The sequence below is a fragment of the Ailuropoda melanoleuca genome, chromosome X, assembly GCF_002007445.2.
Source record: "Ailuropoda melanoleuca isolate Jingjing chromosome X, ASM200744v2, whole genome shotgun sequence".
NCBI classification, from domain to species: domain Eukaryota; kingdom Metazoa; phylum Chordata; class Mammalia; order Carnivora; family Ursidae; genus Ailuropoda; species Ailuropoda melanoleuca.
In genome coordinates, this window is record NC_048238.1 from 39,945,027 (window position 1) to 40,009,371 (window position 64,345).

Sequence of the window (64,345 nt, forward strand, 5' to 3'; positions counted from 1 at the left end):
AAGTCTCATATCAGGGTGTTGGCAGGGTTGGTTCCCCCTGAGGCCGTGAGGGAAGGACCTGTTGACCCCTGTCTTGGGCTGGTAGGTGGCTGTCTGCTCCCTGTGTTTCTCCCCAGTGTTTTCCCTCTATGAGTATCTTTGTCTGAATTTCCCCTTCTTATGAGAACAGCAGACATATTGGATGAAGGCCCACCCTAACGACCTCACTTTAGCTCGATTACCTCTGCAAAGTCTCTACCTCCAAATAAGGTCACATCCTGAGGTACTGGAGGTTAGGATTTCGACGTATGACTTTGGAGGGAACACAATTCAACCCATACATAGCACAGCCCAAGATTTTTCCGGCCTAAGGTCTTCCCACTCGTTCCATCACCAGTTGCTCACTTTGGCTAATTTGGCAGTCTACTACTCTTGGGCCAAGAAGTTAGAAACACGACTCACGAAGAAACATTCTTTTGCAAGCCTAAAACCCAGAGAAGACAACCAACAAGTCCTCGAATTCCAGACCAAAATTCTTGAGGGACATACTAATGCCAAACTGCAAATCTTGTGATTTCGCTGTCGATTACTGGAAACTAGCAGCGATCACACTGCCCTGGAGTAACGTTAAGAAAAATGAGATAAAATCTGGAAAGAAGCAAGACGATTCTGTGGCCTTTAAATGTTGTTAAGGAAGCACTGTCTATAAGCTTGACTAAGGTTCAGCTGACTCTCTAAGAGAATGTAGCGTGTTTGGCATGCAGTGTACTGCTGATTAGTACTCAGATATTTGATAAGTCTGTAAAGTTAGAGGGCAACTTATAGAAAACTGGTAAAGTGTGATGATTTTCTTTTCCGCCTGGTTGAAAAGATCCCAAAGCTCCTGTGTCTTTTTCTTTTTTTCTTTTTTCTTTTTATTTTTTTTGCTATATTATCTATAACCATTTTATTTATTTATTTTTTAATTTTTTTCTTTTTTATTTTATTTTTTAAATTTTTTAAATTTTTAAATTTTTATTTATTAATTTATTTATTTTTTTGATATAAAGTTCAATGATTCATTAGTTGCGTATAACACCCAGTGCACCATGCAATATGTGCCTGTGTCTTTTTCCATTTAGGACATTAAACAGGTTTGTATCCATGGTAGCAATGTTATTTCAATAGCCCTTTTTCTTCACTAAACTCTATAAAGCCCTACTTCTCATATCCTCTTTGAACCAACTTGTTGACCTTTGGCCTTCCTCATTAATGAATTAAATAAATATTGGACACTGGGTCACTGTCAATTGGTATAGGAATTATGTTTCTAATATTGTGAAAATGGCACTTTGGTAGTTCCCTTTTCTTTGTTTTTTAAAGGATTTATTTATTTATTTGAGAGAGAGAGAGAGCACGAGTGGGGGGAGGGTCAGAGGGAGAAGAAGACTCCCTGCTGAGCAGGGAGCCCGGCCAGCTCAGTCCCAGGAACCTGAGATCATGATCTGAGCCCAAGGCAGAGGCTCAACAGACTGAGCCACGCAGGTGCCCCTGGTAGGACACTTTTCAAGGAAGGGTTTCTTATCAACAAGGAGGCGCTGGGGTAAATGACTATAAAATTGAATGTTACAGTTGTTAAAATAAAAAGCTGGGCAAGAGATGTAGGAACTGAATGTATTTCGGCTCCCAAGAGAGAACAATGTGACAGGTTTGATAAGAGCTTACACTGTCTCAACAGGAAGTGTAAGTATCAGTCTTATGAGCAGTTTGAAAAAAAAGGAAAAATTGTAGGCAAACCCAATTTAGAATTGAAACGCTGGGCCCACATATAAATGTCAAGATTCTAATTTTTCTTGCTCATTGAAAAGTTTTTAAGACTGACCAAATTGGGACCTCTGGTTGTCTGAATGTCTCTGAGAATTGTTAACAGGTCGGTATAGTTTGCATTAGGAACTTTGCTCTTTGCCTATCTGACTCTAGTGCCTTGATTTGTGATTGGCTTTCATCAGCCTGAGCCGGTTGACTTCTCTGTTCCTATTAAAGGTTTTCATAAGTTGTAGCAGATCTACAACTGCCAGGAAAGTATGGTCTTCTTAGTCCTTTGTAAAATGTGCTGCCATATATATATGGCATATATATCTTTCATGTAAAGAAAGATATGTTGTGTGTGCAAACTTAGATCCTGACTCACCAAGAAGTAATATCCCTGATGCCCTTGGACAGGCAGCTTATAGTATAACTAATGAAACATAAATGGTAGAGCCTTTCATGTGTGTAAGTCCTGTACATACCCCAGAAGGGGACCTAGCAATTTGCTATTCATAATTTTGTATTATTTTTCTTAAAAAGGACTCAACCCAATGTAAATTGGTGTCGCCAGTACGGAAAACAGTATGGAGGTTCCTCAAAAAATTAAAAATAGAACTACCATGTGATCTAGCGATCACACATTTGGGTATTTTATCTGAACACAAGGAAAACACTAACTTGAAAAGATATATGCACCCTCTCATTCACTGCAACATTATTTACAATAGCCAAGATATGGAAGCAACCTAAGTGTTCATCAATGGATGAATGGATAAAGGAGATGTGTATACACACACACACACACACACACACACACACACACACAGAGGAATATTATTCAGCCATAAAAAGGAATGAAATCTTGACATCTGTGACAACATGGATGGAACTTGAGGGCATTATGCTAAGTGAAATAAGTCAGAAAAAAGACAAATACCACATGATCTCATATGTAGAATCCAAACAAACAAACAAAAACCAAAAATCAAGTTCATAGATACAAAGAACAGATTGATGGTTGCCAGAAGTGAGGGGCTAAGGGGTGGGCAAAATGGGTGAAGGTGGTTGAAAGGTACAAACTTCCAGTTATAAAATAAAAAAGTTCTGGGCATGTAATGTACAGTATGGTGACTATAGTTAATAATAGTGTATTGCATATTTGAAAGTTGCTAAGAGAGTATGTCTTAAAGGTTCCCATCATCAGAATAAAAAAATTCTCAAAGTAAATATGGCAAGATGTTTACTAGATTTATGGTGGTGATCATTTTGTAATGTATACAAATACGAATCACTACATGGCACAATTGAAACTAATATAATGTTGTATGCCAATTACATCTCAATTTACAAGAGCACCAAAAGCCATAAGATACCTTGGAATAAACCTAACCAAAGAGGTAAAGGATCTATACTCTAGAAACTACAGAACACTTATGAAAGAAAGTGAAGAAGACACAAAAAGATGGAAAAACATTCCATGCTCATGGATTGGAAGAATAAACATTGTGAAAATGTCTATGCTACCCAGAGCAATCTATACTTTCAATGCCATCCCGATCAAAATACCAATGACATTTTTCAAAGAGCTGGAACAAACAATCCAAAAATTTGTATGGAACCAGAAAAGACCCCAAATCGCCAAGGAAATATTGAAAAAGAAAAAGAAAGCTGGGGCACCACGTTGCCAGATCTTGAGCTCTAATACAAAGCTGTGATCACCAAGACAGCAAGGTACTGGCACGAAAATACACACATAGATCAATGGAACAGAATAAAGAGCCCAGATATGGACCCTCAACTCTATGGTCAACTAATCTTCGACAAAGCAGGAAAAAATATCCAATGGAAAAAAAGACAGTCTCTTCAATAAATGGTGCTGAGAAAATTGGGCAGCTATACACAGAAGAATGAAACCGACCACTCTCTTACACCATAGACAAAGATAAACTCTAAATGGATGAAAGACCTCAATGTGAGACAGGAATCCATCAAAATCCTAGAGGAGAGCACAGGCAGTAAACTTTTCGACATCGGCCACAGCAACTTCTTTCAAAACACATCTCCAAAGGCAAGGGAAAAAAAAGTGAAAATGAACATTTGGGACTTCATCAAGATAAAAAGCTTCTGCACAGCAAAGGAAACAGTCAACAAAGCAAAGAGGCGACCCACANTTATGGGACTTTATCAGGATAAAGAGCTTCTGCACAGCCAAGGAAACAGTCAAAAAAACTAAGAGACAGCCCACGGAATGGGAGAAGATATTTGCAAATGATGCTACAGATAAAGGACTGGTATCCAAGATCTACAAAGAACTTCTCAAACTCAATGCATCAAAACCAAATAATCCAGTCAAGAAATGGGCAGAAGACATGGGCAGACACTTCTCTGAAGAAGACATACGAATGACTAACAGACACATGAAACNATACACGAGAAACAAATAAACAAATCATAAAATGGGCAGAAGATATGAACAGACACTTTTCCAATGAAGACATACAAATGGCTAACAGACACATGAAAAAATGTTCAAAATCATTAGCCATCAGGGAAATTCAAATCAAAACCACACTGAGATACCACCTTACGCCAGTTAGAATGGCAAAAATTAACAAGCAGGAAACAACAAATGTTGGAGAGGGTGTGGAGAAAGGGGATTCCTCTTACACTGTTGGTGGAAATGCAAGTTGGTACAGCCACTTTGGAAAACAGTATGGAGGTTCCTCAGAAAGTTAGAAATAGAGCTACCCTATGACCCAGCAATTGCATTACTGAGTATTTAACCCAAAGATATGGATATAGTGAAAAGAAGGGGCACATGCACCCCAATGTTCATAGCAGCAATGTCCACAATAGCCAAACTGTGGAAGGAGCCAAGATGCCCTTCAACAGATGAATGGACAAAGAAGATGTGGTCCATATATACAATGGAATATTACTCAGCCATCAGAAAGGATGAATACCTACCATTTACAGCAACATGGATGGAACTGGAGGGGATTATGCTAAGTGAAATAAGTCAAGCAGAGAAAGACAATTATCATGTGGAACATGAGGAATAGCATGGAAGACATTAGGAGAAGGAAGGGAAAAATGAAGAGGGGGAAATCAGAGGGGGAGACGAACCATGAGAGACTCTGGACTCTGGGAAACAAGCTGAGGGTTTCAGAGGGGGAGGCGGTGGAGGGATGGGGTAGTTGGGTGACGGGTATTAAGGAGGGCATGTATTGCGGGAGGCACTGGGTGTTATACGCAAACAATGAATCATGGAACACTACATCAAAAACTAATGAAGTACTGTATGGTTGACTGACATAACATAATCAAAAGAAAAAAGAAAGAAGAAAGAAAGAAAGAAAGAAAGAAAGAAAGAAAGAAAGAAAGAAAGAAAGAAAGATTAAAAACAAACAGAAATAAATAAAAAATTAAAAAGAACCCAACCCAAATTGTATAAACTTCAAACCCTACTAATCCTGGGTTTCTCCCCGCCTTAGAGTGAATTGTTGTTTATTCGATGCCATCCTTGACACCACGAGAATTAGTGAGCACGTGAACGAAGTGACAAAGAGATATCTTCCTCCATGGTTCACTTTCTTATCCTGGTCTTAGAACGTACTACACAGCTGGGGGTTTGCGGTAGGGAGGCGAGGAGGTAGGCGTCATGCTACAGCAGAGCAGCTCCTAGGGAAGATTTTTGTCTAGAGTGAATGCTGACTTTTCTCTACTTTTGTCAGAAACTGAGAGGAGGAGTAGGAAGAAATCCATACTTAAAAGTCCCAGGAAGTGTCAGGCCTGCCTAGCTATTGGCCATCTGCTTGATAATAACCATTTTCTGGTGTAAGATTTAGGAAGTGTTATCAGATATCCTTTTACTAAAACTTTTGCCTCGTGGCATCAATTATCTCACCCAAATCTTTCTTTTTCACTACTTTGGAATTATTTTTACACTATACAAATGTTGATGAGTAGCAATTACGTGGGCTGGGATCTTCTAGATGTCAGGTTAAGATTTATTGTTGTCGGGGCGCCTGGGTGGCACAGCGGTTGGGCATCTGCCTTTGACTCGTGGCGTGATCCCGGCGTTGTGGGATCGAGCCCCCACGTCGGGCTCCTCTGCTGTGAGCCTGCTTCTTCCTCTCCCACTCCCCCTGCTTGGGTTCCCTCTCTCGCTGGCTGTCTCTACGTCTGTCAAATAAATGAATGGAATCTTTGAAAAAAAAAAGATTTATTGTTGTCTCCATGTGTAGAGGAAAGTAGAAAATATCTCTCATTTAGCTTGGGTGAAATAGCAAGCAGCTCTCTTTTGTTAATAAAATCCCAAAAATAAAAACAAATTTCATGAACTAACGTACTCTGATTAGCTTTTAGTTTTATCACAGTTTTTCCCTTTCCTGAAAAGTATTGAAATGAATATTTAGAAGATGGAAATTCCACTAGAAAAAAATTTTTTTAGTCCAGTAGCTGTTTTTTTAAAAATAGTTTCCATTGGAACTGCTTTGCTGTAAGAAGTTACCGGAATTATTTTTATTTTATGCTGCTAAATCCATTGACTTCTGAGAAGTCTTTCTAGACTCTTCCACCCTGCCCACCCCAATCTGAACTGGAAGTCTGTTTCCCCTGTTATTCCTCTTCTGTACTAACGTTTGACTATTTTTTACTTGGCTTACATTAAGAATTTTACCAATAACAGTGAATAAGATACCCCATGCTAAGAGCAGTTGGAAAAACACAGTCTTTATAACCTGATTACATACAACTATTTGTGATGCTTTTAGAAATAGAATTGGTCAATAAGGTGGTAAAAGAAAATTGGTAAGAAGTGCGTAAAAGCTAAAGTATGAGAAGAATGTTGGCTCAAAAATCTATGAAAAGAAAGAAACAGTTATTTGCCTGTGCAATTTCTTTAAACCTTCCAGTCATCTTCCTCAGTACATATGTGGTACTATTGACAGAGTTGACTCTGGCTCTGGTGGCCAGCCTCTGAGATGACACCCCAAAGATCTGTGCCTTCCAGTATTCATTCCCTTGTTCAGTCCCCTCCCTTCATGATTTAGGGCCAGCCCTGGTGTCCAATAGAATCCAGGGGAAGCCATACTGCGTGACATCTGAGACTACATCTTAAGAGGCCTTGCGACGTCTGTCTTGGTCTCTTGGAATGCTCACTCTTGGAGCCCTCAGCATGATAGAGGAAGCCCGACCATCCGAAGGCCACCTTGCTGGAGAGACCACATGGAGAGGCCCTGACATTTCATATAGAGTGATTTCTGGCCAGTCCCCCAGCCATTCGAGTCCTCTCCACCGAGGCTCGGCATGCGGCATAGAACGGAGTTCAGTTGTTTCCGTGGAGTCCTGCCTTAATTTCAGATTCGTGAGCAAAGCAGGTAATTGTTGTTTAAGCCATTAATTTTCCGGCAATGTTATGCAGCAATGAATAATGGGGACACTCCTCCCCCTCCCTTCTCCTTGTCAAGTGTTTCCTTCGTTGAGTTCAGAGTGAGCAAGCATGCGTCAGGTCAACTCCAGAACAGGGACTTTTCCAGCTGTTGTTGCTGGGGTAATTGACTTGTTCATGCTGTGGAGATAGACCTCTTCAGGTCTGTCTTCTGAGAAGTCAACTATGCCACTTCTGTGGTCAAGACACATGGGGAAGCCTGACTCTCTCGGGAACCTGTGGCCAGGTACAAATCCATAACCCAACCTTTTAACATAGCTGAATATATCTATTAAGCTGAATATGAAGGGCAGCCTTCTACAGAAAAGAAGTCACCAGGGTGTAAGTAGCAGGAGGGAGATAGGCCGAAGGAACAACCAATTTCTGTCTGGACTCTTCCAAGTTAAGAGCTGCTGGCACATGTTCCCCTCATAGGATCTGCTCCCCACCCATGTTTGTGACATGAAGTTCATCCGTGCGGCTGCAGCAGTTAGACCAAGGGCGAACATTGACCTATGGAGAACCATTCTAGTACTGATTGGCCAGCAATTTATGTGGTTATCTTCTTTGAGACTCTAAACTAAGCTATAAAGAGATTGTACCATACATTTGGACAGAAAGGCCATGAGGAATCAGGGTGGGATCGCTGTTCTCAGCCACATATATGGTGTATGCCGATGAGTACGTAAAGGGAGTGGGTTTGCACCAAAAAAAAAAGTGGTGATGAGAATCCATGGTGGGGAGGGAGGAGAAAAAGAGAGAGGAGCAGAAAAGAAAGAGTAAGAAACAGAGAAAGAAAGAACATGACAGAGCCCTATTTACTGGCTCTGTTCCTTGGCTTTCTAGTCCCCAATTTTTAAATTTTAATTTAATTTGATTTTTTATTTTCTTTTTGGTTGGGAGTGATGGTGGGATGGGATTTAACGGAATGGGGACTTTATCTTTCCTTTGGCTTAGGGTCCCTGAAAAGATGACGGTCAGAGATTTTTGTTTTAGGTTTGAGTTTCTCATCAACAAATATTTCAAAACTTGGAGAGTTTTCGGGATTGTTTCTCTAAAAGTAGTTTTGTTGTTTGTTCATGAAGAGGAAGAGCATCACTGGGGGACAGAGCTCCCATAGGCACCAGAAGGCCTAAACAGGTACTTCTTTACTTCTTTATTGCAGATGAAGCAGAAAGGAAAGCATTCAGAGTAGGAGGGAGCACTGGACAACACAGGCTCTGGGTTTTTCTAGTCCCTGGTCAACCCCTCTCATTGTGACCACGGATTAGTCCCTTCACTCTGTAGACCTGTTTCCCCTACTGCACTAAAATAGTGGTCACAATTTTAACATTCTATGACTATAAAATATCTAGGGGTCTTATCCAAAACACCCTCACATAGACCTTTCACCTCAATCAGAAGAAGAAAAAGTATGTACAGGGTAAAGGCCCTATTGCCTAAGATCTGGAACTTAAATTTGCAGTAATTTCTAATACATGAGCACATGCACTTTTCTTCCTGATTGTGCAATAAAAGGCAGGAAGTGAAAAAGGGAACATTCTTAATGCTCAAGTTAAGTCAGAGGCTCATTTAGGTTATATGCTAGATGTGAATAAGTGTGGGAAAGTAAAAAGATAACCAAATTTGAACCTGACCTGATCCGCATTTGGTGTCCTACCAAGATGTCAAAATACTGTACTCAGAGAATTAAAGCAACAACTTGCCTTTTTTTAGGGGAAGGGGGGTTGGGGCAGAGGGAGACAGAGAATCTTAAGCAGGCTTCAACCCAGCAGAGCCTCACTCATGGTGGGGGGGCGCTCCTTCTCACCACCCTGAGATCATGCCCTGAACCAAAATCAAGAGTCCCACGCTTAACTGACTGAATCACCCAGGCACCCTTTTCTATCACATAAGCAGTACATGTGTATTGTAGTAAATTTGGCCCAAGTGTAACAAATGTTAATATTTAGTGTATGCATATTTAATACCTTCACACAAACCCTACACCATTTGCTTAGAGCTGACTGTTTATATGGCAATGCTTATGTCCTCCACCAGGCTATAAATTTCACAAGAACCCCTTTACTGTAACTCCCTCTCTCACCACACACACACTTAAGTCACTTTCTTTTACAAGGAATATAGAAAAGAAGTTATAAATACTTCCTTCACTAGCATGCATCCATTCATGCATTCATTTGATAAATGTTTTATTGAGCACCTAGCGTGGAGCTGAGCCAGGCCTAGGGAATTCAAAGATACATGCTCTTTAAGATAGGCCTTTTGGCCTCAAGAAATTCACATTTCCAATAGAGAGAGAGTACACAAATAATTATTTTACCAAGTACTTGTGCAATTCTAGAGTGATACGTAGAAAGATTAAGAAAGCACAGAAAAGAAGGCAAAAGGCGGTGTGGTTGGGGGAAGTATCCGGAGGGGGCAACATTTTTCGGATAATGTAGGGGAGGAGAGGAAGGGAAAATTACGAATTTCAGGGCCTCTTCCTGTGTCAGCCGCAATTCCTGTTCCCTCACCCCTTGCATCATAAAACTGAAGCTTAATGTTCAACTAAGGATCCTTCCCGCGCCTAGAACTTGGCAACTGAGAACCAAGGGCAAAAAGACAAGGCTCCCGAAGCAGGACTCTGAGCAGCTGGAGAGCCCCACGGAGTCCTCGGAGGGGCGGGGCGGGGCCGGGCCGGGCCGGGGGCGGGGTCGGCCGTGAGTGCGCCAGACCCCGCAGGGCCTGCCACTGGGGGCTGGCGCGAGAGAGGGGCGTGGATTGGCTGTGTGCGTACGTCGACCTCTCCTCATAGGCCGCGCAGGGCTGCTCGCGGGGCTTTGATTGGCTCACTGGGCGCGGAGTGGTCATTGGCTGCGATGGGTCGTCTGGGCGACGGAGAGGAAAAAGAGAAGGGGTGTTGGGCCTGGCGGGCTAACCCGGGCTGGGGCCGGCTGGGCGGTTTCGCGGGGCGGTGTCCGGAGAGCTGCGGGGGCCCCGGGCGCCCAGGGTTCACGCCACACTCCTAGGGGGGTGCCTGAACGAGCGGGCCGGCGGGGAGGAGCGGCCAGCGAGCTCCGCAAGCCGGGACCATGGGGTGCTTCTTCTCCAACAGGCGGAAGGCTGAGAAGGAGTCGCAGCCCGAGGCCGGGGAGGAGCGGCCGAAGCAGTACAGCTGGGACCAGCGCGAGAAGGTAGCCCAAGTCCCGTGGCCGCTGGTCTCAGCCCTCCCGAGCCGCCCCGCCAGGGTCCCTTGCGGCCCGGGAGCTCTGAGGGGGCCGACCCAGCAGCTGCAGTTCTCTTGAGCGCGCTCTCCTCTCTACGCGAGTAGTTGAAGTCGGGGGGAGTGACTTTTGGGGGTGCGGTGAAATACGGCGCTGGAGAGAGCGCCACGGGGAACTGTGAAGCCCTGGAAGGGGCCTTAGAGCTCATGGTCAGAGCCCTGGGGGCTTTCCCTGCGGTCCAAGGGTGGACACCAGGGAAGGAAGGAGAGCCCTGAATGCCCCTGATCTCAAATCTGCTCATCTCACCCGCAGCGCCGAGCGGGGTTTTGACCAGTCCTCGAGTTACACGTGGGACCGATTCTCATCTTTTTCGCGGCTCATGTTCGTCTGTGGCTGTTTTCTCTTTTGTCTGCCCTAGCCGGTAAATCGCTTTGGTGCCTAATGGTATATTCCACTGCTGAATCAGTTACAAAGTGGACTGTTGAACGTACGGCTTTGCTTTTTCCTCCTCTTCCAGTTACCCGAAAGGAGTAAGGAAAATCGAATCAGTCTTGGAACGTATGTCAAGACTATGTGGTGAAAATAACCAGCATAAACCAGGCGATATTTTACTATTGTTTTCAATGAATGAAAACGCCCTTCTTTTTACTTTTGTACATAGCCAGAAACGAGAAAGCTTTGAAACGTCCACTAGTGTTACACAAAACACACTTAGTCATTAATTTCATAATGTTTCCTCTTTCTACATAGTTCTGCATTTGTACTTAGTAAAATACTTTGATAGATTTGGCAATTATTTTTCTTTTCCAAACAAAAAGATGTTTAAATAAAGGTTATGAACAGTTACCTTCCTGCTTAATGCGACATATCTTTACCCATGGATACTTGATAGTGAAGTTGTATTCATGTTATGATTTCATACACCTTCCTGCATGATTTTCAATCGCCAGAATAATTTATTCGTGGAAACTCAGTTCTCCAAGTGTCAGATTTAAGCAATTGGAAGCTTTTTGCAGAATTTTGAGCCGCATCTTTCTGCCCCGTTTCTCAGATCCTTCTTGGGTTGCGTGGTATGTTAATTCTCTTATCTGTACTCGATAGCATCATTTTATTGCGTAGGTATGGCAAGTACTGTGCTTTCTGTCATACAAGAAGATTGCACCTATCATTCAAAGTTATTTGATGGACAGTTTTTAAAATATTCATTTCCTCAGTCTTAGTATTTCTAACAATGTTCTTTAACCCTGAACTGTCTGCCATAGAGAAGCTTGTGTGTTTGACTTTTTTTTTTAGCTTTTTGTTTTGAAACTGTAGGCTAAAACTAAAGTGCTTTTATTTATTTATTTTTTTATTTGGAGTAGTCTCAATTGTCCATTACTTTGTAATAAATGGTCTTAAGTTAACCTCTATTAACATAATGTTCAGATTAGTTAGAATCTCCTATGTTAACCTTTCTCCTTTTATTTTTATATATTTTTTTTAGATTTTATTTATTTATTTGAGAGAGGGCGGGGGAGAGGGACAAGCAGACTCCGGCTGAGCACAGAGCCCAGTGCAGGGCTCGAGTCCATCACCCTGAGATCATGACCTGAGGCAAAATCAAGAGCCAGAGGCCCAACTGACTGAGTCACCCAGGCGCCCCTTTCTCCTTTTAGATACATGGATGTATTCTGTGATTTTTTTTTTCTCTTGCTTTTTGGCTAAGTAAATGCATTCAAAAATAGAATAGTGGACACTGGCATCTAAACTTTCCCCCCATATGAGCATACCTACCTTTCATTTGTAGACAGTTTTGAGCTTACAGGGAACGTTTTCGGGGAACACTAGTAGGTGCTGTAGTTGTAGAGGTGTAAGGCGTATTACTGGATATGTAGAATAAGCTCGTGCTTCTGGGTCTGTGCATAATGGAAGTTAAAATACCGATCAACTCACCTAATCAGAATTTTTCTAACTAAATGAACATTATATTTTGAAAACAACCCAGTTTAAAAGTCTGTTGGACTATTTTAGAGAAAGAGAATTAGTAGCTTACATTTTGAGACAGTGGAAGTACCACACTTCCCAACATTGCTTTTCCTTTTGGGGATTTTTGTCTTTTTCTTTAGGAATTATTTATTTTATTTTATTTATTTGTCAGAGAGAGAGAGAGCACGCATGAGAGCACAAGCAGGGGGAATAGCGAGCAGAGGGAGAAGCAAGCTCCCCACTGAGCAAGGAGCGAAACTCAATCCCAGGACCCTGTGATCATAACCTGAGCCAAAGGCAGACACTTAACCGACTAGGCCACCCAGGCGTCCCTTCTTTTGGAATTATTAGGAGCGCACTCTAGGGTGCCTCATTTATAGTAGCCTGCTACACTTTGTATGATTTTAAAGATTTTTTTTTCTAGTTCTTTATCTCTCATGAGGCCAATTTAGGCTAGTGTGCAAGTGTCCTGTATTCGTCCAGTGATACTTCTTCTGAGTTTAGCATGGTCTTGCTTGCTCCTAGAAGATTTTAGTTGTGCCTTAAAAGGAACAGAATGCAAATACAGCCCAGAGAACGTAAGTGAGATATGTTTTAAAGTTACATCAGACAATTACAATTCAACTTTTTTTTTTTTAAAGATTTTATTTATTCATTCGACAGAGATAGAGACAGCCAGCGAGAGAGGGAACACAAGCAGGGAGTGGGAGAGGAAGAAGCAGGCTCATAGCAGAGGAGCCTGATGTGGGGCTCGATCCCATAACGCTGGGATCATGCCCTGAGCCGAAGGCAGACGCTTAACCGCTGTGCCACCCAGGCGCCCCTACAATTCAACTTTAGATGTAAATATATAATTCATTGCCTGAAAAGTTTCCTTGCAATTTGGAAAAGTGGTGTTTAAATTTTTCCTTAGGTTGTGTAATCAGAGTATCTTTGTTAAGAGGCACCCTCTGGGTTTTGGGTTTTGAGTTGTGTAATTGGGTCAGTCTTAGGGGACTGCTAGAAGAAATTGTCTCAATTAGAATGTTTGGAGACTAAGTGTTGTCATGGCAACTGATATTGTGTAATCAACAGTGTGTGAAGCTTACTTTCTATTGCTGCTAACTTTGAAACAGTGAAAAGCTTACTGTACAATTACTACATTGGCATGAGAAATATTTTTGGATTGTAAGATGTTTTTTAATTTAAATTCAAGTTAACATATAGTGTGTTATTAGTGTCAGGAGTAGAATTTAGTGATTCTAGAATTTAGTTGCATATAACACCCAGTTCTCATTCCATCAAGTGCCCTCCTTAATGCCCATCACCTAGTTACCCCATCCCCCCAGCCACCTCCCCTCCAGCAACCCTCTGTTTGTTCCCTATTGTAGAGAGTCTCTTACGGTTTGCCTCTCCGTCTGTTATTACCTTATTTTATTTTTCCTTCCCTTCCCCTATGTTCATCAGTTTTGTTTCTTAAATTCCACATGTAAGTGAAATCACATGGTATTTGTCTTTCTCTGACTTCTTTTGCTTAGCATAATGCCCTCTAGTTCCATCCATTTTTAAATCATTTGGAAAGAAATGCTTTAGCCTTTTTATCTGCATGCCGCCTCTCATGGCTAGGCAAATTATTCAATATATAAGTACTCAAACACCAAGGAAGACTCAAAATTATAAAAATTATCCCTGCCCTTAAAGAGCTGACTGCTTTTATTGAGTTAAAACAGGAAATATTTAAGTGCAAACAAGGAAAAGATGAGTGGTACAGAAAAGATAGTTTTCATTTTCCGGTTATTCATACCAGTACTCCTCCTAGATGATAGAAATGAGGATTAGTCCTCTAAACAATGATGGCATAAGAATAAAAATTGTGAATTTGAGTGTTGGCAACACATCTTGTATCCATTAAATTTGTCTCACATTTGCTAGAAATAAAACTAAACAAAAGCCTTATACCAGAGATTCAAATAACTGCATTTTATTTGGTGTCTGTTTTGTGACTTTGGATAAAGCAGTCAATTCGTGCATTTCAGGTTCCTTGGCTATAAAATGGGACAGGGCTAAAGATGTCTCTACTATTTAACAGGGTGAAGCCCTGTCCTGACAAAAGGGGGTTAGACAGTAGTGGTCACCTCGGTAGATAGAACTCAGACCAGAGATTGGACAGGACAGAACCGGTCTTATTTTAAAGCAGATCATAATTCCTGGCATTGTTCATCAGTGGAAGAAGTAGCTTTGTGAGGGACTAATCTCCATATTAGTCAAAAGATTCAGACAGCGGTTAGATGGCCACTTGCTAGAAAGAAGTGTCTGCATTGAGTAGGGGGCTAGATGCTGTTTTTAGCCTTTGAAGTGTGTAAAGTACGCATTCTAGGTATCCATTGCTGCATACCAAACTGCTCTAAAACTCAGTGGCTTAGACTAACGGAAAGTACCTATTTTGTTCACAGCTCTGCGATTTGTGTAGGGTTTAGCAAGGTTGGCGCTCGGCTCTATGCCGCATCAGATGCAGCAGCTTGGCTGGCGGCTGGAGCATCTGCTTTCGATACGGCTTAATAACAGAGCTGGCTGGCAAGTTGATCCCAGTGTTTGGCTAGGGCTGAGGGCCAGGGGCCTCTTCATGTAGCCCAGGCTTCTGCACTGCATGATGGCTGGCTTCCAAGGGCAAGTGTCCTAAGAGAGACCAGGAGAAGCTGCATGGCTTTTTCTAGCTAGCCTCTTAAGTGATGTAACATTACTTTGTCCCCTTCTGTTGCTTCAAGGCGGGTGGGGGGACGGACCTCTTGATGGGAGGAGGATCAAAGAGTTTGTCCACCTGTTTTAAATCTTTTATGTAAAGTTGTTGTTACTGTTTTTTAACGGAAATAACTAGCTCTTTGTTTATTCATTTTAAAAACAGCTTTATCACCGATCATCAGGGAAATGCAAATTAAAACCACAGTGAGGGGTGCCTGGGTGGCTCAGGGCCACATGGATTAAGCGATTAAGCCTGGACTCTGGATTGCGGCTCAGGTCACGATCTCAGGGTCGTGAGATACAGCCTGGTGTTGGGCTCCGAGCTCAGCGGGAGTCTGCTTGAGATTCTCTCGCTCTCCCTCGGCTCCTCCCCCTCCTTGGGCGCGCGCGCTCGCTCGCTCGCTCTCTCTCTCTCTCTCTCTCTCTCTCTCTCAGAGAAATAAATAAATCTTTAAAAAAAAAACCACAATGAGATATCACCTCACACCGGTCAGAATGGCTAAAATAAAAAACTCAAGAAACAGCAAGTGTTGGCCAGGATGTGGTGAAAAAGGCATCCTCTTGCACTGTTGCTGTTGGTGGGAGTGCGAACTGGTGTGGAATACAGTATAGAGGTTCCTCAAAAAGTAAAAAATAGAACTACCCTACTATCCAGTAATCGCATTACTGGCTAGTTGCCCAAAGAATATGAAAACACTAATTTGTACCCCTATGTTTATTGCAGCAGCATTTACAGTAGCCAGAATATGGAAGCAGCCCAAGTGTCCCATCAATAGATGAATGGATAAAGAAGATGTGGTATATATATAATGGAATATTACTCAGCCACAAAAAGAAAGAAATCTTGCCATTTGCAACAACATGGATGGAGCTAGAGAGTATTATGCTAAGCGAAACAAGCCAGTCAAAGAGAGACAAATACCATATGATTTCACTCATGTGGAATTTAAGAAACAAAACAAACGAACAAAGGAAAAAAAGAGAGACAAACCAAAAAAGAGGCTCATAACTATAAAGAACAAACTGATGGTTACGGGGGGGGGTAAAAAAGGTGAAGGGGATCAAGAGTACACTTACCTTGATGAGCACTGGGTAATGTATGGAAATGTTGAATCACTATGTTGTACCCCTGAAATACAACATTGTATGTTAACTACACTGGAATTCAAATTTTAAAACAGAAAAAAATATGTTTAGTCCTAAAAAGGACTAGAAATAAATGTCTAAAATTTCTAAAGTTTTTATAATAAGCACACCTTATTTTTATAATCAGATATACATGCAGTGTATATAAATAGAAATAGTAATAAAAAATATGATCTCTGGGGGAAAAATAAATTAATGGATACCTATAAAAGACTAATATAGATTTCTACTTGACTATTATTTTATTATAATTCTATTCAAATTTGTATAAACATAAAGCCAGGCATAAATCCCTCATGTTTACACCATTCTAAAGTGATTAAATAAAAAGAAAAATTTAAGCACATGTAAGTATGAAGCTAATAAAACAGTTTTAATATTTTAAATAGCTTTATTGAGATACATCTACCATACAGTTTACTCACTTAAAGTATACAGTTTAATAGTTTTAGTAAGTTCACAGGGTTATGATACCATCACTATGATCTAATTTTAGAGCATTTTCATTCCCCACAAAAGAAACCCACACCTCTTAGTAGTTATTCCCACTTCCCTCTCCCCTCCCCGCCCTGTCCTGGGAAACCACAATTTTACTTTCTATCTCTATAGATTTGCCTATTTTACACATTTCATATAAGTGGAATCGCACAGTATTTGGCCTTTTGTTACTGATTTCTTTCACTTAGCATGTTTTTGAGATTCATCCATTTTGTAGCATGTATCAGTACTTTACTCCTTTTTATTGGTGAATAATATTCCACAATTCTGTGGAATATTATATTTACTTATAAATTTTGTTTGTCCAATTTATTTATCCATTCATCAGTTGATGGACATTTGGGTTGTTTTTGCTTTTTGGCCATTACAAATATGCCGCTATGAATATTTGCGTACAATTTTTTATGTGGACATAGGTTTTTATTTCTCTTGGGGATATACCTAGGTGTGGTATTCCTGAGTCATATAGTAACACTATGTTTAACTTTTTCAAGATCTGCTGAATTTTTTTAAAGTATCTGCACCATTTTGTATTTCTACCAACAGTGTACTGAGGGTTCAAATTTCTTCACTTACGTAAAGTTTTGGTAAAGGGGAAAAGCACAGAGAGTGAAAAGTATATGGGACTGGGTTTTAATTTTTACTCAGCAGTATACCTCATTGGTAAAGGCCTTTAGCTTTTCCAGCTCTCAATTTCCTAAAATCCACTCCAGTTCTCTTAATTCTTTGAGTATCTCAGGACGAGGGTGGGTAAACAATGCATTCAGGCAAATCGGGGTGAACAAAGGGAATGTGATAGGTTGTAAAATTAGATTAACATTCGATGAGATGGTATGGAAAATCCTTTTCAATCCTAAAATTTCATAATCCTATTTTGTGGTTATAAATTTAGCAACATGGTGAACTAATACAAATACAGTGCTTCACCTTTTGTCTTCAGTGTACGTAAGATTAAGGTACTGGTGTTTATTATTATTTTTGTAATTACATGGCACTGCCATTTTCATTTATGAAATAGCCTTTCAGCTATGTAGCCGTGTAGTCCTGAAACTGATACAACAATGTTGAAATTTTAAGTAATTTTGTTTTAAATGAAGTGTAATTTACATACAGTGAAATTTACCCTTTTAAAGTGTACAGTTATGAGTTTTGCCAAATGAACGTAGTCAAGTAACTGATCACCACAATCGAGTTATAGAACAGTTCCATCATCCCCCCCAGATGTCCTCATGCTCCTTTGTAGTTGACTCTGCTCCCAGCCTCTGATCAGTTTTTTATCCCTATAGTTCTGTCTTTTTTAAAAAAAGTTTTATTTATTTAAGTAATCTCTACACCACATGGGACTCAAACTCTTGACCCCGTGATCAAGAGTTACATGCTCGACCAACTGAACCGGCCGGGTGCCCCATCCCTATAGTTTTGTCTTTTTGAGAATGATCATGTAGTATGTAACCCTTTGAGTCTGCCTTCTTTCACTCAGTGTGATGCCTTCTTTCACTCAGTGTGATACCTTCAAAATTCATCCATGTTGTTGCATGTATCAGGAGTTTCTTTTTACTGTTGAGTAGTATTCCATTACATGGGTATACCGTGTTTGTTTATCCATTCACCAGTCGAGGAACATTGGGGTTGTTTTCAGTTTTGGTAATTATGAATAAAGCTACCATAAACATTTGCATGCTCAAATGTTTGCATGCTCAAAAAGATTTTGAGTGAACATCATTTTTCATTTCATTTGGGTGAATACCTAGGAGTGGGTTTAACTGACTCATATGGAAATTGTATATTAAACTTTATAAGAAACTGCCAAACTATTTTCCAAAGGGGCTATGCCAGTTTGTATTCTTACCAGCAACATATGAGATCCAGTTGCTATGCCGCTAGTGCTTGGTATGATCAGGGTTTTTTTTTTAATTTTAGCCATTTTAATAGGCATGTAGTGGTATTTCATTGTGGTTTAACTTGAATATCCCTGATGACTAATGATGTTGAGCATTTTTCCATGTACTTATTTGCCATCCATATATTTACTTTGGTGAAGTGTTCATTAAAATCTTTTGGCCCTTTTTACTGGATTGTTTTCTTAATTGACCTTTGAGACTTTATTTTTATACATCCTGAATACAAATCCCTTGTCATACGTGTGTTTTGCAGATTTTTTCCCAATTAATGATTTGTCTTCTCTTAACAGTGTCTTTTGAAGAACAAAAATTTTCTGTTTTGATAAAGGTCCAGTTTTCAGTTTTTTCTTTTATGGGTTGTGTTTTTGGTTTCACATCTAGAAAATCTTTGCCTAACCCAGATTACAAAAATTTTCTCCTCTGCTTTATTCTAGAAGTTGTAGAGGTTTTGGTTTTACAGTTCGGTTCTGTGATCCATTTTGAGTTAATTGTTATATATGGTGCAAAATATGAGAGTCTTGTTTTTTACATGTAGATTTCCAATTGTTCCAATACCATTTGTTGAAAAGACTATCCTTTCTGTATTGAATTGCCTTTGTACCTTTGTCAATGTATACACAAGTCTATTTTTGAACTCTCTGTTCTGTTCCATTGATTTATGTGCCTAGTAAACATTGGTTTCTGTTTGAATATGGTTAAATATGAAGAAGCAACCAAGAAAATGTACTTAGGAGCCAGACTGCCTAGGCGTGAGACTCAGCTCAAGCACTTACTAACTGTGTGACTTTGGGCAATTTAGCCTCTGGGTGCCTAAATTTTCTCATCTATAAAACAGAGATAATAGTACACAACTCTGATAGGGGTTTTTATGAGTATTTTTTAAAAGATTTTATTTATTTATTTGAGAGAGAGAGAAAGCACGTGTGTGCTCGGACACGCAGGGGTGGAGGGGCTGAGGGGGAGGGAGAGGGCTGGTAGAGCCCAACACAGGGCTGGATCTCATGCCCCTGAGATCATGACCTGAGCTGAAATTAAAAGTCAGACTCAACCGACTAAGCCACCCAGGCGCCCCAGGGTTTTTATGACTATTGAGTGAATGATTATAAAGCACTGCAGAATGGTGCCTCGTACCTATACAGTGCTTCTTACACTCCTGAGCTTTATTTTGGACTTCTGTGCAGACAGGCTTTCCATTAAAATTAATAAATTCCTTTATTTCTTCTCAGATTATCATTATGGAAGCTTACCTGTGGAGATGAATTTTAATGGAAAATTTGCATTGCTGCTTAGTAAAAAAAAAAAATAAGAGGTTTACTTTCATTTTCTGTTAGGAGAATAATGCTTAACTTTGTAGCTGTGTCAGGTGAATTCCAGCTATTGAAATGTTTCTTTGATTTTGAAAGGGTATCTACCTTTTATGGATTGCAGTAAGAAATACAGCCTAAACTAAACTCACTTCCTAGGTGGCTCATGTGAAAAGGTAGCTTGAACTATGACCTCTCCACGTTTGTGATTTGGGGCACTTTATTTGAGAACTAGTAACTTTTGCAAAATTACTTGGTCCTAAGCTTCAGGTTGTTTATTATTATTTTTTGTTTTGAACAACTTTCAGGATTTGTTGAGAAGGTGGAACAACATAAATCCTCCCTTTCTCCTTTGTAGACTATATTGACAGTCCAAATAATTTTATACTATAGAACTCTTTGGCTTAGAGGATCTTTAACTATAGCATTAATTTCTCCCTGTAACTAGAAGAACTGAGGTGTCCAGATGAAATACTTAGAAGAATAGTAAATTACATTTAACTCCTCAGCATTGGCAGTTGTTATGGACTGAATATTTGTGTCCCTCCAAAATTCCTATGTTGAAGCCCTAACTCTCCCAGTGGCTGTGTTTGGAGATGGGGCCTCAAAGGAAGTAATTAAGGTTAAAAGGGATCATAAGGGTGGGGCCTGATCTGATAGGATTAGTGTCCTCCTAAGAAGAGACATGGGAGAGCTTGCCCTGCGCTCACTAAGAAGGCCCTGTCAGGATGAAAGTGAGAAGGCAGCTGTTGTCTGCCAGGGATGGAGGGAAGGAGAGGGGGGGGAGGGAGGGTGGGAGAGAGGTCTCCCTGGAAACCAACTGTGATGGCACCTTAATCTTGGACTTCCAGGCCTCCAGACTGTGAGATGTAAATTTCTGTTGTTCAAGCCACCGGGTCTGTTGTCTTGTTATGGCAACCAGTCTTAGTCTGTCTCAGGCTGCCATAACAAAATAGCATCGACTAGGTAGCTTAAATAGCAGACACTTATTTATTAGATGGTTCTAGAGACTGAGAAGTCCAAGAACAAGGTACCAGCAGATCGAGTGCCTGGTGTCAAAGATAAATGCTGCTGGACATTAGTTAAAGCTCTGAAAACAGATTTTATTCAGTAACTACTGCCAGTAGGGGACAGAGTTGAGCTCTGTTCCAATTTGTGCAGAAGTGATTTCAGCAATTTTATCAGGAAAATGAGGGAGCCGGGAGAAGAGAGGCTCTGTAGAGTCAGAAGTGAAAATTACAAAGTTGGTCAGTGTAAATGTGATTAAACCAGCTGTGTTTGTTCACTCACAGTTATCAAAGTTAGGATTCTATCCTCCCACAGAGACTGGTAGACAGAGGCCCTATCCTTCCTGGTAATTATATTTCAAAAGAACGACTCTCAGGTCCTTGAGAAAGATATTTCTGAGTTTTAAGTCTTACATATTCACAGCTGTTAAGCCCTTTTTAATAAATGCTCTAAGAAAGGGAGGTAAGGGGCCTATTATCAGGTATTGGCCAGAACAAATAGTAAATTTTCCCATCAGGGAAATTTTCCAGGCAGGAATTCTCGTGGGGTTAGGGGAGTAGGGGCCTTCCTGAGACATGGCTTTGTGCTGTTAGAAGCCACGCTAGAGTTTGGTCAAGTCTCTTACTGCAGGAATTTGGACAGAATTGTAATGTGCCAGGAGTTCCACAGTTCTCACTGGTGAGGGCCTGCTTCCTGGCTCATACTCAGTGACCTTATTGTGTACTCACGGCCTTTCCTCTGGTGTGTGCACAAGGAGGGAGGGAGGCGGCGGGAGGAAGAGAGGGAGATGTCTTCTTTTCTTCTAAGAGCACTAATCCCATCATGAGGCCTTGCGCTTATAACTTCCCAAGTACCATCACTTTGGGGGTTAGGACTTCAACATCTCAGTTTTGAGAGGATACAGGTATTCAGTACATAACACTTCCTAGGCAGACTAAGGTAGCAGCTCAGTAATTTCAAAGTTAAGAGCAAATATTATTTCTGCATTTGCAGCAAGTCTTAACTGCAACTCCGGATATAGAACAAATTATAATTAATATAGTTGAAATTTCTCAAATACTATACAGCTTATGTATCATTTCCATGCAAAACAAATCTGCTGAATTCCTTTAAGTAACAGGTATTAACTTCTATTTTTTTTTAGGATTTTACTTATTTATTTGAGAGAGACCGCACACACGGGCAGGGGGAGAGGGGAGGGGCAGAGGGAAAGGGAAAAGCAGATCAGACTCCCCACTGAGCAGGGAGCCCAACCTGCAGATCCCAGGACCCCAAGATGAAGACCTAAGCCAGAGGCAGATGCTTAACCAACTGAGCCACCCAGGCACCCCAACTCTTTTATTTTTTTATTTTTATCCAAACACTGGTTTGTTCCCTACTTAATTCTCAGATAAATACGCTTGCAAATGTTTGAACTTGTTATCCATATTTTAGGCAAAGATAACTTGGCCAGAATCTTGAACCCCAAACTAATCCCCCAGGAAAATACACACAAAGTTTTACATCAGAGTTTTAAGGCGTTTCTGGTACAGTGAGGTAACTGTCAACCGAAACTTGAAGATTGTACTTGCCCATTGAGTTTGAGGCCTTGGTAGAGACAGGCCAGCTCATGGGCCCCTTTTCCCTACACCTAACCCGGGCGCTCTTGATCTTTCCACCCCTGTGGGAGGTGGATTGGGCCAAGGCGACAGGCTGAAGAAGACCAGAGCACGTTTTTACCCTCCTAAAGGCCTAAAGCAGAACTGACTGAAACCACTCCTGCGTGTTCCGTTTTCTCCGCTTCAAGGCCTGGATTAGATCCAGATCCCATTAGCCTGCTCCATGAGCACTGGCTGTTCCAAGTGCAAGGCAGCTGCAGCTTGCTTTTACCAACACGTATGGGAGAGCAGAGAATGTAAAAAGGAGAAACCCACGACTGATATTAAGAGGGCCTTGGCCTCCTTTGTGTATGATCATCTTCCTACGCGGAAGCTGGCCAGCTTGAACAGTGACCTGACTAACTGTCCTTAAGGATATCATGTTGTTCTTGATCGTTATCAGGGTCTCTTCCTTGGGGATGGCACGGAGAACGGGGAGTGGAGAAGTGTGTGATCACCACACTTAGTTCCTCTCCGCATTTGTTTGTTCAAGAGACACCTGGAGACCACCTCCCTCAGGTGACACTCTGACTTAACAGAGAACAAGTAGTTACAATGGCTTCAGCATGGACGTGTGGAGGGCCTCTGTGGTGCCCCGCACTGTTCTGGGGCGGGGGGACAGGGGTGGGCCAGACAGATAATCCTTTCCCTCATGGAGCTTATGTCCTCACGGAGGACTGGTAGAATAAAGACAATAAATGTAATTCCTACATAGTGCGTTAAAAGGAAGCGAAATGCTTTGGAGAAAAAGAAGGGTGAAGAGGTGGTATTGGAGGAGGTGTTTCAGTTTTAAATAGATTGGTTACAGGATTCCAGCCTGAAGATCGCTGTACAGGAAGGGACAGACTGGTATTTAATATAATATAGATACTCCGAAAAGGGAGAGCAGGCTTCTGGTTGAGAAAACTGGGGAAAGCTTCACAGGAAAAGTTTGACAGGTGGACAAGAACTAGAGAAGGCCGTCTTGGCAAAGGAGAATCAGAGGGCATAGACAAGTCACAGCAAGTGTTTCAGATCTACTGAAGACGAAATTCCCATAGGAGAGCAATAGGAATTAGGAGTAAAATGTAAGTTGTTATCACATAGTAATGACTTACATTGAAAGATTTTCTAATACTGACCATTTTCACTCAAGTTGGTTGTGGTGCTTTCTCTTTTTATAGGATTGATTTAATTTGCAGGGTTCTTTCCCCCTCCCCCCCCCATCTATAGATGGGAGTGAAATGAACCTAAAATCTTCTCTTGCTCTGTCTTTGTTTTTCTTACTAGGGTCTTGCCTGGCAGGCTAATAGCACGAGTTAGGACTGTTCCTTCTTTTTCTATTGTCTTTATGGGTTTGCATAAACCTGGGATAAATAAAATTGGAATCTGCTTATAAAACCATCTGGGCCTGGTGTTTTCTTTGTGGGAACACTTAGCCCACTGCTTGTATTTCTTTAGTAGTAATAGCATTTTATTTAAGCTTTTAACTTCCTCTGGAGTCAGTTGTGATAACTTATTTTTTAAGAGATTTGTTCATTCATAGACAAAATCTCTTAAAACTTGTGGAGATATGGTTGTTGATACTATTCTCTTTTTAACCTCTATTTATGGTGATACCCCCTTTTCATTCCTACTGTTCGTGTTTCGCTCTTCTTTCCTTGGTCATTCTTGCCAGAAGTTGGCCTATTTTTTGCCCCCCCAACCCATATTTTTGGCTTTGCTGATGTTTTCTATTATATATTTAATACCTAAGTCATTAATTTCTACTATTTATCTTTTTTCTCCTACTTTCTGTAGGTTTATTGTTTATTGTCTAATTTCTTAAGATGGACATTTAACTGATTTTGAGTGTTTTTATTATACCCAATTAAGGTTATAGATTTCCTTCAAAGCACCATCTTTGCTGCATCCCAAATGTGGTGCCTGAGCATTTAATTCTAAGTATTTTTAGATTTGATTATGATTTCTTCTTTAACCCATGACTTATTTAGCAGTGTGTTTTTAAATTTTTCAAGTACCCAAGATTAAAAGTATCTGTTGTTGTTAGCTTTTAACTTAATTACATGTTGGTACCGTATCATGATCTGTAAGTTATCTATTACTTAAAATTTGTTTAGGCTTTATGATCTAGTATATGATTTTTTTAAAAAAGCTTTCGTGTGTCCTTAAGAAAACCGTGAGTACACTCTACTTGTTGGACGCAGAACTCAAGCTTATTCTCATTGTGTGGTTCAGATCTTATATATTCTTGTTAATTTTTTTGGTCTACTTGACCAATCAGTAGTTGGGAGAAGCAGCATTAGAAGACACTCTTTAGATTTTAATCTGCCCGTTACGAGGGTTTGGAGAGGTCCTGAGCATCTGTCAGAGTTAGTCCCTGCCTGTTTTTTCCCAGCTCTTTACCAGCACAGGGTTTCTGTCCTGCCCTGAATTTACTCAAATGAAGTCAGGACCAGAGATCTGAGTCCCAGCAGGTGTGGGAGAAGCACTGTTGTCTCAAGATTTAGGGTTAGGGAGAAGCAAGAACAGAAATCCTAGAGGTTCATTTTCTGTTTTATCCTCCCACACTCCACCACAGGGACTTATAGTTTCCCTTTTTCTAGGTGTTTTCCTCACATCGTCCCTTTGGGGTTGATCTTAGGCAATAGGGAACCAGCAAATATGCTAATTCAGTTTCTTGGTAGAGACCAAACTGGAATACTGTACCTTAAAAAAAAAGATGCATTTATTTATTTGAGGGGGCGGGCAGAGGGAGAGAATCTTCAGGCTGACTCCGCACTGAGCATGGAGCCTGACACGGGGCTTGATCTCACAACCCATGAGATCACAACCTGAGCCGAAACCAAGAGTCGCCCAACTTACTGAGCGCCCCAGGTGCCCCAGTACCTTTATATACACGCATCACCTGTAAAATCGTAGAAATAGAATTTCTTTTTTTTTTTAAAGATTTTATTTACTTATTTGACAGACATAGAGATAGCCAGTGAGAGAGGGAACACAAGCAGGGAGAGTGGGAGAGGAAGAAGCAGGCTCCTAGCAGAGGAGCCTGATGCGGGACTCGATCCCAGAACGCCGGGATCACACCCTGAGCCGAAGGCAGACGCTTAATGACTGAGCCACCCAGGCGCCCCAGAAATAGAATTTCTTGAACACTTCTTTCCACATCAAACCTGTGTTGCCTCCTGTATTTTTCACTTTTTCTGATGTATGGCACTACTAACATCCAATCATATAAATCAGAGCAGTGTTTTTTCAAACCCGTCAGTGGGCTAACAGAACATTTTGGGGGGCTTAACACAAAATTGGGGTAAATATTATTTGTGAAGCTTTTATTTCTTTGGTATGTGTACATGCACAAGTACTCACAAGCAGGTGTACTGGGCTGCGCTGAAGAATCTGCTAATGTGGATTATAGTCCAAAAAAGTCAAAAAACACTGACTAGAGAACTAGGAAGCATTTTGGACCCATCCTTCCGCCTTACCTCCTACAGCCATTGAATTACCAAATTTACTGATTCAACTTCCTCAGAATTTCTCAAATTTATCCCATCTTCCTCTTCTCTCCTAACCACTGCTCTACGTCTAGGCCTTACTGGATGACTGCAACAGTCTCAGAGCCATGCTCCACCTCCTTATTATCAGAGTAATCTTCCTGAAATGTACATTTTTCTTATTTAAAATCCTTCTGTGGTACCCTGTTGCCTGTGGATAACTTCCAGGCTTTATAATATGGCCCCTGCCTGTCTCTCTAGCTTCATCTGCTCCCATTCTGATATCACTGGTAAACACCAAACCACTTTCGGCTGTCCTCACGTTCTCTGAAGAGTTTTATTTTGTTAATTCTTTCACTTTTATCTGGTGTGGGAAGGGAGGATCCTTTACTCCTACCCATTTTATGTGGTGAACTCCAGCTCATTCATTCTCACTTTGTTAGTAAAGTCTTAACACCCCTACCTCCCCCACCCCGGGCGTCCCTCCTCTGTGTTTCCAGAATATTCTAGGCATCTTGCATTACACAGCCAAGTTGTTTTTAAATCATCTGTTTACGTTAGTGTTTACTTTTTTATGGGAAGAGCTGGTTATACTCATGTTAGTGCCGAAGAGGCTCTCCGGCTCATATTGGGTGTTCAAATGTTGGTTGAATGACTGAAGATCTGGAAAGTTAAAGTGCCTTTTCCAAGACCATGTTGCTCATAGGTGACAAAATTGCAGACTGGGAACCTAAGTGCCTCTTTTACTGCCTCATGCTACAGACCAGTACTCCTACTACATGATGTAAAACTGGTTAAGTACAGCATTTATTGTGCAATACCGAATAAGTCACTTTAAGTTAGTTTGGTAATGTTTGGGATGATTAAATTATCCTTTGTGGATAATCAAAATTTTACCTACTGCATAGGAGTCATATTTCCGGCACATGTATAGTACTGCATGAAATTTAATATTTGCGAAGAGATAAAACAGTGCAAGTAGACTCAAACGTAATTTGGAAAAATCAAAATGGCCTTTTTGTGACTCTTAGAGGTCAGTTAGAATTTTAAAATATATAATGTGACAAATTCCAGGCATACTGTTTAAAAGGTTATGTGTGCTTTAGTTTAGGATATCTAAATATGGGAATGGTGGCATTTGAAGAATTACATTGTAAGAAAAGCTCAATAAATATTTGAATCGAACTTGCAGGTGGGAGTTATGCCATATAGTGATTCTTGTGCCTTCAGGTTCTTCCGTTTTCTGTAGCATATTGCAGAAATCAGTCGGGGTTTAGAAACTAAGACCCATGCATCCATTTATTGAAGGATAGAGAAATACATTTCAATCTGGGTATATTTCCAATTTCAGAAGTTTTTAAAGAAGTTGTTTTAAATTTTCACTTGTGGAATTTAAGAAGCAAAACAAATGAACAAAGGAGAAAGACAGTCAAAGACCGGCCTTTTAAATATAGAGAGAACAAACTGGAGGTTACCAGAGGGGAGGTAGCTGAGGGGATGGGTGAAATAGGTAATGGGGATTAAGGAGGACACTTGTTATGAGCGCCAGGTGATGTATGGAATTATTGAATTACTACATTGTACACCTGAAACTAATATAACACTGTCTGTTAATTATACTTGAATTTAAAAAAATTTTAAAAAGGGAAGCATCAGAAAAAGAGTCAGGGCTGCAATATTCCTTAACATCATCCAAAATGCTGTATGCGTGAGAATTTCCCCAATTGTTTCAAAAAAGTGTTTCTATAGTTGCTGTGTTGAAACAGGATGCAAACAATGTCCACATATTGTTTGGTTGCTATGTCCTTGAGTCTTTCTTTATCACAGCCCCCTCTCCCTTTTTCCCCCCTCGTCATTCCTTTTAATTATTGGAAAAAACAACTTGTGCTGTTCACTTTCTTACTATGTTGCAAAGTCAATGAGTGCAGGAGCTTAGTATTTTAGCACCAAGAATTGTGCCTGGCACCCAGTAGACACTTGACTAATACTTGTTGAATAATGTCAGTAACACTCAAGGCCTATGTTTTGTCCCTGCAGGTTGATCCCAAAGACTACATGTTCAGTGGCCTGAAGGATGAAACAGTCGGTCGCCTACCTGGCCAAGTGGCAGGACAACAGTTTCTCATTCAAGACTGTGAGAACTGTAACATCTATATCTTTGATCACTCTGCTACAGTCACTATCGATGACTGTACTAACTGCGTCATTTTTCTGGGACCTGTGAAAGGCAGTGTGTTTTTCCGGAATTGCAGAGATTGCAAGTGCACGTTAGCCTGCCAGCAGTTTCGTGTGAGGGATTGTAGAAAGCTGGAAGTATTTTTGTGCTGTGCCACTCAGCCCATCATCGAGTCTTCCACAAACATCAAGTTTGGCTGCTTCCAGTGGTACTACCCTGAATTAGCCTTCCAGTTCAAAGATGCAGGGCTGAGTATCTTCAATAACACCTGGAGCAACATTCATGACTTCACACCGGTGTCAGGAGAACTCAACTGGAGCCTTCTTCCAGAGGATGCTGTGGTTCAAGACCATGTTCCTCTGCCTACTACCGAAGAGCTCAAAGCTGTCCGCGTGGCCACAGAAGCCAATAGAAGTATCATTCCGGTATCTCGGGGTCAGAGACCGAAGAGCAGTGATGAGTCATGCTTAGTGGTATTATTTGCTGGTGATTACACTATCGCAAATGCCAGAAAACTAATTGATGAGGTAAGGAGAGAGACAAGAGAGACAGACTCACGCCTAGATAGAAACACACCACTTTCTGGAGAACTTGTGTTCTTTTCCAAAACTGGCTATTAGGAATACAGGCAATCCTTAAGTTCTAGCCCCCTGCCCCCTGCAGATGTATCTGTAAGCTGATTGCTTAGGCCTCAAGAGACTTTCCCAAAGAAACTGGAAAATATAGTTCAGTAAGCATGTATTAAGCACTATTATGTGAAGAGTTACTTCTGTTGACATCTTTCATTGACTACAGGATGCACGGTTGCTTTCCACATTTTTGCTTTTCCGAAACGCATCTTACAGCTGGTGGCAACTGCAAGCTCATGACCTACACTGTATGCTGGAGGTGGAGACAGATAGGCAAAATTCTCTGCCCTCAGAGAACTTCCGTTCTATCTAATAAATGATTTCCATGGAAGCTTACAAAAGTAGTAGGGCCAAGTAAAGCATGACGTTATTTAGTTGGGAGTATTTATTTGGAGTTTTAATTGGTTGGAGGGGGTGGGAGAGACATTTAGGAGTACCACTTCTGGCCACCGGGGCAACCGTGAGAACCACCTCCACATTATTTTCCTTTGCCCTGTTGCTACGCGAAGGGGAGGTTGGTGTGTAAGAATGAGGTGGGAGCTGGGATAGCAGAGGTGGTGGGCTCAGGAGCAGGGACTCAGTGAGTTGGGGACTAGAGAAGAGTCCTTCTAGCGGAAGCAGCTTCCACTGGAAAAACAACTGGGGACGTAGACATTAGGGGCTCCACAAGTACCAGTTCCTGTATTGGTGGGCTCTCCAGTGGGGAGGCAGCAGTGGGATGTACTGGTCGCCCATTAATCAGATGATCTTCAGAAGGAGTCTTCAAATTTAAAAATCAAACTCCCAGAAATGAAGAAGTGAATGGAAAACTCCTTAAGTCTCCTTTTGAATGGATTTTTTAAAAAAATTGTAACTGTTCCGTCAAAAGGAAGATTACAAGGAGAAAAAAAAAACCCTAAAAATGACTTCCTCTCTGTAGCTGTACATCCTACAATGTAGAAAACCCATGTCTGAAACCTACAAAGTATATCTGAAGTCTGGTTTTCGAAACACCAGAAACCAAAGTATAATTTTCAGACTGTGGTATTTTGTTGTTGTTGTTCATGGTAAGATATAGACGTACTTCTGGCCTTTGAGCTCTCTAATCACATGTTAATCCAACATCTGAGAGGTCAGCATTTGCATTATACTGCATGGTGACTTAAAATATATCTACATACAGGGGCGCCTGGGTGGCACAGCGGTTAAGCGTCTGCCTTCGGCTCAGGGCGTGATCCCGGCGTTATGGGATCGAGCCCCACATCAGGCTCCTCTGCTGGGAGCCTGCTTCTTCCTCTCCCACTCCCCCTGCTTGTGTTCCCTCTCTCGCTGGCTGTCTCTATCTCTGTCGAATAAATAAAAATAAAATCTTAAAAAAAATATCTACATACAATTTTCAGATGATGTAATTATTCAGGTTAAACTCCTTTTTGGTAGGAATTGAGAAGTGGACATAAAGTATATAGCATGTTTAAAGAAAAAAAAACCATCAAAACAAACCGTCTTTCTTCATGAGTCCTCAGATGTTCTTAACCTTTGAATTTTTGGTATCTGATGTGTAAAATGGCAGTGTTGTCTGCACTTGAAAGCAACATGACCAGAAAGATTGATGTTCTTTAGATGTCCTTCTGGATTATGAGACATTTTCAAACAAAAATGCAACAGCAGCAATAATAATAGTGAACACTTAGATAGTGTTTATACCAGGCATTGTTATAAGGGATTTATTTTTTTTAAAGATTTTATTTATTTATTTGACACAGAGAGAGAGAGAGAGCCAGCGAGAGAGGGAACACAAGCAGGGGGGAGTGGGAGAGGAAGAAGCAGGCTCCCAGCAGAGGAGCCCGATGCGGGGCTTGATCCCAGAACCCTGGGATCAGGCCCTGAGCCTAAGGCAGATGCTTAACGACTGAGCCACCCAGGCGCCCCTGTTATAAGGGATTTAAAAGAAGTAATTCACTTAATTTAGAATAATCTATGAAATAGGTACCATTCATTCACGTTTTTCCAGATAAGGAAAATGAGCCATGGAGAGAGTAGGTAACTTGCAAAAGGTCACTCAGCTGGTAAACAGCAGAGCCATGATTTAAATCCAGGCAGTCTGGCTTTAAACCACAGTCTGAACCCTTAAGCATGATGCTAATCTGATGCCTCGGTGGTAAAGGAAAGTCGACAAGTGCCGGGTGGAGCAGGAATGTGACTGAAAGTGCAGGGACTCAAGGCAGATACTACCCTTCAGCCTAGAAGGAAAAACCCTGGGACTTTCTGGTTGGAGTTATCCTACCTAATTCTGAAAGTGCAGAATTAAGGAATAACAAGAGAACGAAAAGAAGAAAATGCCAAGTACATGTGAAGAGGGTATCAAAACCTGCTAAAAGATCACTAACTTACGTATTAAGGGAGAGATTACTTTTTTTTTTCAAAAAAAAAATGAAGCTCAAGTTCCCAGGAAAATATGTGTAGGAGCCACTTAATTCTGAAATGGAAAAAAAAAAAACCCCACAAAACTTGAGTATATCATATCATAGCCCGAATACCTTAAGACAGCTTCGACTGGAACTGTGATTGCTAACTCTGGTTTTGTTAAACCCTAGGAGTATCACAGAATTTTGTTTCACATTGTTTTATAAATTAAATGTATCATAATAGTTTTTTGAGATAGGAAGTCCAGAAAAGCTGGATAAAGCAGAAAGCACATTCCAAAGGGAATCAAGAGAAGTTACTGGGCCTCAATTTTCTCACCTAAAAACCAGATTTCTTGCTTCCTCTTGCTACATCACAGACGTGCACAGGATAAATCAGGGTAAAAGTAGTTTGAATTGTTTGGAAGTAATGTATTACGTAATTTAATGGGGTTGGGTTGTTACCGCTATTTTCCAGTCCTTAGAAGTGGAAGAATTTCCATGAAAAAAGAGCCTCCGGATATCTGCAGTGAGATACCAAAATAGATCAAGTTTTGTAATTCATTATTTGTTCTTAGGTAACAGTATTTCGAATTAATTATCTTTTGTCAGTTTATGTGTCTGACTACAAAATGAGAGGTAGTGAGTATCTAGAAAATTAGAAACAGATGTAGGATTATTTCTGATATTTTAAGTAACTTTGCAGTCATCACCTGGCAGTGATGTCCGTGCAATTTTCTGCTACTTTTTTATGTACGTTTCTTCTTTCTGAGGCAGCATTGAGGGCTCTGAAAAAGGATTTGCGTTTGAAACCAATTTGATGGAATGGCGGGGGATAATGTAGCTGATTGGATGAAATGCTATCAGCCATTAAAACAAATTTTATAGTGGAATAGCTGGGAAATAGTCACAGTCAAGTAAGTGAAAATTTGTAGAATATTATGTAAGTATCTGATTTTTTTTTTTTTGGAGATCTAAGTCTGGAAAGTTATATATACTAAAATGTTAACAGTTGTGGTTATTCTTAGGAACTGGATTAAGAGGAGGATTTTCTTTTCTTTTTGTAGTTATATGGATTTTACAATGAACATGTGTTGGTTCTGTAATGGGGGAAAAGAAAACTGGGAGGGTAAAAGGAAGTATACCCAAATGGCAGTGGCACCTTTGAGCAGTAGCACCTTGGTTTGTATTTGTTTCTGTTTTTTCATTTTTCAGGTGTTCTGTGTTGAGCATATATGTATGTCACTTTTATACTTAAAAATCCAATAGGCTTTGCTAAAAAAAATTACGTGGTTGAATACTTTGCATTTTTTAAAACTACTTTCATCGTTATTTTAAAAATTCATGTGTACAGAATTGTAGAAATAAAGAAGAGCAGAAATGTTTAAAAATCATCCATAACAAAAGAAAACATCCATACCATACTATATCTTGAATAATCTTTTTAGGAATCATCTTCCATTTGTTTCGTCTATCATCAGATTACCTGGGTGCGAATCACAGTTCTATTACTTGATAGTTGTGTGACCTTGAGTAAGTTTCTTTACCACCCTGTGCCTTCATTTTCTCACCTGTAAAATGAGGGTAATAATCGTAGCTAGCTCATGAGAGGGTTAAATGTGCTATACATGTAAAGTGCATAAAACTGCCTGGCACACCGTAGGGCTCCATAAATGTGGTCTGTCACTATTGCGCTGTATTACATACATTTGTATCATGATTTTCACAATGATTACGTGAGCTTTCCTCCATTTTATCATTTGTTATATTTAATGAACTACGCTATTTCATCCTGTGATGAATGTACCCTGGTTTACTTAACCATTCTCTTATTGGACAAACAAATTAGGCACTGCACACTAATTCTTAACCAGAACCGCCCATCTGGAAAAATCTCGTGTATGTGAAAACTTGTTAGAGCAAACACCTTGAATTAGAGTGATGATTTAAACAAAAATCAGCATGCTGTGTCACATTTTATATAGAAAAATATTCAAATAGAAAAATATTGTTTTAATCCCAGAAGTCCATTTTAAACTCTAAATGAAATTTTATTTTCCACAGATGGTCGGTAAAGGCTTTTTCCTAGTTCAGACAAAGGAAGTGTCAATGAAAGCCGAGGATGCTCAAAGGGTTTTTGGGGAAAAAGCACCTGACTTCCTTCCTCTTCTGAACAAAGGTACGTTCTGGATGATTGGTGTGCTTGTGTGCTTATCCTCTTGACATGTGATTCAATCGGCTCTTGCCTTTAGCATTTCTCTTACATTGCCTTCTCTTTTTTGTTTGTTTTATGTTGTTTTTCCTATTACTATTCAAAAATGTCAGAATTTCACATCATTCAAAAATTCCTATATAACTAACTAAGCATTAGGTTTTCTTTCCTATTTTGTCACCTTAGTACTTGAAAGTCACCCTCTATTATTATATATTTTGTTATTTTAATTATTATTTTATTGTTGTATTATTATACTTTGATGAGTGACTGTTTCGTTCTCCCTGCCCAGAGTTACAAAGTACTTCATAAGGATTCTTTCTGCCTTCAGTGGGCTTTGACCATGGTGGAAAGGAAATAAGAAATACAAATAAAATGGTATACTATTTTATGTATTTAATATGATTGATTAACTTCTCATGCATAATCAGAATTGTTTTCCCCGGTGGGCAAATGCCACCAACAAATTTCAGATACTGGAAATATGTCTGCAAACAGAGGAACTGGAATTCATGTGCCCTCCGGAAGGGTTATGTCTGTCTGTATGTATTTGAAGGTATACTGATTCTAGAGCACAGAGTTCTGTTTACCTGTCAGAGCAGGGACATTGTTTGCTCAAGGCTCATCAGGCTTTTCTTTACTGGCCTGAGCAAATATGTATAGTAATATGCAATGCTGATTGAGTATACCCTAAAAAGATGGTACGTCTGCATTTACATGGTTTTAATGTATAAATTATAATAACTGCAAAACCTATATGAAAATGTTGGAGGAGGGGCGCCTGGGTGGCTCAGTCGGTTAAGCGTCGGACTCTTGATTTTGGCTCAGGTCATGATCTCAAGGTTGTGAGATTGAGCCCCACATCCAGCTCCGTGCTCAGCGGGGAGTCTGTTTGAGAGTCTGTCCCTCTCCCTCTGCTCCCCGTGCTCTCTCTCTCTCAAATAAATAAATAAATCTTTAAAAAAAAGAGAATGTTGAAGGATTGTTGGGATCATTTTAATAACTAATGCTGGGTATAACTCAGCCATTAATACAGTCTTTCTTTCTTTCTTTTTAAGGTTTTTTAAAGATTTTATTTATTTATTTGTCAGAGAGAGAAGGCACTCACGAGAGAGCACGAGAGCACAAGCAGGGGGAGTGGCAGGCTAGGGTCTGGATCCTAGGACTCTGGAATCATGTCCTGAGCTGAAGGCAGGCACTTAACCGACTGAGCCACCCAGGCGTCCCAATACAGTATTTCATATGCCTTTGTGGTTATTGTAGCAGTATGAAAGACTTGATCTAACCCAGTGTGTGAATCTATTCTAGAATATATATTGGAAATTATGACCTGGCTCCTTTTTTTCATTTGAAGTATAATTAACATACAGTATTACATTAGTTTGAGGTATACAATGTAGTGATTCAACAATTCTGTACATTTCTCAGTGCTCATCAAGATAAGTGTACTCTTAATCTCTTTTATCTATTTAATCCCTCTCCTCACCCACCTCCCCTCCGGCAACTACCAGTTTTCTGTATTTAAGAGTCTGGTCTTTTGTCTTTTTTTCCCCCTTTATTTTGTTTCTTAAATGCCACATATGAGTGAAATCATATGGTAGTTGTCTCTCTCTGGCTGACTTATTTCATTAGTATTATACCCTCTAGTTTCATCCATGTTGCAAATGGTAAGATTTCATTCTTGTTATGGCTGAGTAATATTCCATTATACACACACACACACACACACACACACACACACACACACACCTTCTTTATCCATTCATCTATGGATGGACATGGCTTGCTTCCATATCTTGGCTATTGCAAATAATGCTGCATTGCACATAGGGGAGCATATATCTTTTCAAATTAGTGATTTCACTATGGTATTTGTCTTTCTCTGACTTATTTTGCTTAGCATTATAGTCTTTAGCTCCATCCATGCTGTTGCAAATGGCAAGATTTTGTTCTTTTAATGGCTGAATAATACTCCATTTTACACACACACACACACCCCACATCTTATTTATCCATTCATCTATTGATGGACACTTGGGCTGCTTCCATAATTTGCCTATTGTAAATAATGCTGCTATAAACATAGAGGTGCATGTATCCCTTTGAATTAGTGTTTTTGTATTTTTCAGGTAAATATTGCAAAAGTGCAATTACTAGATTGTAGGGTAGTTGTACTTTTAACCTTCTGAGAAATCTCCATACGGTCTTCCACAGTGGCTGCACCAATTTGCTTTCCCACCGGCAGTACATGAGGGATCCTTTTTCTCCACATCCTAACCAGCACTTTGTTATTTCTTGTGTTTTCGATTTTAGCCATTCTGACAGGTGTGCAGTGATATCTCATTGTGGTTTTGAGTTGCATTTCCCTGATGATGAGTGATGTTGAGCATCTTTTCATGTGTCTGTTGGCCATCTGGGTGTCTTCTTTGGGAAAATGTCTGTTGAGGTCCTCTGCCCATTTTGAATTGGATTATTTGGTTTTCTGCTGTTGAGTTGCATAAGAGCTTTATATATTTTGGATATTAACCCCTTATCAGATATTCATTTGCAAATATCTTCTCCCATTCAGTAGGTTGCCTTTTTACTTCTTTGCTTTTGTTTTTCTTGCCTGAGGAAACATGCCTAGAAAAATGTTTCTCTGGCCAATGTCAAAGAAATTACAGTCTATGTCTTCTACTGGTTTTATGGTTTCAGGTCTCACATTTAGATCTTTCATTCATTTTGAATTTATTTTTGTGTATGGTGTAAGAAAGTGGTCCAGTTTCATTCTTTCACATGTAGCTAACCAGTTTTCCCAACACCAGTTGTTGAAGAGACTTTCTCCACACTGTATATTCTTGCTTCCTTTGTCATAGATTAGTGGACTATGTCAGTGTGGGTTCATTTCTGGACTCTATTCTGTTTCATTGATCTATGTGTCTGTTTTTGTGCCAGTACCATACTGTTTTGATTAGCTACAGCTTTGTAGTATATCTTGAAATCTGAGATGGAGATACCTCCAGCTTTATTCTTCTTTTTCAAGATTGCTTTGGCTACTAGTTTCATACAAATTTTAAGATTATTTGTTCTAGTTCTGTGAAAAATGTTGTTAGTAGTTTGATAGGGATTGCATTAAATCTGTAGATTGCTTTGAGTAGTATGGGCATTTTAACAATATCGGTTCTTCCAGTCCACGAGCATGGCACATCTTTCCATTTGTCTGTTTCGTCTTCAGTTTCTTTCATCGGTGTTTTATAGTTTGCAGAGTACAGATGTCTTGGCTCCTTTGATGCAGCTGTTTTGACATGGGAGCATTCTGATGGAACCTTGAAAACAAGCCTTTAAACTCTCAACAGGTTTCAGAAATTGAATCAAGTAATAAGTGTAATGGACATCCTAGCCTGTGAGACTAGGGATGAAGTAAGTATATGAGTAGGTCTTAATTAATGATTTATGTGCTCATACAATGTTGTGGAGCGGTTTCATAGAAATGCTCCAACCCCAGATATAATATCTGTGTTTAAGTAACACAACATTCCACATGGAAGAAGTGAAAGTAGAACTAAAAAAGTAGGGGTGCCTCTAAGCGTCTGTCTTCGGCTCAGGTCATGATCCCAGGGTCCTGGGATCGAGCCCCACATCGGGCTCTCTGCTCAGCGGGGAGCCTGCTTCTCCCTCTGCCTCTGTCTGCTGCTCTGCTTACTTGGGTGCGCACATGCACTGTCTCTCAAATAAATAAATAAAATCTTTAAAAAAATAAAATAGAACTAAAACCAATGGGCAGATGTTACAGGAATTTCAGCAAATAAACATCATACAATTAACTTTTAAAACCAGAGATACCATAGGAAGTACTCAAAGACTAAGGAGGTCATGCCAAAAGGTTACAGGAGCAGGCTTAAATCCGTTTCCACTGGCCAAATTTGGGATAATTTAGGCATCACAAAGAAAAATGAAGGGAATTGATTTAACAACAGAAATCCATGCATCTGTAGTGATAATAAAAAGGGGGGGAGGAGGAAATAAAGGAAAGCTCTTCTGCTCTTTACAGAATACTGTGAGCTACATTTATTAGCTAAATTTTTAGCCTAAATTTCCTTTCTTTCTGATAAACTAGAAGTAAAGTCTTAGCTTGATTAGATTCAAATTAAGTATTTTGGGGACGAACTCTTCATAGGTGATGTTGTGTATTTCTTACTCATTGCATCAGGAAAAGCACAATGTCAGGCTGGCCCGCCTTCAGTGATGCTAAGTTCGATGACAGTGATCACCAGATCTCTGCTGTAAAGGTCCATTTCCCCTTTGAAGGAGAATGTACAAATATCGTATTTCTTAGCAACTTTCACCCCAGTAATTTCAGCCTCCACTGATAATCTTTATCTGAATTAATTATTACCTTGGGGATTGGAAGATGGTGATTTCCAAAGTCTTTACAGAATACTTTGTTATTTATAGTGTTTTCGATTTTAGCCATTCTGACAGGTGTGCGGTGATATCTCATTGTGGTTTTGATTTGCATTTCCCTGATGATGAGTGATGGTGAGCATCTTTTCATGTGTCTGTTGGCCATCTGGGTGTCTTCTTTGGGAAAATGTCTTGAGGTCCTCTGCCCATTTTCAATTGGATTGTTTGTTTTTTTGCTGTTGAGTTGCGTAAGAGCTTTATATATTTTGGATATTAGCCCCCTACCAGATTTAAGATTTACAAATATGTTCTCCCATTCTGTTGTGTTTTTTTAAAGATTTATTCATTTTAGAGAGAGAGTGCGCATGCCAGTGGGAGGAGGGTCAGAGGGAGAAAATCTCAAGCAGACTCCCCGCTGAGCACAGAGCCCAACTCGGGGTTCGATCTCATGACCCCTGAGATCGTTACCTGAGCCGGAACCAAGAGTTGGACACTTAACTGACTGAGCCGCCCAGGTGCCCCACGTTTTTTTTTTTAAAGCTCTAGGCCCAACATGGGGCTTGAACTCATGACTCCAAGATCAAGAGTTAGTTACATGTTCTATTGACTGAGCCAGCCAGGTGCCCCTCAGTTTTTTTAATAAACTTTTTATATTGGAATAATTTTATATTATTATTGGAATAATTTTAATTTTAGTTTTATAGAAGAATTGCAAAGGTAGTACAGAGAGCTCCCGTATACTATTTATCCAGCATCCCCCAATGTTAGTATATGATACATTTATCAAAGCTAAGAAATTTACACTGGTAAAATACTATTAACTTAAACTATAGTCTTTATTCAGATTTCACCAGTTTTTCCAGTTATGTCCTTTTTCTGTTCCAGAATTCAATTTAAAATCCCATGTTGCATTTAGTTGTCATGTCTCTTTAATCTCCTCTAATCTGTGATATAGTTCCTTAGTCTTTCCTTGTTTTTCATGATCTTGAAATATTTTCACAGCACTGGTAAGTTGTTTTGTAGAATGTACCTCAATTTGGGTTTCTCTGATATTTTCTCTGGTTAGATTGAGGTTTGGGGGGAAGAGGTGAAATGCCCTTCTCACCACATCACATCCGGGGGTACAGGATATCAACATGACTTATCACTGGGGCAATGACCGTAGTGACTTGTTTCAGGTGTTATATGCCAGGTTTCCCAAACACTGTAAAGTTCCTGCTTTTTCCTTTTCACACTTTGTTCTTTGGAAGTTGAGTCACTGAGACCAGCTCACGCTCAAGGCAAGGAGAATTAAGCTATACCTCCTGGAAAGGCTGGTACTACTCACATTATTTGGAATTCTTCTGTAAGAAATATTTGTCCCTTCTCCCCCATTTACTTACTCAATCATTTATTTCTGTCAGTAGAGACTCATGAATATGCATTTTATTCTTTGGGTTATAATCCAGTACTATCAAATTGTTCCAGTTTTAGCCATTGAAAGTTCTTTTAGGTTGGTTCCTCTGTCATTTTGACACGACTTTTCTTTCTTTCTTTTCTTTCTTTCTTTCTTTCTTTCTTTCTTTTCTTTTTTCTTCCTTCCTTCCTTTTTCTTTCTTTTTTTCTTTTCTTTTCTTTTCTTTTCTTTTCTTTTCTTTTCTTTTCTTTTCTTTTCTTTCTTTTCTTTTCTTTTCTTTTCTTTTTTCTTTTGCATTATTATGCTGGATAGGACTTCCACTATCACATTGTATAGAATAGCGAGAAGAGGATATTCTTGCCCTGTTACTGATTTCAGAATTCAATCTCACCATAAAGTGTTCAATCTCACTGTAAGGAATGATGTTTATTATAAGATTCTCATATATACCTTTTATTAGGCTAAGGGAGTTTTATTCTGTCCCTGGTTTGTTGAGCTTTTATTGTGCATAGGTGTTGAATTTTGTTGAATTTTTTTTCTGAATTTATTGAGATAATATGTTTTTATTATTTAGTCATTTAATCTAGTGAATGACTTGTTAATTTTGAATGTTGAACCAGCCTTGTATTCCTGAGATGAACCCCTTGATCATGATATAGTATCTCTTTAATATATTGCCAAATTCAATTTGCTAATATTTTATTGAAGATTGTTGCATCTTTGTTCATGAGGGACATTAGTGTGTAGTTTTCTCATAATATTTTTGCTGGCTTTGATATTAGGGTAACGCCGGCCTCATAAAACGAGTTGGGATGTATCCTTCCTTTTCTATGATCTTGAATAAATTTTAGAGAATGGGTATCATTTCTTCTTTAAATGTGTGGTAGAACTCACCAATGAAATCATCTGGGCCTGGAGATTTGGGGAGAAAGATTTTTAGCTGTAAGTTTAATTTACTTATTAAATTATTTACTTATAGGACACTCAGGGCTCTCTTTTTGAATGAATTTTGATAGTTTTTGTCTTTTAGGGCACGGTTTCATTTCATCTAAGTAACCAAATTTATGGACATAGAGTTGTTTATAGTATTTCTTTATTCCTACTAACATCTGTGGGATCAGTAGTGATGTCCCACTAATATTCCTGCTATTGGTAATTTGAGTCCTCTCCCTTTCCTATCAGCTTGGATAAAGGTTTATTGTTTTATTGAGAATTTCAAAGAAGCAGCTTTTTGTTTTGTTGATTTTCTCCATTGTTTTTCTCTTTTCAATTTTATTATTTTCTGTTCAACTATTTATTATTCCTTCCTTTACTTGTTTTACATTTGATTTGCTTTTCTCTCTCTGGTTTCTTAAGATTTAAGATTAGGTTACTGATTTTAGGTATTTCTTCTTTTCTAATACAGTTGCTTTTCATTATTCACAGTAGTTATATTCTGTAAAGTCACTGTGAACACTGAATTAATGAGTACTGAGCTCCTGCTCCTAGGAGTAATATGGGGTCAAGTTCCTGGCAAGTCTCTGGTCATAACATTTTTGTCAATCAATCCATACGTAATCTTTTGTATGTTTGTTTCTGTTTACTTTTTTCTTTTTTTAAAGATTCTATTTATTTATTTACTTTATTTTAGAGAAAGAGAGCTCACAGGCACGAGCTGGGGGAGGAGCAAAGGGGAAGGGAAAGAGAAGGGGAAGGAATCTCAGGCAGACTCCACACTAAGTGTGGAGCCTGACTGGGGTCTCGATCTTACGACTCGGAGATCGTGATCTGAGCTGAAACCAAGAGTCAGATGCTTAACCAACTGAGCCAACCAGGCATGCCTGTCTGTTTCTTGTTTAAAGACCTCTTATTCAGTATATATTATTGATTCATTAACATTGAACTCAAAGCCAACAGCACTATAACTCTTGCCTAAATGAAGCTTATCTAACAGGTATTTTCTCTGAAAGGCGTATCACAGCCTTCCTAAACTTAGGAACATTAGACAGCATTTTTGCACTATGTTTGGGGGCCATTTTAAATAGCAAAACCACTAACAAAACCCACAAAATGTGGAAAACTTGGCACTAAAACTGTGAAAAGGATGCTTGCTTACAGTAGGAGGGCTGAAACAAGAAGGGAGAGGAACACTTTGTTCAACTTCATCTAGGAATGTGTGTGTCCGACAACTCCCATTTTTTTTTTGCTGTTCTGTGTTTCTCTGTGAATGACCATGAGAAGACTTCAAGTATTCATTTTGGGGTTACAGATAAATGTTACCAAGTTGGCAAATTTGCAAATAAGGAATCTGTGAATAGTGAGGATCAACTGTATACGTATTCAGTGTTAAAAATTTTCCTTTAAGTACTGCTTTAACTGCATCCTGCAGATTTTGACATATATTTTTATTTAATTCAGGCTTTGGCAAAATATGGCTCACTGTATGTTTTATAAGTGAAGTTTTATTGGATCATTCTTTTATCTATCATGTTTTGCTGTTTATACTACAACAGCAGAGTTGATTAGTAGTGACAGACACCATATGGCCCACAAAGCCTAAAATATTTTCTATCTGGCCCTTTACAGAAAAAGTATGTTGACCCCTGGTGTAGTTCAGAATATTTTTTAGTTTCCCTTGAGACTTTTCACTTGATTCATTGATGTAGATGTATATTGTTTAATTTCCAATCATTTGGACATTGTTGAGATGTATTTCTGTTATTTCTAAGTTAAAGCTGTTATGGTCCAAAACCACACATTGTATGATTTCTGTTTTCTTTAATTAGATATAGCCCATCTTGGTGAATGTTCTGTTTGTACACAAGAAGAGTGTATAATCTGTTTTTGTTGTTGTTGTTGTTGTTGTTGTTGTTTGGTGGAATATTCTACAAATGTCTCCTACGTCAATTTGGTTCATAGTGCTAGTCAGTTCGTCTATGTCTTTACTGATTTTCTGCCTACTTCTTCTGTGAATTAATGAAAGAGGAGTGTTGAAGTTTCCAACATTAACTGGATTTGTCTATTTCTCTTGTCAGATCCTATTAGATTTTGTCTTGTAAATTGTCAAACTCTGTTGTTAGATGCATACACATTTAGGATTGTATTCTTGGAGAATCCTTTATCATTATGTAATGTCCCTCTTTGTCTCTGATATCTTCCTTGTTCTGAAATCCACTTTGTCTGAAATATAGCTATTCCAGCTTCCATTTGGTTCTTTAATGTCTCATCATACATCCTTATCCCCTTTCTTTAAATTTATTGAAGTCTGTATATCTAAAGTGAGTTTTTAGGGGTGCTTGGGTGGCTCAGTCAGTTAAGCCTGCATCTCTTGATTTCAGCTCAGGTCCTGATCTCAGGGTCATGAGATGGAGCCCCATGTCAGGCTCTGTGCTCAGTGTAGAGCCTGCTTAAGATTCTCTCCATCTCCCTCTACTTCTCCTCTCTCTGTCTCTCTCTCTCTCTCTCTTACTCCCTCTCTCTCTCACACACACACACAATTTTTTTTAATTTAAAAAAATTTTAAATGTGAGTTTTTAAAAGTGAGTTTTTGTAGATAGCATATACTTGGATCTTCCTTTTCAATTCAGTCTGACAATCTCTGTCTTTTAACAGTCGTGTTTAGACCATTCACATTAAAAGATGGATATAGTTGGATCAACATCTACCATCTTTTTTAATTTAGATTTCAGTTAACATACAGTGCAATATTGGTTTCTGGGGTAGAAATCAGTGATTCATCATTTATATACAACACCCAGTGCTCATCGTAACAAGTGCCCCCTTTGATCCCCATCACCCATCTAGCTCATCCCCCACCAACCTCCCTCCATCAACCCTCAGTCTGTTCTCTGTTAAGAGTCTCTTATGGCTTGTTTCCCTCTCTCCTTTTCTCCCCTTCCTGTATGTTCATCTGTTTTCTTTCGTATATTCCACGTGAGTGAGATCATATGGTATTTGTCTTTCTCTGAATGACATATTTCACTTAGCAAAATACACTCTAGCTCCATCCACATCATTGGCAATGGCAAGATTTCATTTTTGATGGCTGAGTAATATTCCACTGTATATATATACCACATCTTCTTTATCCATTCATCAGTAGTTGGACAATTGGGCTCTCTCCATAGTTTGGCAATTGTTGATAATGCTGCTATAATCATCAGGGTGTATGCATCCCTTCAAATCTGTATTTTTGTATCCTTTGGGTAAATACCTAGGAGTGCAGTTGCTGGATCATAGGTTAGTTCTATTTTTAACATTTTGAGGAACCTCCATACTGTTTTCCGGAGTGGCTGCACCAATTTGCATTCCCAGCAGTGTAAGAGGGTTCGCCAATACCTGTTGTTTCTTGTGTTGTTAACTTTAGCCATTCTGACAGGTATGAGGTGGTATCTCATCGTGGTTTTGATTTGTATTTTCCTGATGATGAGTGATGTTGAGCATCTTTTCATGTGGCTGTTAGCCATCTGGATGTCGTCTTTGGAAAAGTGTCTATTCGTCTCTTCTGCCCATTTCTTAACTGGACTATTTGTTTTTTGGGTGTTGAGTTTGATAAGTTCTTTATAGATTTTAGATACTAGCCCTTTATCAGATATGTTGTTTGGAAATATCTTCTCCCACTCCATAGGTTACCATTTAGTTTGTTGATTGTTTCCTTCACTGTGCAGAAGCTTTTTATCTTGAAGTCCAAATAGTTCATTTTTCCTTTTGTTTCCCTTGCCTCCGGCAACATGTCTAGTAAGAAATTGCTATGGCCGAGGTCAAAGAAGTTTCCACCTGTGTTGTCTTCTAGGATTTTGCTGGTTTTCTGTCTTACATTTAAGTCTTTCACCCGTTTTGATTTTTTTTTTTTTTTGGTGTATGGCGTAAGGAAGTGGTCCAGTTTCATTCTTTTGCATGTTGCCGTCCAGTTTTCCCAGCTCCATTTATTGAAGAGACTGTCTTTTTTCCATTGGATATTCTTTCCTGCTTTGTCGAAGATTCATTGACCATATAGTTATGGGCCCATTTCTGGGTTCTCTGTTCTGCTCCATTGATCTATGTGTCTGTTTTTGTGCCAGTACCATACTGTCTTGATGACTATAGCTTTGTAATAAAGCTTGAAATCCGGAATCGTGATCCTTCCAGTTTTGTTTTTCTTTTTCAGAATTGCTTTGTCTGTTTGGGTCTTTTGTGGTTCCATACAAATTTTAGGATTATTTGTTCTAGCTCTGTGAAAAATGTTGGTGGTATTTTGATAGGAATTGCATTAAATGTGTAGATTGCTTTGGGTAGTAGACATTTTAACAATTTTTGTTCTTCCAGTCCATGAGCATGGAATGCTTTTCCATTTCTTTGTGTCTTCTTCAATTTCCTTCATAAGTGTTTATAGTTTTCAGAGTACTGATCATTCACTTTTAGTCAGGTTTATTCCCAGGTAGCTTACTGGTTTTGGTGCAATTGCAAATTGGATCAATTCCTTGATTTCTTTTTCTGCTGCTTCATTATTGGTGTATAGAAATACAACAGATTTCTTTTTTTTAATGGACTATTACCAAATATTTTAACATATAAAAATAATTGTACACCATGAACAAGTGGGAGTTGGTCCAGGCATACAAGCCTGGTTCCCAGCATAGTAAAAACAATCTTGAAAGACAAAATTAGAGGACTTATACCTTCCAATTTTAAAATGTACTACAAAGCTACAGTAATTAAGAGAGTGTGGTACTGACATAAAGGTAGACGTATTGACCAGTAGAACAGAGCTGAGAGTCCATAAATCTTTATATTTATGGTAAATTGATTTTTTACAAAGCTGTTTAGGTAATTCAGTTAGGGAAGGATTGTCTTTTCTACAAATGGTGCTAGGTCATTTGGATAGCCACATGTAAAAAGATGGATTTAGACCCTTCATACATATGCAAATAATTAATTCAAAATGGATGATAGGTCTAAATATAAGAGTTAAAACTGACCTCTACCTCTGAAAACAATAATACATTATATGTTCATTCAATTTAAGTAACTAAATAAACTAAAAAAGAAATGTAACAGATTTCTGCACATTGATTTTTGATAGAAAATTTTTCTTTTCTATGGAAAAGTAGAAAATCAACTTTTCTAAACTCATGTATTAGTTCTAGCAGTTTTTTGGTGGAATCTTTCAGGTTTTTACATAGAGTATCGTGTCATCTGCAAATAGTGAAAGCTTGACTTCTTCCTTGCCAATTTGGATGCCTTTTATTTCTTTTTGTTGTCTGATTGCTGAAGCTAAAACTTCCAGTACTATGTTAAATAGTAATGGTGAGAGTGAACATCCTTGTCTTGTTCTGACCCTAGGGGAGACTCTCAGTTTTTCCCCCTTGAGGATGATGTTTAGCTGTGGGTCTTTCATATATGGCCTTTATGATGTTGAGGTATGTTCCATCTTATCCCTACGTTGTTGAGGGATTTTATCAAGAAAGGATGCTGTATTTTGTCAGATGCTTTTTCTGCATCTACTGACAGGATCATATGGTTCTTATCCTTTCTTTTATTAATGTGGTGTATCACGTTGACTGATTTGTGAATGTTGAACCACCCCTGCAGCCCTGGAATAAATCCCACTTGATCATAGTGAATAATTCTTTTAATGTACTGTTGAATTTGATTTGATAGTATTTTATTGAAAATTCTTGCATCCATGTTCATCAGAGATATTGGCCTGTAATTCTCGTTTTTAGTGGGGTATTTGTCTGGTTTTAGAATCAAGGTAATCTGGTTTCCTAGAATAAGTTTGGAAGTTTTCCTTCCATTTCTATTTTTTGGAATAGTTTGAGAAGAATAGGTATTAGCTTTTCTTTAAATGTCTGGCAGGATTCCCCTGGGAAGCCATCTGGCCCAGAATTTTGTTTGTTGAAAGATTTTTGATTATTGATTCCATTTCTTTGCTGGGTACAGGTCTGTCCAAATTTTCTACGTTTTCCTATTTCAGTTTTGGTAGTTTATAAGTTTCTAGAAATTTGTCCATTTCTTCCAGTTTGCCCAGTTTGTTGGCTTATAATCTTTCATAGTATTCTCTTATAATCATGTCTATTTCTGTGGTGTTGCTTGTGATCTCTCTTCTTTCATTCATGATTTTATCTATTTGAGTCCTTTCTGTTTTCTTTTTAATAAGTCTGGCTAGGGGTTTATCAATTTTATTAATTCTTTCAAAGAACCAGCTCTTAGTTTCGTTAATCCATTTTACTGTGGTTTTTCTTGTTTCTACATCATTTATTTCTGCTCTAATCTTAATTATTTCCCTTCTTCTGTTGCTTTGGGCTTTATTTGCTGTTCCTTTCTAGCTCCTTTAGGTGTAAGGTTAGGTTGTGTATTTGAGACTTTTCTTGTTTTTTGAGGTAGGCCTGTATTGCTGTATACTTCCCTCTTAGGACTGCCTTGCTGCATCCCAAAGGTTTTGGTTCGTTGCATTTTCATTTTCATTTGCTTCCATGTGTTTTTTAATTTCTTCTTTAATTTTCTGGTTAACCCATTCATTCTTTAGTAGGACGTTCTTTAACCTCCATGTATTTGAAGTTTTTCCCTTTTTTTTGTGGTTGACTTCAAGTTTCATAATTTTGTGGTCTGAAAATATGCATGGTATGATCTCGACCTTTTGCACTTGGTGTTTTTTTTTTTTGAGAGAGAGAGCATTCGTGGGGGAGGGAACAGAGGGAGAGAGAATCTTAAACAGGCTCCACGCTCAGTGCGGAGCCTGATGCAGGGCTCGATCTCATGACTCTGCGGTCATGACCTGAGCTAAAATCAAGAGTCAGATGTTTAACGGACTGAGCCACCCAGGTACCCCTTTATGTACTTGTTGAGGGCTGATTTGTGACCCAGTAGGTGATCTATTCTGGAGAATGTTCCATGTACACTCGAAAAGAATGTGTATTCTGCTGCTTTAGGATGAAATGTTCTGAATACATCTGTTAAGTCCATCTGGCCCAGTGTGTTATTCAAAGCCATTGTTTCCTTGTTGATTTCCTGCTTAGATGTTCTGTCCATTGCTGTAAGTGGGCTATTAAAGTCCCGTATTATTATTATTATTGTATTATTGTATTATTATCAATGAGTTTCTTTATGTTTATTATTAATTGATTTATATATTTGGGTGCCCTCAAGTTGGGGGTATAAATATTTACAATTAGATCTTCTTGATGGATAGACCCCTTAATTATGGTATAATGCCTCTTTTCATCTCTTGTTACAGTCTTTGTTTTAAAATCTAGTTTGTCTGACATAAGTATGGCGACTCAGGTTTTCTTTTGACGTCCATTAGCGTGATAGATGGTTCTTCATCCCCTCACTTTCCATCTGCAGGTGTCTTTAGGTCTAAAATGAGTCTCTTGTAGGCAGCATATAGATGTACCTTGTTTTTTTATCCATACCGATACCCTATGTCTTTTGATTGGAGCATTTAGTCAACATTTACATTCAGAGTGATTATTGAAAGATATGAATTTAGTGTCATTGTGTTACCTGTAGAGTTGGTGTTTCTGGTGTTGTTCTCCGGTCTTTCTAGTCTTGTTGCTTTTGGGGTTTTTTCCCTCCACTCAAAGAGTCCCCCCTTAAAATTTCTCGCAGGGTTGGTTTAGTGGTCACGAACTCCTTTAGTTTTTGTTTGGGAAACTTTATTTCTCCTTCTATTCTGAATGACAGCCTTGCTGGATAAAGAATTCTTGGCTGCATTTTTTTTTAACCGTTCAGCATGCTGAATATTTTTTGCCACTCTCTGGCCTGTGAAGTTTCTGTGGACGGGTCTGCTGTGAGCCCGATCTGTCTTCCCTTGTAGGTTAAGGGCTTTTTTTCCCTTGCTTGCAATTTTCAGGATTCTTTCCTTGTCTGTGTATTTTGTGAATTTGAGTATGATATGCCTTGACAAGCATCCACCATCTTGCTAGCTGCTTTTTCCATTTGTTCTTTGTTTCTTATTACCTCTTCTTCTGTTTAATTGGGCATTTTTTATGATTCTATTTAATCACCTCTATTATTATTTATACTACTTTTTCTAAAACTTATTTAATGTTCACCTTAGGTTTTGCAGTATGTGTGTTTAAATAATTCAAATACATCTTCTAAGAATAATACTTTACCATTGGTATATAAGGACTTAATAACATTATATTCTCAAGTCTTCCCTCCCATTCCTGTATTGTTGTTATATATTTTACTATTATATATGCTATAAGCACCCAAATACCTTGTTAATTTGTTATAGCTTTGTTAATGCTTTAAGCTGTTATTTTGGGGACACCTGAGTGGCTCAGTCAGTTGAGCGTCCAACTCTTGGTTTCAGCTCTGTTCATGGTCTTGGGGTTGTGTGCTGGAGCCCCACATCAGGCTTCTTGCTTAGCAGGGAATCTGCTTGAGATGCTCTGCCTCTCCCTCTGCCCCTTCTGCCACTCCTGCACTCAGTTGCTCTCTCTCTCAAAAAAAAAATCTTTAAAAAATAAAATAAATTGTTATTTTTAAGGGGATAAAGGGGTATAAACTTCCAGTTATAAAAAAACTAAGTCACAGGGATGAAAAGCAGTACAACATAGGGAATATAGTCGGGGCGCCTGGGTGGCACAGCGGTTAAGCATCTGCCTTCGGCTCAGGGCGTGATCCCGGCGTTATGGGATCGAGCCCCACATCAGGCTCCTCTGCTATGAGCCTGTTTCTTCCTCTCCCACTCCTCCTGCTTGTGTTCCCTCTCTCGCTGGGTGTCTCTCTGTCGAATAAATAAATAAAATCTTTAAAAAAAAAACATAGGGAATATAGTCAATAATATTATAATAACTTTGTAAGGTGACAGATAGTAACTACACTTAATATGGTGAGCATTTTGTAATGTATATAATTGTTGAATCACTATTTTGTATACCCGAAACTAACAAAATACTCTATGTCCACTATACCTCAGTGAAAATAAAAATCTGAAAAAGTCAGTTATTTTTAGAACAATTAAAAATAAAAATATAAGGTGCCTGGGTGGCTCAGTCGGTTAAGCATCTGCTTTCAGCTCAGGTCATGATCCCACTCTGGGATCGATTCCCACATCGGGCTCCCTGCTCAGCGGGGAGTCTGCTTCTCCCTCTACCTGCCACTCCCCCTGCTTGTGTGCTCTCTCTCTGTCATGTGAATAACTAAAATCTTCAAAAAAATTAAAAAAAATATAGATCATATTTTACTGGAGGTTTTAGAGCAGAGGAATGTCATGGTCCCTTTAAAATGTAACTCTTACTGGGACACGTGGGTGGCTCAGTTGGTTAGTCATCTGCCTTTGGCTCTGGTTGTGATCCCAGAGTCCTGGGATCCAGTCCTGCATCGGGCTCCTTGCTCAGCAGGGACCCTGCTTCTCCCTCTGCCACTCCCCTGCTTGCTCTCTCTCTCTCTCTCTCTCTGACAAATAAATAAAATCTTTTAAAAAATAAAATGTAACTCTTACTAAAGGGGAAGCAGAGAGACCATGTAGGAGGCTGTTGCTGTAATCTAATTGGGACATGGTAGTGACTTATTCCAAGGTCACGTTAGATAACATAGAAGGAGGGTATTAGGACATCCTAGAATCTTTTTCATTTACTTCAAAATCTCAGATTTTCATGACAGCTCAAATATTTAATTTTTTAATTTAAATTCAACATAGTTAACGTATAGTGTATTAGTTTCAGGAGTAGAATTTAGTGATTCATGGGTTGCATATAACACCCAGTGCTCCTTCTATCAAGTGCGCTCCTTAATGCCCATCACCCAGTCACCCCATCCCCCCACCCACCTCCCCCTCCAGCAACCCTCAGTTTGTTCCCTATAGTTAAGAGTCTCTTACGGTTTGCCTCCCTCTCTGTTTTTATTTTATTTTTCCTTCCCTTCCCCTATGTCCATCTGTTTTGTTTCTTAAATTCCACATATGAGTGAAATCATATGGTATTTGTCTTTCTCTGACTTATTTCACTTAGCATAGTACCCTCTGGTTCCAACCACATCATGGGAAATGGCAGTATTTCACTTGTTTTGATGGCTGAGTAATATTCCATACCACATCTTCTTTATCCATTTATCTGTTGATGGACATTTGGGTTCTTTCTGTATTTTGGCTATTGTGGACATTGCTGTTACAAACATTGCGGTGCATGTGCCCCAAAGCTACTTCAAACTATTTGATAAGATGTTCACACTAAAATACTTTTTAAAAAGTTAACCAGTGATCTTTATTGACTTCATAGTTCAGCTTGAAATAATCACAGTAATTGTAGTCAGCATCATTGTACAAGTAGGACTGCTTAAAAAGTGCATTGTTAGCATTGTAGGATCTTTTATTTTTATTTTAATTTATTTTTTAAAAATTTTTAAAGAAGATTTTATTTATTTATTTGACAGAGAGAGAGCACAAGCAGGGGGAGCAACAAAGGGAGAGGAAGAAGCAGGCTCTCCACGGAGAGAGGGAGCCCAATGCGGGGCTGGATCCCAGGACCCTGGGATCATGACCTGAGCCAAAGGCAGACACTTCACTGACTGAGCCACCCAGGCGCCCCCATTTTTTAAAATTTAGGATTACCCACACATGTTAATCAAAACTGATGCACCCACCTACCTTTTTTGTTGGCATTTCTTTGTTGGTAAATTATTAGGTCACTTCCTGGAAGTTCATTATATTCTGTTTAAAGAATATCAACCAAGTTGGAGCGCCTGGCTGGCTCAGTTAGTGAACATGTGACTCTTGATCTTGGGGTCCTGAGTTCAAGCCCCACATGGAGCATAGAGCTTACAACAAACAAAAGTTGACTATCAGCCAAGTTACATGCATGGGTAATTCTACCAAAATTATGTTCCTGAATTCTAGATTATGTTCTCTTTATAGAATACAGGAACTTTCAGTAATAAATGTTTGACTTTAAAAAATGTATATATTGTATTTCCTTGTAGTGATCCTGAATAAAAGTATGCTCTATTCTACCTGAATTTAAACTTTCCACTCTTGTAAAAACTGGAAACCCTGCTTTTATTATCAACTTTTTCTTTTTTTTTAAATTCCAGTCTTAATCTTCTGTCCCTTGTTTATTTTTTTTAATTTTATTTATTTATTTGACAGAGAGAGAAAGAGAACACAAACGGGAAGTCAGGGAGGGAGAAGCAGGCTCCCTGCTGAGCAGAGAGTCTGACATGGGGCTTGATCCCAGGACCCTGGGATCTTGACCTGAGCCAAAGGCAGATGCTTAACGCACTGAGCCACCCAGGCACCCCTCAATTTTTTCTTTTTAATTCAATATTTATTTGGTTTAATATGCTTCTTAAAACTCTTTTTTGCAAATTTCCAAATATATTACCGCTACTCAAAAGTAGAAAGTACAATGACCTCGTGTGTACCTATCCCCTAGTTTTATCAAATTTTTTCCATACTTCAAAAAGTAATCTATAATCTCCTTTTTGCTGAAATATTTTAATCAAATTTTGATATGTGCTGTTATTTCATCCCTAAATATTTGTGTGTATCTTAAAACCAAATTAAAAACGGATGTTTTCTTAAGTAACCACAATATAATATCACCTCTATCCTGATTACCAACAATTCCTTAATATCATCTAATACCCAGTTCATAGTCACATTTTCTTCAAATCTGAAAACGTTCTTTCTGTATTTTCAGAGTTAATTTGATCCAAATCGAAAATTGGCCCACTCACTGTGTGTAGTTTTGTTATCTTATATCTTTTAACCAGAAACAGGTGGTCTGTCATCCTCCCACCACCCCCGCCCTGCCACATTTTGTTGCATGCCTCTCTCTCGTAAAAACAAAAACAAAACAAAAAAACCTGATCAGTTTTCCTGTAGTATGCATGGGCTTGTTTCATTTGTTCCTCTAGAGTTCTTATAGATCGAAGTTAGAGCAATGCCTTTTTTTTTAAATTTTATTTATTTATTCGACAGAGATAGAGACAGCCAGCGAGAGAGGGAACACAAGCAGGGGGAGTGGGAGAGGAAGAAGCAGGCTCATAGCGGAGGAGCCTGATGTGGGGCTCGATCCCATAACGCCGGGATCACGCAGAGCAATGCCTTCTTAAACCCAGGTTTAGTTACTTTTTTGGCAAGAATACTTCACAGGTGGTCCTATTTCCTATAGTATTAAATGAGAAGGCATATAATATTTGTTGAACTTTTACTTGATTGGTCAACAGGTTCAGGTGATGCTGGTCTTAGCTTTTCATCATAGGGTTTCCTATCAGTCTTCTCTGTGGGATGCTAAAACCATTGACGATTATTGCCTGGATCCAATTATTTTTTTAAAGATTGTATGTATGTATGTATTTATTTGAGAGAGAGAGAGTTTGTGTGCACGAATGGAGGGGAGAGGCAGAGGGAGAGGTAAAAGTAGGCTCTCTGCTGAGCAGGGAGCCTGATGTGGGGCTCAATCCCAGGGTCCCTCAGGATCATAACCTGAGCCAAAGGCAGATGCTTTCCCAACCGAGCCACCCAGGCGTCCCAGGATCCAATTATTTTATTAGGAGTTGCAAAATGATCATTTTCTAACCATGTCACTACCTCTGCATATGTTAATGGATGTTAACAGAACTTCTCCTGTGTACCAGAGCTGTTTGGTTAACTTGAAATATGCTTCATATCAGAAAAACAGAATAAATAAAGGGAAAATAATTAAGTATCAGTTTTCAGAGTCATGAATTGATGCATTAGCAACCTACGGTGGCGTCCAGTGAATTTTATTTGTTTCTCTCTTCTAAATATCATTTTGAGCTCATGACTTTTTGTATATTCAGTATGTCTTCATAAATTGCAGTCATTATTCTTTCTGATGTCAGTGTCTCTTCTTTGGCCATTGGGGCTCCTGTGTCCTTTTGGTACAGCTGTATTGGCTTTTGATAGCCTCCCTGCTTTTTGGCTTAACAAAATATTCCAGGTTAATCTTATCCATTTCTTGCCCCAGACAGAGAATCATGCAGTTTTCTGAGAAAATGTTCCCTAGTTATCTTCTTTTCTTTGTATGGCACCTATCTTGATCTGTACACTGTGATCCTGAAAAACTCATACTTTGTTCTCTGTATCTAATTGTACAGTTTACTGTTATATATCATGGCTTTTCTATATTTGTTGTTTATATTAAATTGACAAGCCCTCAGTTCTTTTGGTGTCCAGTGTAGTGTGATCTTCTCCCTTGTTCTTGTGTCTTATCCTATGGCACGTGCCTACATTCAACTTAGTATTTCATATTCATTCACCTTAGTATTTCATTGCTTAGTACTCCTTAGTCTCTGTTGCTCCGTGTTTGTTTAATGGGTTTTTGTCTTTTTTCAAGAAATTTATAATTTTCTAGAGGTTAGGACATATCCATTACTTTAGAAGTTAAAAAGCAAATCTATTAAGGAATATAGTGATAACTGAATAAATATTCACTGAATCGAAGGACATATTTTGCTTGGCTAACTTATGGCCACGTTTGCCAACAATTTGACACTAGTAGTGCCAACGCTATATTTAAATCCAAGCCAAACTTAACCATAACTCTTTACACTAGAATTTGAAGTACAGGTGGTTTAAAAGCATTCAAATTAATGTATGGGAAAGGGGACACAAATATTCTATTCAGAGAATAAAAACTTAGTTTTTGGTTCTAGAATGTAGTTTTAAGGCATACTCAAGAAAACTACTTTCAGATGGTCATTACTTCTGGTGCCTGGCTTCAATTCCTACTTGGCTTAGCTTCCTTATTGGTGGCCCAGAATTTGGCTGATAAGTAGGAGAGTTGGAAGCAAGACTGGCTGCCTGGCAAACCTGCTTGTGATGACTTGAATTGCTTTCGATCTTGTCATCTTATCAACTATTTTTTTGTACTGCTAAATAAGTGGACTTTTTATGGTTTTTATAGATTGAAAACCAGAAAAGTCAGACTATTTACAACACTTAAAAATGTGACTGTGGTCCAGTAATAACACTGAAGCTACCCATCATATGATGAGACTGTGTTAATTTGTTTTATGATTACAGTTGGTAGAAGTAACTAAAGTGATGTGTCCCATCTGTCTACTTCCTTCTTCTTTTTCTCTTACCCCCCAAGGAGGAGGCTGGAGATTCTTTACAATATAAAGAATAAAAAGATAAATTTTAAAATAGATTTGGGGGCACCTGGGTGGCTCAGTCATTTAAGCATCCGACTCTTGATTTCAGCTCAGGTCATGATCTCAGGGTGGTGAGATTGAGCCCCGTGTCGGGCTCCATGGGTGTGGAGCCTGCTTAAGATTCTCCCTTTCCTTCTTCCCCTCCCCCATACTTTCTCTAAATAGATGATAGATGATAGATAGATAGATAGAATGATAATTTGTATTCATGTTCAGACAACACTTTTTCGGTTTGCTTATAGGTCCTGTTATTGCCTTGGAGTTTAATGGAGATGGAGCTGTAGAAGGATGCCAACTTATTGTCAATGAGATATTCAATGGGACCAAGGTACAAGATTTTACTGATTATTTCTATTTCAATCAGACCTTTCATGTCATTTCCTTTTCCTTACAACTAAATAGTACTTTTATCCCTGTTGTTGCTTGGAATTAAAAAAAAAGAACAGACTATGGTTTTTAGAACCTGTGGTAAACAGTTGGGAGCTAAGCTTTGGTTTTTCCTTGCCAAATTAAAATTTTAATTGCTTAAAAATTTACAAAATAAGAATCTACTAATTTAAAGATTTATTTATTTATTTGTCAAAGAGTGAGAGAGAGAGCACCAACAGGGGGAATGGCAGGCAGAGGGAGAAGCAGACTCCCCACTAAGCAAGGAGCCTGATGTGGGGCTCCATCCCAGGACCCTGGGATCATGACCTGAGCCGAAGGCAGATGCTTAACGACTGAGCCACCCAGGCATCCCAAGAATCTACTAATTTAAAAACCTTCAATAATACATGAGTTTCTAAAGTAAAAAGTCTCATTAAATGTCTCTTTAAGTCCTTCCTTTTTTGAAAACTAGTGATATGTTGAAAATGTTACATTTCTAAGATTATATACTTTAGACAGATGATCCTGTTGCCCACTGTTCATTTTTATTTGTTTCAGTAATGCTTCATCAAACATTGAATTTGGGGGCGCCTGGGTGGCTCAGTTGGTTGAGTGTCCAATTCTTAATCTCAGCTCAGATCTTGTTCGAGCCCAGCACAGAGCCCATTTAATAATAATAATAATAATAATAATAATAATAATAATGAATTTGAGCTATATCTAGAAATCATTACATGTAGGTAGTTTCTAGATATGTTGGTAAGGTTGGTGTATCTAAGAATTTCAGGCTTAAATAACTTAATGTAACTTACAAACCAAACATATAAGAGTACTAAATGAATATAGATATAACTAATAATTTTTTAATAAATATCTGAGATAAAATTTTTTATTTTGTTGTCTGACTTGGCTAATAGTTTCTTGAATTTGCATAATTTAAAGTGCTTTGTCTTTTGTCTTATTTTATCATCACAACAGTACTAAGGGGAAGGGCAAATTATGATTAGGTTGAATAGAAAAGGAAGCAAAGAGAAAATGGTTTTATGATTTGGAGGTTTTAGATCTGAATGAGTCAAAGATTATCTAATCCAGTGTTCTCGTTTTACAGGTGTGGAAAGTGAGCCCAGAGAGGCTTATTGAATAAATCGTCAGCATCATACAGCTAGTTTACGATAAAGCTAGAATAGAGCCCAGGTCTCCTCTAATTCCCGGCTGACATTTGTAAAAGCGATTTTTGAAGGGTTCTACTGAGTACTGCTTTACTGATGTTTAGCAGTTAGCTCATTTACAATTACTAATGTATCTTCAGCAGCTTTAAAAATGATAATTTCAAGTCTTGCTTCTCAGCCTATTGAGATTTTGTTATTAGGAAATAGAAGAAACTAAGAATTCTTTAAATAAACCTCTCTATTCAGTAGCTTTCATAATATTGACTCTTGTATATTTAAAAAACAGTAAAATTCCAAGTGTGATAAAGTACAACTGAAGTCTTATGAAAGCCGAGACCTTAATTATATCACAAGTGCTTTTAAAAGAGCTCAATTTACATTATAGCTACTGAAACTATATTGTATGGATTCTACAGAATACTGATTGAATATCATATAAATGGCGTACTTGAATTTCTCTTAATAGCAAGCTTGTGACTGTTCTGTAGACAACATGGGCTTTGGAATTTGGGCATTACTGGTATTTATTTTTTGCTTCTTTTATATTGAAAATAGATGTTTGTATCAGAAAGCAAGGAGACAGCATCTGGAGATGTAGACAGCTTCTACAACTTCGCTGACATACAGATGGGAATATGAAGTGCAATGTGGGACCAAGGACTTGGTATTAAGCCCTTTTTAATTTGTGTATTAGCAACGGTTTTTACTAATGATAAAACTGTCAATGCTTATATTTTAGTAAACTGTTGAATACTGCATCATTTACTTCAGGTTCAAAAACAGATTGTTTTGGGGCACCTGGTTGGCTCAGTTGGTAGAGCACAGGACTCTTGATCTCAGGGTCGTGAGTTCAAGCCCTGAGTTGGGCATGGAGCCTCAAAAAAAAAAAAAAAGTTCATTTTAAATTCAGTAGTTTTAATCAGCTTAAAAACTATTTAACCTACTTCAATAAGGTTGTGGTTTTGTTTCTCTGCTTGTGATATTGTTATTAGGACATAGAAGTGGCTCGCAGTTCATGATTTTAATCCTAATTAAATATTCTTTCAAATCTCTAAGAATTTAAACTTTCCTCAGTGCTCCATATTGTTTGAGAATACATTCCATTGCTTCTTTTCTTTTTTAATTTAGAGATTTGTTACTAGTTGATCAATTAGAATGAACCTTTGCACATTTTTCTGCCATACATAGCCAATTAAATAATTGCTCCCTAGTTGCGTAATGTGGCAAATGAGATTTTGTACGTAGAATTGATATAATACTTTGTAAATTGAATTTTTTTAATTAATAGGGATTTGATAACCAGTTTTGCAATTAACTCTACTAACTGATGTTGGTATAGCTGTTTAAAGACTACTTTGTGAGTAGTATGATTATGTGAATAAATTCCACACCGTTTAGTTTTTGAATGCAACTGCTAGGTGACTCTTCTGCTTTCCTGGTAAGAAAAGGTGTATGCAGTACTGAGAGTACAGAAGCCCGATCACTGGCAGGTTTCAGAGAGCTGAAATCTCCAGCTCTTGTGGTTTATCAGGAGAATTAGAACAATACCTGTGACATTTAAGCATGAAATGCTTAGGCATGATGATAAGCTATGCAGATTATTAAAAAAAAAAACCTAGAGAAATTTGATTTTCATCAGATATACCATTCATCAAGTAATGTTTAAGTATGATGAAATTGTTTTTGGCTGCTTTAAAGCATTATTTCCCAAATCAACCCGACTGTAATAATTTACCAGGAGGCAGGGAGAGCTACTTGTTTAAAAATCCACATCCTTGGGGGGCGCCTGGGTGGCACAGCGGTTGAGCGTCTGCCTTCAGCTCAGGGCGTGATCCCGGCATTATGGGATCGAGCCCCACGTCAGGCTCCTCTGCTATGAGCCTGCTTCTTCCTCTCCCTCTCCCCCTGCTTGTGTTCCCTCCCTCCGCTGGCTGTCTCTATCTCTGTCGAATAAATAATTTAAAAAAAATTTAAAAAAATCCACATCCTTGGACCCAGTCCCCAGGTACACCAATTCATTCTCCAGGGGAAACCCGGTTGTGAGGAGTTTGTTGTAACCTAAGTAATCAGTTCAGAAGACATCGACTGGGTGATCTGGAGAGAAGGGACTGAACCTGCCACGTACATCGTATATAGCAGCTAATAGGAAATCAGCTTTCATAGGTCTATTTTTAAAAGGAACCTTAGACTTAAATCTATTTTGGTAAAACCAAGACTGAAAATAGCCACTTATAACAATCCCTCTGATGATTGTTACTAGAAATGTATTTTCGTGTGTAAACTGCTTTTGAATATATCAGATTAATTTATAACTACTATATTGAACTGTGTGTTGATGTTCAGAAATAATACATTCAAAGACTTTTCACTTTAGTAAGTAAAATTGACTACCTACCCTGGGTCTGGCCTCAGTGCTAGCCATTAGCATTGTATCATTTCAGTCTTTTGTAAGCACATTCTGTACTATGTAATCAACCTCTTCTTTAAATCAAAATGATTTCATGAGATGCAAATAAAACTTGGTGACAGGTTTAACATAATTTTAATCATAATTTACAAATAAGTTTTGCAATTAGTGGTCAGAGGGCATTAATTTTTCCCACAGTTAAGCTAAATTAAACATATTCCTTCTGATTGTGATCACGTTATTAAACCCCATTATTCACACTTAAAGTAATTGCAGTACTTTTTGTTTTTCAAAAATAAATACAATGTTACACAAAGCTGTAAACTGAGTTCTTTTTTTATCTATAGTATTTTAGCAAAAAACTCAGGAATATAACATATAAGGGAGATGTTAATTTTAAAATACCCACTAAATTTAGTATCTATTAACCAAAGCCTAAAATTTTATATTCTTCAGTTGGATAAGAGCTTTTACCCAAGCTTAATTTGTCTTTAAGGACAGTCATTTGGCTTCTGAATGTTTGAAAAGATTTTTAAAAATAAGTAGTGCTATGGTTGTTGTTTCTATAATTCCAAACTTTGATAGTAATTATACTACATTTCATTTTTTAATAGCTTTTGAATTCATGAACATTTATTAGCAAGGAAAAATTGGTAATCTTATTAAGTTATACATGTTTAAACATTATACTAGCTTATTTCTCTTGTGTTATTAGTACTGCTGTTTTTGCTTCTGTATACTTCTGTCTAGCTTTTGTATGTAATTTATATGTAGTGTTTATAAAACGTGATTTGTAATAAATGTTGTTAAAATGAAAATAACTGGCGTGCCTGGCTGGCTCAGTCAGTGGAGCATGCGACTCTTGATCTCAGGGTCGTGAGTTCAAGCCCTACGTTGGGGGGTAGAGTTTACTTTAAAAAAAAATAAAATGAAAATGGCTTAACACTAATTTTTGAGGCACCCTTCTATAACATACATCTACTCATACATGTGCCGAGATGTGATCATGGCACAAATTTTTTAATGATAAAAGTAAAATAGAAGGTTCTAATCTTTGTCTTATGTTAAGGCGACATAAGCTGTGTGCTGTGTGTGTGTGTGTGCACAAAGCACTCTAGAGAAATGCAAAGGAAGTAGAAAACTCGTTTTTATCTAAGGAATTTCCAATATAATGCTTCCTTTGTTAAACGATACATTTTATTATGATTGAATACTTACTAAGATTGGGCATTTCTCTCTTCCATATTTAAGAAAATAATGAATTGTTTATGATATAATTTCTTGCAGGTTTATTCAAATGGACCTTATGTACCAAATTTACCAGCCATTTATACCCAACTTCTCCCTCTCCTAGCCCATAAATCAGAAGAACTGAAACTGCAGAATGGTTAGTTTTTTAAATAAAATCAGAAATACTGAAACTACAAATTGGTTAGTTTTCAAATAACATTCGTTATTATTTTTTTCTATGTATGAAGCTTCTCCGTGTACATTTAGAGCATGGGGGGAAATAGAAATGTACAAGACAATAGAAAAATTACTTCCTATTTATTGGATAATTCTTGCTGTGCTGAGTTTAAGATTTATTTTTCTCATTTAAAAGGGACATATTTAACTTTGTTCTCTGTGGAAAGAAATGATATTGTAATTAGGGTATGATTACTCCTTCAAAATCCATTCTAGAAAATACTTTATCCTTTAAAAGCCTAACACTAAAAAATTTGAATTTGAGTAATGAAAACCTTTTTTTTTTTTGACGCAAATGGAGTAATTCACTTTTTTTTTAAGATTTTATTTATTTATTTGACAGAGAGAGACAGTGAGAGAGGGAACACAAGCAGGGGGAGTGGGAGAGGGAGAAGCAGGCTTCCTGCCAAGCAGGGAGCCCGATGCGGGGCTCGATCCCAGGACCGTGGGATCATGACCTGAGCCAAAGGCAGCCGCTTAATGGCTGAGCCACCCAGGTGCCCCAGTAATTCACTGTCGACTTGGTTTTCTTTTTTGGTTAATAGTGTTGGAGGGAGTCGAGTTGGCAATCAGTCCTACACAGGAGGGAAAGCAGTAAGCCCTTAAACGATATGTTTCTCTTTCGACATTTCGGCTTTTAGTGGCAAACCTCCAGCAAGATGTTCTGAAAAGCAGTCTCTTCCTTTTCCAGTGTTTGGGGCTTTCCTGCGGAGGGCAGGTTCTCACCTACAAATAGACGGTACGAGAGCAGGAGCACGGGGGGGGGGGCTGCCATCCCCCATTTCACTTTCATCTGGTCCACTTGTAATTGTCCTAATGGAAAGTGACTGGCATATATGACAAGTAATTAACTGATGTTTCTAAAGCATACGTTGAAAATAAAATACACTTTATGAACGTTAAGTATTCATAAAGTGAGCATGGTGTTCTTTTTAAGGCGTTCAGCTGGGGAGCCGAGCACCCACCTCCAAACAGGCCACTGAGTAGGAGAAAACAAGTGTAAGAGGCTATTAAGACTTAAGTGCTGTTTTCTTACGACTGCCACACTTCCGTGTGTCAAACGTAGGTCTGTTTGTTAGGCTCACTAATCAGCCCTTTTAGAGGTGTCCCTGTGTGTGCACACCCAACCCCAGCTGGTCCACCGGAGACCCCTGAGCATCAGCCTGGTCCCCAGCACTGTCCCGGTTCCACTCCAGCGAGATCAGACCGGCTCGCCCAACTGTAGGCACAAGTGTGTGCCCTGGTGGGAAAGCAACCGCTCGCCAAAAGGAGATGCTTCATGGAACAGCTGAAGCAGATGGTAAAAACAACAAAAAACAAAAAACTTCAGCTCTCCTCAAAGAAATTAGGGGTAAGCAATATCATGTTGAAGAGGGGACTCTGTTCCTAAGCCAAGGAACAGCGAGAGATCCACTCTCACAGCCCGAGAGTGCAGCCGTCCCCGGCGGCGAACGCTTGCACCATCACGGGCCACGCTGAGACGAAACAGCTGACAGAAATGCTACCCAGCGTCTCAGCCAGCATGGTGCCACAGCCGTGTGACTGGTTGAAGGAGGCTGGCGGAAGCTCGGCCCAAGTCATCTGTGCTCAGAGAAGCCCCGCTTGCTACCAGAGGGGAGGATGATGATTAAGTTCCAGATCTTGTGGAGAATTTTGAGGCAGCTTCCAAGAACAAAGCAAACCAAACTGAGTCAACTTCTGAAGAAGATAACACTTGAGGAAGTTACTGGGAGCTGCTATTTTATATGATGACTGCTTTTTTAAGACGTTGTTTGTGGAGCTGATAAGAATCTAGCTCTCAAATATTTTTAAGCCCGAGGCCCTGGAACACCTCCACTCTTTTCAGTTTTTGCTTAACACTTCGTTCTTTGCAGCTGAATAAGCTGAAGTCGCCTGGAAATAAAGTTTGGAACGAGGTTAATAAAGTTCTTTGCCTAGTAAAATAAATACCTAAATAGTCCAACCTTTTGTACTGTTTCACCGTAACTTCCAAACAGGTCATATCTGGAGCGATTTTAAAGCTTATCTCAGTCGAGTCTTCTGGTTTTAGGACTTCGAAGGGGCTGGACATTTTGCAGTCCCTTATCCTACAGCTGAGAAAACCGAGGTGTCAGAAAGGTTCATCACTGAACTACAGTGTAGGCCCCTTGACTTTCCCCTGGGGTTGCCGGGAGAACAAGACTCCGTTCACCCATCTTCCTATCTCTGAGGTGCATTTCCTCCTCGGTGTTCACACAGTACTCCGTATAGATGTCCGGGTGCTTCCAACCCCCTACACCATTTCTTTCTCCATGCTTCCCTTGCTCTTCAAAGTGTGATCCGTGGACCCACAGCCTCAGGATCACCGAGAGCTGCTCGAATCTCGGGCCCCACTCCAGATCTGTTGAATAAGCTTCTACATTTTAACAAGGTGTTCAGGGGATTCAGACGCCACACTCAAGTTGGAGAAGCTCTGTCCTCCACCAGTAGTTCCTCAAGCGCTAGGATCAAGGCTTAGAAATCTCTGTTCCTAGAAAGTAGTTCAGGGTCCAAGAAGATGATCCATATTTAATAAATGGTTTTAACTGAATGACAGAATCCAGTGCTTCATTCTACCCTCCTGGACTGGCTTGGGAGTAAAAAGCACAGCACAGTGTTTACTTTCCCCCCGCTGTTCCATGTTGAGATAGTAACCACGGTCTCTGCCCACTTAGGCTCCTGGAGAGCTTTGAAAGCATCAGTGGTATTCACTGGAAACAGATAAGAGCACAGCAATTTCTGACTGAAATTTTCTTCTGACGTGTTTTTGTATTCAAGTTTGTTTTATTCGATTAGGCAACATGTTGCATAAAGCCAGCGTGGTCACTTGTTGATGCCCGGGGCTGAGTTAAAATAAAAAAAGCAGTCAGCTACTCGCTTTGGGTTTACGGGGAGAGTCAGTCACTTAGTCTGTCTCAGATCCGTTACCCTCCCTCTTTACCTCTTGACATCTTGCCACTTGCGGTGTTCAGGGATGAGCTTGGCCTTCATCAACAAACCACGTGCAGGACTGTTCAGGGGAATGTTTGGTGTCGCTCCAAATTCTGGGGGGCATATGGTGGTGACGATGACTTGTTTCTTTCCTGGAACAAAGGCTTAATTATAAATGTAAAATTTGAAAGCAAAGTAAAACCCTAAACGGCACACTCTACCCGTCATTTATCTTAAGTGGTTTTTCTTTCTGTTTCCTCAGGAGAAATATATCGATGTCTTCGTAGGAGACTGAATGGCAATTTCTTACGTAGAAAGTATTTCTTTGCATTTAGCGTAGACCAGGATTCAGGTGGCATCTGGGCACTCCCTTCCTGTTACTGTTTTATGGGGAATATAACACAGAAAAGAGAAAAATGTGCATAAAGGTTGGAAAAGTCAGAGGTTTTGAACTTGAACCAGGGCTCAGCTTGAAATAAAAAAAAAAATGCTGATCTTCTTTCTACGTCTTTGTTCAAGTGTATTGTATTATAAATCTGTTGGTGCCACACGTGTACTTGTAAAGCGAGCTAAATGATCGAAGGCTATGGCAACAGGGCAGCGTTTGAGGCCTATATGGTATTCTACCCACGAATCTGACAGCACTACATATAGGCGCTATCCTGATTATTGTTATATTAAAAGTAGGTACAGTTGACCCCTGAACAACGTGGGTTTGAATTGTGCAGGTCCACTTCTCTGCAGATTTTTGTGATACAGTATAGTACTGTAAATGTATTTTCTCTTCCTTAATTTTTTTCCTCTAGCATACTCTATTGTAAGAATATAGTATATAATACATAGAACATATAAAATAAGTCTTAATCCACTGTGTTAACAGCGTCTTCCCGGTCAACTGTAAAGCTATTAGTAGTTAAGTTTGGGGGGAGTCAAAAGTTACGCTGGGGGGGGGGCGTCAACATCCCTAATCCCTATGTTGTTCAGGGGTCAGCTGTATAAGGAAAAATGTAAACCACGGGACACATAGTAAATAGACGCTCAGAATGTTACAGTGCCTTTCCTTCACCCTTCTAAAACTCGTTTCTATGAGTGAGTTTTTTTAAATTGCAAAGAAGGACACAACATGAGAGCTACCCTCTAAAGTTTTAAATGAGTGCATTTTTATGGGAAAACATTGCATCCTCTCCCCCCCCCAATTATATGTGAAGAGGTACCTCCCACCTTATTTGAAGGGGCAGAAATCTTTTAAGTGTGATTGGGTTTGGGTTTTTTAAATGCTGTTAGAGCAGCTACTTATTATCTCTGTCAGGCTCTGTGTTAAGCACTTTACATAGAAAATCTCATCGGATCTCAGCAAGCCCAAGAGAGAGCTACTACTACAACAGATCTGTTCTTAACTAGCCTTGTTGTTGAAATATTTCTTTTCTCCATCCTCTCCTTTTCATGCCCATCTTTGTCAACCTAATGTGTGCTGTTGGCCCCGTGGGTATTCCATCAGCCTCCTCGTCGGAGCACGTACTGAAGATTTCTTTTTTTTTTTTTCAAATTTGAAGTCAAATATATTGCTCTGGACAACCCTGCAATCTCTCTTCATCAGAATGACGAGAAGGAGAAGTCCCCCCCAGCAAAGAAAAGATAATGAGTCTGTGGCCTCTGCCACAGA

The 64,345-nt window shown here is 39.1% G+C and overlaps 1 protein-coding gene across 2 annotated transcripts; it reads left to right on the forward strand.

The window, feature by feature from the left end:
* Window positions 1–10,065: 10,065 nt before the first annotated feature.
* On the forward strand, window positions 10,066–59,690 carry RP2 (RP2 activator of ARL3 GTPase). Of its 2 annotated transcripts, XM_011235029.3 has the most exons (6): window positions 10,066–10,374; window positions 28,092–28,757; window positions 33,305–33,419; window positions 54,564–54,649; window positions 56,415–56,523; window positions 59,554–59,690. In XM_011235029.3, exons 1-5 carry the CDS (start codon window positions 10,273–10,275, stop codon window positions 56,496–56,498), a joined length of 1,053 nt encoding a protein of 350 aa, XP_011233331.1. In that variant the 5' UTR covers window positions 10,066–10,272; the 3' UTR covers window positions 56,499–56,523; window positions 59,554–59,690. The 2 variants fall into 2 exon arrangements, with proteins under 2 accessions (XP_011233331.1, XP_034505026.1); XM_034649135.1 differs by lacking the exon at window positions 59,554–59,690 and having other exon boundaries at window positions 56,415–56,639.
* Window positions 59,691–64,345: the final 4,655 nt, after the last annotated feature.

What these genes read in the sequence shown, in the direction of transcription:
- RP2 (XM_011235029.3), top strand. Translation starts at nt 10,273, where the DNA reads ATGGGGTGCTTCTTCTCCAACAGGCGGAAGGCTGAGAAGGAGTCGCAG. An exon ending in CCAGAAAACTAATTGATGAG is followed by an intron (nt 28,758 to 33,304) that starts GTAAGGAGAGAG and finishes TATTTTCCACAG; the next exon opens with ATGGTCGGTAAAGGCTTTTT. An exon ending in CCTTCCTCTTCTGAACAAAG is followed by an intron (nt 33,420 to 54,563) that starts GTACGTTCTGGA and finishes GTTTGCTTATAG; the next exon opens with GTCCTGTTATTGCCTTGGAG.